At 36.9% G+C, this 72,089-nt stretch overlaps 1 protein-coding gene across 2 annotated transcripts; it reads right to left on the reverse strand.

The window, feature by feature from the left end:
* Positions 1-6,893: 6,893 nt before the first annotated feature.
* Positions 6,894-31,365, reverse strand: MYL1 (myosin light chain 1). 2 transcript variants are annotated; one of them, XM_055287850.1, is made up of 7 exons: positions 31,103-31,365; positions 19,077-19,104; positions 15,018-15,161; positions 10,972-11,145; positions 10,448-10,525; positions 7,773-7,815; positions 6,894-7,211 (listed from the first exon to the last, which is right to left on the reverse strand). In XM_055287850.1, exons 1-6 carry the CDS (start codon positions 31,226-31,228, stop codon positions 7,787-7,789), a joined length of 579 nt encoding a protein of 192 aa, XP_055143825.1. In that variant the 5' UTR covers positions 31,229-31,365; the 3' UTR covers positions 6,894-7,211; positions 7,773-7,786. The 2 variants fall into 2 exon arrangements, with proteins under 2 accessions (XP_055143825.1, XP_055143826.1); XM_055287851.1 differs by lacking the exons at positions 19,077-19,104; positions 31,103-31,365 and adding exons at positions 19,357-19,381; positions 20,131-20,204.
* Between the last annotated feature and the right edge of the window lie 40,724 nt (positions 31,366-72,089).

The following is a 72,089-nucleotide window of genomic DNA, read 5'->3' on the forward strand; positions in this document are numbered from 1 at the left end:
AAATGTTCTATAAATGTCTGGTAGTTCCATTTATACTAAACTGCAGTTTAAATCCAATGTTTATTTGTTGATTTTCTGTCTATATAATTTGTCCATTGCTGAGAGAAGGAAGTTGAAGTTTCTAAGTATTATTGTATTGCAGTCTGTCTCTCCCTTTAAGTCTAATAATATTTGCTTTTTATATCTGGGTGTTCCAGTGTTGGGTCCATATGTATTTATAATTGTTATTTTTTTGCTGAACATTTATTATTATGTAATGATCTTTCTTGTCTTTTTTTCTCCAAAATTTTTGATGTAAACTGTATTATCTAATATAAGTGTAGCTACACCTGCTTGCTTTCAGTTTCTGTGTGCAAAGAATACCTTTTTTCATCCCTTCATTTTCAACTCATATAGTCTTTACAGGTAAAGTGAGTTTCTTGTAGGCAGCATATAGTTGGGTTATGTTTTTAATCCAGTCAGCCAGTCTGTTTTTTAAGTGGGAAATTTAATCTGTTTACATTCAAGGTTATTATGGGTAAGTGAGGACTTATTCTTGTCATTTTGTTGTTTTCTGGTTGTTCTGTATATCCATTGTTTCTTTCTTCCTCTCTTATTTTTTTATCATTGTCATTTGGTGGTTTTCAGTAGTGACAAAGTGTCATTTGATTCTTTTCTTTTTATCCTTTGTGTGTCTGCTCTACCAGTGAGTTTCATACTTTTGCATGTTTTCATGATAGTAATTATCATTTTTTGCTTCCAGATGTAGGACATTCTTGAGCACTTCTTGTAAGGCCAGTCTGGTGATGAATTCCTTCATTCGTTGCTTAAGAAAGACTATTTCTTCCTCATTTCTGATGGATAGCTTTACTAAATACAATATTTTTGTTTAGAAATCTTCTTCCTTCAGCACTTTGAATATATTATCCCACTCTCTCCTGGCCTGTAAAGTTTCTGTGGAGAAATTTGCTGTTAGTGTAATGGGGATTCCCTTATATGTGACTTGATGCTTTTCTCTTGATGTTTTTGGAATTTTCTCTTTGTCTTTTGACAATTTAACTATATTGTCCTTCTTCCAAACTTTCTAGAGTAAATTATGTAAAGAAAAGCTTTCATCTGTAGGTGGGTTTTACTGTACCAGTTGAGAAGGGTATTATGATTGTTTCTGGATAGGTGCAGTGGTATAGTCTCTGTGCAGCTGCTTCAGTTGCATTCAATATCAGGAATAACTGTGAGTGCCTCAGTGGCCTAGGCTGTAGAGGTTTGTGGCAGTGGCAGTGATGACATAAATTGTTAATGTCATAGGTGTCAAAGGTTTTTGGAGACCTCCTATTCTAATTTTCTCCACAGTGGGGAGACATAACTGAGGAGACCCATCTTGGTGTCAGGTCTGACACAGCCTACAGGCAGTTGTAGTGGCACCAGATTCCAGATACTGGTTTTCAGAGTGGCTGTGGGGATGGGGTCCTAGGTGCAAGGTCTTACACGTCTATTATGGTACCTGGGTCTTGGGGTGCATGTTTGTACTCTGTGACAGGGTTGAATGGAGGTCGTCCACAGAGCTAGGATCTGTGACTCAGGAACTTCCTAGCAGCTTGGGCCCAGAGGGCCAGGTTGTAGCTGTAGCTATGACTCTACCCCTGGAGGGCAAGGCATAGCACTGGCCCAACTCTGGGGAAGAAAGGGTAGTCTGGAAATTTGTACCTATGGAGAAAGTTATGACTAAAATTTAGGCACCTGAGCCAATAGGTTGGTTCAGAGATGACCCTGGGATGGTTGGGCTTGGCAGTATCTCAGACCCCGTGAAGCCAGATGCAGCATCAGCAGCAAGTACCCCAGAATGGCAGAGCTAAGTTGTCCTTTGGGCCCCCAGGAGACAAGGACCCAGCACAGCAATGACTCCACTTCACAGGGAAAGGGGTATCTCAACATCTCAGACTCTAGGTGGCCAGCTCCAAAGAAACAAGGTATTAGAGCTGTTTGGCTTATAGGGCAGTGTGCCTCAGCCAAGCCACTGCTCTGTTTCCCTGTGATGTGAGGTACTATGTCATCTCAGCCCTGGGATGCACAGATGCTCAGCATGGCCAGGGCACTGATTCCCCAGGGGTGATATGCTGCTTCAGCCCAGACCTGGGGGTCATGACTGTTCTTGGTGTTTTGAACACTATTTCCCTGGGATATGGAATGCCACTTCAGCTTAGGTACTAGGGTGCATGTCCACTGTGGGTGGCCAAGGCACTGTTTTGTGGGATGCAAGGCACTGCTTCACCCTTGGCCCTGGGAAGGCATAACCATTCTGAGTGGTCAAAATACTGTTTTCCCAGGAGACAGGGTACTGCTTCAACTCTGGCCAGAGGAGTTGGGGATAGGGGTAGGTGGAGCAGCTCCACTTCTGCATGGCCCCAGTGGGGAAGAATGTAAGAGCTGTGCACAGCACAGCTCAGGTATCTTGGGCCACTGGGCTGTGGTGCCTTGGTAGTGGCTTTGCTGGGATAATATGGAGCCATAGTTACTCACCCCTCGAATGAGACACACTCCAGCCATAGTCCCAGTTCCAAAATGGTGTAGCACAGTAGCTACTTGAGCCACAGGGGATAGAGCACAGTGTCAGCTTCTTCTCTGAGGGAGCACACAACTGTGTGGACTCCAGTTGGCTCCCTCAGTGGAGCTTAGTGCCTGTGAGGGCTGCAGGGGGACCCCAGTCGTGAGGTCTGTAGGTGTCCAAGGTGTTGATGGGGTTTTTGGGGTCCTGTGACTTTACCGTCTTTCTGTAGGAAGTTGCTCCTGCTTCCAAGCTGATCCCAGTTGGGGATGGGGTGGTGGAGGCCTGGTGTCTCCTTCTGTTTTCTATGTGACCGTCCTGAATTTTTGTGCTCACCAGGATATCTGTTGCTCCTCTGATGCACTTGGGCGCTCTCCCTTAGTTATTTTCACTAAATGCAGTTTATTTGTTGTTCTGGCTGTCTTTGTGAGGAGGATGAGTACTAGGGTCTTCTAGTAAGCCGTCTTGCTTTACTTAAATAAATTCTTAATAAATTTTTAAATAAATAAATAATTTAACTTAATATTTTATAAATAATTTAATAAACAATAAATTCTCAAATAAATTTACTTAAATTCTTAATTTATTTTAACTCACAAAACAACTCTTTTAAATTCCATTTTGTAAAAGATGACCTTGAAATTGACCACAATTAATTTCCTGTGGTCATACAGCTCAGAAGTGATATCAGTAGAATTCAAACCTAAGCCTGACCCTGAATCATCCACTCTTTGGGGCATACGTTGATTCCTCTGAAGAAGTCTAACAGATGAAGGTGGAAAAGTAAACAGAAGAAAATATGTTTTACATTTGGACATTTTTGCTGAATTATAGCTCAAATTGAACTTCACCAGTTGTCATCAAATGATTACCATGAAGTATATTTTTATGCATATTATGTGTTGAACTTTTAACATAGTTTTTAAAAAGTATAAAAATATTTTTCCCCATATACACTTTTACTTATTACTTTAAATTTATACTTTTTTATTGTGCCACGAAGCATTATTGATTACTTACTACTCTGCTAATAGCATTGCACTTATTCTCATCTTATACAGACTATTATGAGATAAGTTGATTTTTCTCTTTCACACTTTGAAAGAAGACAATAGGAAAGGACAATCTTTTTTGTCTTTTCAAGAATAGAAAGAAAAATCTAACCTTTGTGCTACTAAAATTCTTCTTTGCGAACTACATGATTACTGACTAAAGAGTTTGCTATCATTTTTTAAAAGTTCAAAGAAACTAAGAGTATTTCTGGGCAATGTCAATATCTGTCCCTGAAAAGTCTGAACTTTATTCCTTCCCAGAAGGTCCACCCCTACATTTATTAGGCCTTTGGCAAAAGTACAAATAGGGATACACACCATAAATTTAAATATTTGTTATCAATCAAACAGACTGTTAAATAATACATACTCTTATGTCTTTCCTTGACAAATATAGCTTTATAATGACTTAGATGACCAGATTAGAACTTCTGGACTCCTTGGTCATCTTCCCCAGAATACAGTGGCCTGACCTCTTTCAATTCCCATTTTTAGCTCCATCCTGTACTGCAGGGGTCTTGTAGGCAACTCATTCTTACTTTAAACAAAACAAAACAAAAACAGCTGGCTTTGGCACATCTTGCTCTTAGGATTGAAAACACTAGTGGCAATCTTCCCTGGGGGACGGACCTAGGAAGAATCCCATCCATGTCCTGGAAGAGAGCTTAGAGCCAGCCATTCAAGCAAGGTAGTCTGGAATCCTGGGAATTGTGGTCTAGGAATGGGGCCACCAGCTCTGGAGCCCTATGCTCTATTTCTGCATAGATTCCTTGGCTTTGTGGGTATGTGGCTGGAGGAAGGCTGGAGTGGCTCCCTCTAAAATATAAGATCCAGGGCATCAGCCACATTTGCCCTTGTGTGAGAATGGTATTGCTTTTTGGTTTTGCATGGCCATGGTAGAGGCAGAGTAGCTCTGGATAATCACATTGCTGGCAGATGAAGGCCAAAGCAAGGTATAGCTAGTATTCCTTCTTACCAATTATTAATGATCAACTAAAAAAAAATCTATCTTTGTGTGAAATTGCTGAAAAGATTCCCAGAAGGTCCTTGGAACCTCATCACCCTTCCCTTTTGCACTGACTTCTCTTAGCCTGGGGCTCACTCATGGAACTGTAAAGTTAAGATCATTTCTAAATTTATTTCGTTTTGTTCTTCATTAGCTTCAGTTATCTTGATAATTCAAGTGAGCATAATTCTTTGGACTCCAAATAATTGTTTAATCTCCTCTTTTCTTTTGGAATATAGAGGTGGTTTATGGAATATATCTATAGATTCATGACTTCCTCTAGACTTAGAACTTAAATGAAGATATTTTTTCTCTGTTCTATTAAATTTCAAGTTATATTTGCCACCACAGAAAAAGAAATGTAGATAGAATTTAAGAAAGACACATTATGAATTCTTTCCTATATAATGTTTCTTGAATTTTTGCTGTGAAATCTAAAAATTAAATTTTATTTCTCCAATTTAATAATTGTTTATTTTGTTTATAGAGAATAAATTAAGTTCCTGTGCACTCTTTAAGTTTCAAACATATTTTTCTGCAAAAATTAGTGTATATTATTACGTTTTGTCAGAAAGGTAACTTGAAGATAACTAAAAAGTAAACTTGAAAATATTTGCTTATGCTGTGTAGGCTTCTCAAAAGTTATTTTTAAAGACTGAGGAATTAGGCACCTGTCATCTTTGCCAGCTGGTGTAGATGTTAAAAATTACTGTCACTCTTCCGCCTGCTACTTTATTTTGCACCTGCTGTTACTTGAGTTACAGGCATTTCACACATGGTAATTTAATAAGGTTAGTTCCCATGACAATGTACTAGATATTATCCCATTGAGGGTTAAAGCGGTTTTATAAGGTCTTGAGGGAGAATCACTAAATATAAAACTTGAGATTAAAAATTTAATACCTTGTAGACATCACATTTTTCTAATTAAAAATTTTTAAAGGAGTATGGAAGAAATGATATTTAGTCACATAACCCAAAACAAAAATGAGCCTTTTATGATTGAATTATTTGTACCAGTCAACTTCTCTACATAGTGTCATTTGTAATCAAAACAAACATTTTTAATTGCCTGGTATAACACCTGCAGATAAATATATATTAAGAGCTGTGAACAGTGGTTCAATATAGTAGTCAAGAGCCACATGTTACTATTTAAATTCGAATTTAAATTAATTAAAGGAAACAATTAAAATTCAATTCCTCCATCACATGGGCCACGTTTCAAATGTTCAATTGCTGCATGCGGCTAGTAGTTACCATATAAGACAGAGCAGATATAGATTTTCATTTTCACAGAAAGTTCTACTGGATGAGGCTGTGATATTTCCAATTCCTGGTCTTAGGTAAACTTGGCCTTAAAGATCATGAGACTATAGTGCATTTTCCTTAAAAGAGTGATTTCAGTGTCGCAACATCATCTTGACTACAGAAGCAGAGTTTGAAGTTAAAGTTCTGCCACTGAAATCTGAGTGACCCTTTGCCAGACAGAAGGAACACATTGATTTGAAGCTCCCAATATCTGGAGAAAGTTGTTTCAGCTTCCAAAGATCTATAGGCAGGCAGGTACTTTTCTAATACTATATAATACTATATATTAAAATTATCTTTTTAGGGGGGTATGGAGAACTATTTACCACTCATCTCTTCTAAATAGTCAATTTTTTTACCCTCAGAATGTGTTCTAAAGAAAAAGTGACAGGTGATAGCATTCTGAAATAAAGTTTACACTATGAACGTTTCTGTTAATTTGTCTTACCACTTTTGACGTCTATTAAAAGATTGAACTGATATTTTGGGACATGGACATGCAAAGGGGAGGGAATCATAGTTGGAGAGAGAATATTAATAAACAGGATCTTGAGTTCTTAAGCAACAATCCCATCCCAGAGGGTTTTTTTTAAGTTATAGCTGAAAGGTCACTTTAAATCTTATCCTTGAAGACATTAAGCGAGAAGGATCAAGGGCTTGATAGACTTTTCTAATATGCCAGATTGTCACTAGAAGTGAAATAGATCAAGCCCTGAACAAAATGATTTACACAAATCCAAAGAAACCTGTTTTCACTTTAAATTACCTGCATAGTTTTTATAAAAATGTCTCTTATCCAGTTAGAATTTCCTCAGATTTCTATTTCACTTTTTCAATAACATATGATTATCTTTATTATTCAATTTGTTATTGCTATGTAGACTGCAGTGATTTCTTCTTTTAAAAGTTTATAATTTGTCAATATTCTCTACATTTAACAAAATAATTGAAGTTTTAAAAATTATTTTCATTAAGAAAATAAAAATGCAATGTGACTTGAACATTCCAGACTGACCAAAATTGTTTATTGATTTATTGTTTTAAGAATGTTTGTTGATTCATGGTAGATGATAAAGAATGGTGCTTGGATTTGAGATTGTCAATATTTTATTTTTCTCATCTAGAGCAGCAGATACTTTGTTTGTGTGGTATGAATTCAATTCAGAGAAAAACTGAAGATGTATAAAAATTCAGGGAGTTGCTCAGTCTTGAACAGTCCACATTGCTTTGTTTTCCTGAATGATGGTAAACAGATCTGGAGAGTTTGTCATGGGTGTGGTTAAAATAAGTTTCCAGCCAGTCTTCCAAAACAATGCTTGTTCTATAAAGAAAAAGGGAAAATGAATTAGATATTGATTGCATCTTTTCAGAAAGAAAACTCAGGAGGAAATAATGTGAAGTGTAAGAGAATAAAAAGCACAAAGTGAACCAGCACTTACAAGATGAGCCATTTCCTAGTTGTAAGAACCTGGTTGCAAGTGCTTGAATTTGGACTGTTATAACACGATTTTCTAGAGCAGAAACTGTTAACAACTACTTTGGTTATACAAAAAACGTTTGCCTGTGCTTTTATTAGTGTTCTGTTCCAATTAAATTAATTAACTAGTCTCTGGTTTGTTGAGTCTCTACTGCATAATTGTAGTACAGTCACAAAGATAGAATTTATGAATGGAAACAAAAACCTCATAAGTTTTTGCTTATACACTCGTACAAAAATGCTCTATTTCTAAATAACCCATCTCAAGGCATTAATATTTTCTAATTAATATAAATATCTCTTAAGAACCAATATTAATCTACAGCATATAAACTGACGCTGTCAAGTTTTAAAAAACACAATATCAAGAAAGCCTTAAATATTAAAGAGGGAACTGGTATATACCTTGAGAGCTCCATTCAGATAGACATGATGTGCTTGACAAAAGCTGTAGGGGCAAAACAGACAAAATAGACAATTTAGAGTTAGGAAACAGTCAAATTTAATAAAAGAGAGGTTTAATGAGTTAGCTCAATCCTATTTTTAGCTGTAACAGTAGTTTCTTTTCTTTTGTATTTAAGGTGTGTATAGCTCCTAATTCTTAGTAGTGGATTTATGACCTTTGCCCTGATTTTGCAAATTAATTTTTTGAATAAGTGGTACATTCACATACATTTTTATTTTTAACATGGGGTCTCATTGTGTTGTCAAGGCTTGACTCAAACTCCTGGGCTCAAGCAATCCTCCTGCTTTAGCCTCCCAAGCAGCTGGAACTACGGGCACATGTCACTGTGCCCAGCTATGCTTAAAATATTTTCTTTAAAGTATGAAAGGGTATATAACAACAAAATGTTTCCCATCACTGTCTGCTAGGCAACTGGTTCCCCTTTTTATAGCTAAATTGACAGAGCTGTTTATGCATACAAGACCACATAAATATGTTTCTAAAAATCTTTTTACACAAAAAATGTCATACTCTATACATTGTTTTGTATTCCTTTTTTCAATTAATAATTTATCTTACAGATATTATAACTGTACACAAGAGTGTCCCTATTTTTTAGGGCTGCAGAGAATTTCACACTGATACATTGATGGACATTCAATTGTTTTCACATTGATATGTTGATAAAATTATACTTTGGACATTAAATTATTAAAAAAATTGGCTATTATGAACAGCACAGTAATGAATAACCATCTATATATGGTCATCTCACTTGAGTGAAAGTGTATCTAGAGACTAAGTCTCTCCAGGAGTAGATTTGCTGCAATTAGTAGTACCACACCATCACCTAGTGGTTTTAACAATACGCATTCTCATCAGTAATACATGAAATTGCCTGTTTCCATACCCTCTCCTCAGCCCAAAGTGTGCCCAAACATTTAATCTTTGGCAATCAGCTTATTGAAAAATGATTATCACAGTGTAGTTTTATATTATTATTATTATTTGAGACAGAGTCTTGCTCTGTCGCCCAGGCTGGAGTGCAGTAATGCGATCTTCAACCACTACAACCTCCGCCTCCTGGGTTCAAGCGATTCTCGTGCCTCAGACTCCTGAGTAGCTGGGACTGTAGGCGTGCACCATCACGCCAAGCTAATTTTTGTATTTTTAGTAGAGACAGGGTTTCACCATGCTGGCTAGGCTGGTCTGGAACTCCTGACTTCAAGTGATCCGCCTACCTGGGCCTCCCAAAGTGCTGGAATTACAGGCGTGAGCCACCGCACCCAGCTGTCAGTGTAGTTTTAATTTGCATTTTTAAAAATTATTAATGTAGTTTGTCATTTTATTCATTTTATTTCCTATGAATTGTCTGTTCATGTGCTTGCTAATTTTCTATTGGATATGATCTTTTATTAATTTGTAGTAGTTCTTTTTTATTAGGAAAATTAGCTCTTTCTGGTATTAATTGAAACTTTTTTTTTCTGGTCTGCTGTCTTTTGACTTTGCTTTGGTGGCTTTTGCCATATAGATTTTTTAAAGTACATGGTTAAATTTGTCAAGATTTTCAATGCCTTCTGGTTTTTGTGTCACTATTAGAAAGAAAAAACGTAACCACTCCAAAGTTATAAAATTAATTCTTCCATGATTTTTGTTCTCTTTATGTTTTTAGCTTTTACATTTCACATGTAAATTATTTGAAATTTGTTTTGGCATAAAATTCAGATTTGACTTCATTTTCTAGATGACTGTCCACTTGTTCAAACAATATTTATTGAATGATTCTCTATGGAGTGTATTTATGGTAATAGCCAAATGTGAAGAATTGTCGACGGGGAAAAAAGTGAAGTTTAATCAAGATTGTCAGTGAAGATATGTTTGGTTAGGCCCTTTCTTTTTGTCCTCTTCTCCATCCTGTCCTTCTCCTTTCTTCCCCTATCATTCTCTTTTCTTTGTTTTTCTCTTTTTGTCTTTATTTGTATGTAACTTAATTCATTCTCTTTGGGGATAGAAACATTTTTAAATTTTCTTACAAATTAAAAAAAATTTTTAATTTGTAAATTATATTATGCATCTTTGTTTTGTGTAGTGCATTGCTTTCACACCCTCTGGGTGAAGCTGCTATAAATTGGTAGCAGGAATTAAACAATTGGCAACTGTGGGATGACTTTCATTTAAGCAAGAACACTAGACAAGGAGAAGAAGTAAATTTTAGCACCAGCCTGGCCATTAGTGATTTGACCTTCACCAAGTAACTTAACCTCTTTGGGCCAAAGTTTCATTTTCATAATTGCTTCATATTAGTAAATGACTTTGAGATTTCTTCAAGTTTAATATTCTATTAAATTTGTTTCTGACATCAGCCCTGTCTGACTCATAGGGATGTTCTGAAGATCTAACAAAAAATATATGTGAAAATACATTTTAAGCTTTAAAACAATGCACAGTATTGCTAAAACACACTGGAATAAATGTTATTTATATGTTCAGATCCTCACATATCTTTTTAGAGTTATGCAATTGATTGTCATATGTATGTCAATAAGGAAGGAAGAGGAAAAGAAGCTCAAAGGGAGTCCATCATCAATCTGATCAGTTAAGAGTTGTTGTAACCACCAGTGAGCATTGATTCTACCTTCGTAGTTGATACAGCCATTGGAGTCTTCTTGACCTGCCATCAGGGCTTCCACTTCTTCCTCTTTCATCTTTTCACCTGATGAAACAAAACTCTCCTTTAGAAAGAAGGCCACGTGATATTTTCAAAATCCACTATAGGTCATCAGTCAAGGGCTTCTGGAGACTAAACTCTTGGCATGTAGGAATTGTGACTTTCCCATTCTTTTGGTACTTAATGTATTGTCAACTAATTGGTTTTTGAATGAGTTAATTAAATACACATTACCCGTTGTCATACAAACTGTGTCCTATAAGAACTACCATGCTTTCCTTTACTTATTCATTACCAATATTTTAAGTTAACATTTTCACCAAACTCACTGCCACTGAGGCCAATTGAAATGGTCATTAACTTTTGACTATTTTTTTTCCCCATTTTCCCTTTGTAGTCTTTCCTCCTATTTTGGTGATGACGTGATTCTCCTGTCATGTTCTTTTTTATATATTCTGTCTCACTAAGTCCACTGAAATAAATTCCCTTACCCAGGGTGGCTAGAACATGGCGGAGTTCGGCACCCATGACTGTGCCATTGCCTTCCTTGTCAAAGACACGCAGACCCTCAACAAAGTCTTCGTAGGTGCCCTGGTCCTTGTTGTTGGAAATGGCTTGCATCATAGGCAGAAATTGTTCAAACTCAATTTTCTTGGCATTCAGCTCTGTAAGAAATTGCAATTTTGAGGGTTATTAGCTACCATAATACTAACTCTGAGTCACAATTTAAACTTGAAAAGTTATTCTAGGTTATCTGAAAAACCTTCACACAGCTTACATTTCAGCTGGTAAATTGCTAAAATATCAAGAATATGGTAATAGTTAACGGCATGAGGTCTGGAGTTCCAGTGCCTGAGCTTTTATGCACAGTCTACCATTTGCAACTCTGACGGTGCACAGGTTAACCTTTTTGTGCCTCAAGTTATCATCTGTAAAATAGAGATAACTAATAGTGTTATTGTGAGAACTAAATGAGCTAATGAGTGCAAAGTTTAATAGAATATCTAGGATAAACTGAGTGCTTAATAAGTATTAGCTTTCTTTATTATTGTCCATTTAATATTTCCCATAAATACTTGCAAGCAATAGAAAAATGCACTGAGATACAACAAACTCATTAGTGGATTAATACAGTAAAACTTAACTTTAGTACATATTCCACCTTTGTCCCCAGCTTTTGGAGGGCCTTCCCTTTCTTTAAATTTTAAGTAATTTAAGGAGAAGTTTACAAGAAGAGAGTGTGTGTTAAATACTTTGTGATCTCCTGACTTCTTTGTACCTTAGAGGCCAGGAGATGATAGGACTTTATTATCTTCTGACAAGGTAAATCTTATTCATGGAAAATCTGGACAGTCTATTTTATATTATCCAGATGTATGCAAATGGGTAAAGTTATGTATTCACCAAATCAAATTTTTTTACTACTCTTCTGTATTTCTATTACACGTAATTTATATTTTTACATTGAAATTATATTGAGTAATATTTAAAAAATTAAATTTGAATGCTGAATGAGTATTTTACCAAATAATTGTATTAAAGATAGATGTTTGCTAAATTGGAAGGTGACATTTAAAGGTTTCAGCCAGGCTCAGTGGCTCACACCTGTAACATCACCACTTTGGGAAGCCGAGGCAGGTAGACTCCTTGAGCTCAGGAGTTTGAGACCAGCCTGGGCAACATGGCAAGAACCCATCCCTATAAAAAACAAAAACAAAAAAGGCGAGGCATGGTGATACATGCCTGTAGTCCCCAGCTACTTGGGATGCTGAGGTGGGAGGATTGCTCGAGCCTGGGAGGTGGAGATTGCTGTGAGCCAAGATCACGCCACTGCACTCTAGCCTGGATGACAGTGTGAGACCCTATCTCAAAGAAATAAATTTAAAAAATTAAAATTATGTTTGGCTGGGTGTGGTGGCTCACGCCTGTAATCCCAGCACTTTGGGAGGCTGAGGCAGGATTGCCTGAGCCTGGGAGGTTGAGGCTGCAATGGGCCATGATCATGCCACTGCATTCCCACCTGGGTGACAGAGTGAGACCCTGCCTCAGAAAAAAGAAAAAATAGAAGAAAAAATAAAAATAGGGTTTGCCCTATTGCTTGCTCAGTTTATCTCATGCTCTTGGCTTTTCTACATGATGTAATTGGAAATTTCCTTCCAAAGAAAATGAAGTAAGCAGGCTGATTTTCAGTTTTCCTGAAATCAAATTTTCTTCTGGCAAAGGAAGGTCTCCAAAGAATTTTCAACTGTCAAGGGAAAGAAAAAGATTATTTGTTATCTCACACCCCTCTCTCTGTTTCCTAATGGCAAAGATAAACAGCCTGAATATCTACTTGAAAAACTTCAGTTTTGTATCTCTTTCAAAAATTATTTTTGATTGACACATACTAATTGTATGTATTTATGGGGTAAAGTGTGAAATTTGGATACACGTGTATAATGTGTAATGATCAAATCAGGATAATTAGCATACCGATCATCTCAAACACATCATTTCTTTGTATTGGGAACATTCAAGATCAACTCTTTAGCTATTAGAAAATGAATTGTTGCTAGTATAGTCATCTTATAGTGCTTTAGAACACTAGAACTATTCCTCCAATCTAGTTATAGTTTTGTATTCATTAACTGACCTCTGGCTATCTCTTATTCCCTCCTCTCTTCATTAAAGATAGATGTTTGGTAAGTTGGGAAGTGGCATTTAAAAATAACATTTCTGTTGGGCGCAGTGGCTCACGCTTATAAACCCAGCACTTTGGGAGGCTGAGGTGGGCAGATGCTTGAGCTCAGGAGTTCGAGACCAGCCTGGGCAACATGGCGAGACCCTGTCTTTACAAAACAAACTAAAACAAAACAAAAAGTAGCTGGGTGTGGTGGTGCACATCTGTAGTCTTAGCTACTTGGGAGGGACTAGAGCACTAGAATTTATTCCTCTAATCTAGCTGTACTTTGGTATTTATTAACCAACCTCTGGCTATCTCTTATTCCTTCCACCCTTCCCTGTCTCTAGAAAGCACTACTTTCTACTTCTCTAGATTAAAATTTTTTAGATTCTACATATGAGTGAGAACATGTAGACTTATCTTTCCGTCCCTGGATCATTTTACTTAACATGATGTCTTCCAAGCTCATCCATCTTGCAACAAATAATAAAATTTCATTTTCATGGTTAAATAGTATTCCACTGTGTGTCTATATATATATGTATGTGTGTGTATATATACCATATTTTCTTTATCATTCATCTGTTGATGGACATTTAAGTTGATTCCATATCTTGGGCATCGTGAATAGTGTTGCAGTAAGCATGGGAATACATATTTTTTTGACATATTGATTTCCTTTTGTTTAGAAATATACCCAGTAGTGGGATTGCTAGATCATATAATAGTTCTATTTTTAGTTTTTTGATAAACCATATTATTTTCAACAATGGTTGCACTTACGTTCTCAGCAACAGTATATAAAAGTTCCCCTTTCTCTGCATCTTTGTTGTCTTTTTAATAATGAACATTCTATGTGGATAAGATGGTGTTTCATTGTGGTTTTTAATTTGCATTTCCCTGGTAATTAGTGATATTGAGCATTTTAAAATATATCTGTTGGCCATTTGTATATCTTCTTTTGAAGGATATCTATTAAGTTCATTTGCCTATTTTTTGATTGGATTATTCGTGGGTTTTTTTTTTTGGCTGCTGAGTTTCTTATATATTTTGGATATTAATCCCTTGTCAAACAATTTGCAAATGTGTCTTGTCTTTTTTGTTTGTTTTGAGTATCATTTTCCATTAGACTATTATACTTTTCAATAAAACCATTGGGATTAAAAATAATTTCCTTATTCTAGAATAATGACTGGATTTCTGGATTGAATAAATGACTTCTGCAATTTTGCCACTTACATTTATCACTGATTTTTTTCCTAGGATTATCCTTGTGCTCTGTCCTTTGACACCCTGCTTCTAGAAGCAGGGTGTCAAAGGACAGAGCATATGGCAGTCAGCATGTATTTTTCAGTTGCTTGACAAAGTTGCAATTTCATTTCCACAGCTTTTATCAGAGGAGAACTTCTCTAGAACTGTGCCACTGGAATTTACTCAGAATTGTTTATAAAGTGTTTTAAGTCATATTTAACATCTTTGCCAAAATGTGTTTTTGCCTTTGAAGATTTGAAGTCTGAAAAAATGTGCAGATTTGGATATTATTTCATTAGCCTTTAATTATGAACATTCGAAATGATGTTAGCGTTAGGTATTATTTCTAATATTTAATGCTTAACATTAGATATTAGCATGACATTTTACCATGCTTGCAAATTCTCAAAGGAAGTTTAACTTATTTTATAAAGAAAAAAGCTGAGACTTTATATGGCCAAGAGGCACACTTACCACAATCAGGAATAAACTGAGCCCTACTATGTGAAACATTTTTAAATCAATGTTTCTCTCTCTCTCTTTCACACACATACACACACACACACACACACTGCTACACACTTCCCTATACTTCCACACTTCTTGGAAAAATTGATGCGTTACCTTCATTGCTGGGGTTTCCCAGAACTTTCCTGACCTCTGCATTGGTGGGATTTGTGCCCAGAGCTCGAAGGACATCACCGACCTGGCTTAAGGTGATCTTGGAATCACCTGTTCTGTCAAACAGGAGAAATGCCTCCTTGAATTCTGCAAAAAGCAAGAAGCATTAGAGTGCTCTTTTCTTCCTCTAACCTATTAATTAAACCTAACTCCATCAAAAATTCAGTTCAAACTCTTCTGTTTTACAACTTCTGCCAACAGTGCAAGTTGTTATCTTGGATTCTCTTTTTGTATCTCCAACTATCATTGGCAAAAACTTAGCATTTCTTTTTGGGATTATTTTAAAACAGCATTTCCAACTTTAAGTTGCCTGTTATTGTTAATCAGATATGGAAATTGGAGCTCCTAGTCATATTCATATTTCCTTTACCTGCCTGGAAAGCAGGATTGGGTTAAAAAATTCTAAGGCCTTGAGAAATTTTAATAATCTCTCATATAATTAACAAGATTAACAAAATTTCAAAAAGAACAAATTTTCAATCAGTCTTATGGTATATGAGGTTAACTCAAACTTTTCAAATTATGTAGAAAAACCTCCTCTTGAGGTACAAATTTCCTAGGTTATCCCTTTAACCAGTTTTCTCCAGGAATAACTTTATTTTTCAGGAAAAATTTAGAAAGGTGAGACAAATCTATACATTCTGTAGTTTATTAACTAGTGTGTGACTCTATTAGGCTCCTGGTATAATTAATTCAGAAGGAGAAATATTTGTTTTGGTGTGTTGCTGTGATAATCTCTTTATACTTTACCCTTTTATCAAATAATACATATGGACATATGTTGCTATATCAGCTTTAGAATTTCGGTATGCCTTGTAATTACAGTTTTATGGAGAAAATTGTAGATTCACAGGCAGTTGTAAGAAATGATACAGAAAGATCTCTTGTATGCTCTGCCTGGTGTCTTCCAGTAGTAACATTTTGCAAAATTATATGATCATAACCAAGATATTCACATTGGTAGACGCCATCAATTTTAGTCACATTTTCCCAGTTTGATTCATTTTGTGTGTATGTGTGTGTATTAAGTATACACAGCCATTCCCATTCTTTTATGAATACATGTTTTAAAGTGTTCTCTATTCTAATTATCATTGTATTGATTACTTTCTCTAAATTTCATCATTCTCTTTTGATAGAACTGGTTTGACTTTCAAAATTATAGTGACAAAGAATTTAGAAACGTATATCAAAGACAGAAAGGGTGCTACTGTGGATCTGGGGGCCAGTAAAACCATTTTATTTAGAACTTATAAACTAGATTACATTTTCTGGGAAACCCAAAAGTACTGCTGGTGACTTCCAGTTAATATCAACAATACTCAAAAAATCATTTGTGAATAAATTGGTAGAAGTGAAAGCATTTTTTTTAGGCTATCAGTGGTTTCAGATCAAAAGGTGCTGTCTAGATAGATTACTCAGCAAAGTATTCCATCTTGCTATTCTTCCATCCCCTAATCTAACATCGCATTGACATTATATTCACAACTCATTACAGATCATGTTACCATTATTTGTTAAAACTTCCCCCTCGAATTGTATGCAATTTGACTACAGATCAATTCCCTAAGCTAAAAAACTTGCTGCAGGCACTGAGAAGTCATTAGTCAAATATTATTTTTCATCTTTCTAAGGGACATGTGAAACTGAACTATTCTTGTTACTGGCTTCAGGCTTTCATGGACAGACTGCTCAGCAGGCTCACTATTACCCTGGTCAGATGCCGAAGTAGAAATAGGATTTTATGGGCTGTAATAGAATCACTCTGACATTAACACTTTTGGTGATTTAAAGGCAGAGACCAGAAAGACACTATTTTATTACCCCAGAGTTTTAACCCAAAGTTTACTTATTCTCTTGAAGAATTAATACCAGGGCTGGTTATACTATTTTCCAGGGGCTGGTTGCCTGTTTCTTTTTAATAAAATTTGATTCGGATACAGCCATTCCCATTCTTTTATGAATTGTCTATGGCGTTCTTCACACCTCAGTGACAGAGTGGAGTTGTTTTTACAGAGACTCTACTGGCAGCAAAGCCTAACGTACTTACTATTTGGCCTTTTAAGAAAAAGTTTGCTAACCTCTGGTCTATAACAGTATTGTTCTAGAACTTTTTGATAATAATGGAATTGTCATTCTGGGCTGTCCAAAAAGGTGGCTATTAACTGTTGCTCTTGAACACTAAAATGTGACTAGTGCAAGTGAGGAAAATGGATTTTAAATTTTATTTTTAATTAATTAAAGTTTAAATAGCCACATGTGGCTAGTGTCTACTGGAGAGCACAAGACTTGGACCTTTAGAATGATGTAATTTTCCAGTTTTTGCACCCTTTCCTTCAATCCTGTGATAGATTCCAATAGAGCAGCCATGAACAAAATTCTTTAACCACTAAACAAGGAAACAAACTAAAGAATACTTTCATTTAAGAAACTATAGTTTTTCCACATAATTTAAAATGCTTACATTTGTTTTCTTGCCACAAAGAAAACAGTACACTACACCCATGTTTACTGAACTTCTGTATCTAAAATCTATTTCACAGATGCAATAAAAGGTTTAACGCTCAACGTTAAATCCTTGAGTCCTTGCAAGGGTTTTTAAGTCCTCCATTGCTTGATCCTACAATAGTTTGGTCACAACAACTGTAAATTAGCTATTTGAGAGGACTGAGATGCTGTAGGTGACAATGTAGCAGCATCACTAGTTAAAATGCATTAAAAATCAAACAAATTATGGTAGAATCACCAATTGTTTTCAATGAGAAAAAAGTCCTTCATAGTATAATTTCAAATAATCTTGAGTTATGAGTCACCAAATCATCTAATCTGTCTACATGAGGCCATCAACCATGATGCAGATGCATGCCAGTCTGTACTACAGTAAATATCCCTTTTTCTCAATTTGTGTTCAGATATGAACTATTTCAGACGCAGAAACAGACTTGAAGAATGTGGAATCCTTTAGGTAGAGAACTGAGTATTTGAATAGGTTCTTATTAATCACCTATAATTATAATTATTTATATTTTTCATATCATAATATATGTAATACAGACATAATACTTATGACCAATATTCTAATTTATACAATATTTTGAAGCTAATTTTTTCTCCTCCTTCCATCTATATTATTTATGTCTCAGTTCATTTAGATACGTGACTCTTTCACTCCATAAAACATTCCTCCCTGCACTTTCTAATGAAAACATTAAGCTCCTGTGGAGTGTGGGATCTGTTGGATCCAAAGACCCAAAGGTGAAAAGGTTGACTTTTTAGAGAAACTATTCAGATTCTCTTGAATCTTAAGAGTTTGGAGTCTCCTAGCTAGTAATCGTTTTTATAAAATAAATTTTTAATCAACTTAAACTAATGTCAGATTTTGCTCCTATCACTAATTCTTTGAGTCATTGAGAAAGTCTTGTCACCTCTCTGGAGTCTGTCTTGCATATCTCAGGAAGGGGTTAAACCAGGAGACATTTAATGTTCCTTCTACAGTTCTATGACAAATTAATTCTTCTTTGTTTCTGAATTCATTTTTGTTCTACAACTCATTATGTTATCCACTGAAATGATATAGGTTTAGTAATTGGGCAGTTTTATAATAAATTTTGTTTTTCAAATTGACAATTCAGACTTGTCAAATCTCAAAGGATTATATTAGCAATTTAACCATCTAAAATCTACATCTTTTTGGTATATATATATATATATATATATGGTATTATCTATTGTATCAAATTGGTTTTATTTAGATATCAGTAAATGTAAGGGCCTATTTTGTGGTGCTTATCTTTTGTTTGTTAAACCTTTGATTACTGAGTATCAGCAATCGTTTCAGGTTGAGCTAATTTATATTTAGAGTGATCGAGAGCAATTTATATTTAGAATGGCAACACCAGTGGGGATAATTAGGAAGAGCTAATCTCATCCCAAGGGAGTTGGTTTTCACACATGCCATCTTTATGAGTGTGCACATTTAACAACCATAGCTTTTAAACTTACCATCCTGCTGTTCCTTAGAGAACTCGATCTGTTAGAAAGAAATTGACCACAAAGAATGTTTTAACCAAACAAAAATGTTCTGATTTTCAGTTGTATCCAGCTCATTCCCTGAGTAATCTTCAAAGTAAGCTCCAAAAGTCAGCCTACTTTTCAGAGTTCAGGCATAGCTTGGACACTAACAGGTTGAGCCATAATGTAACATGCCTTGAAGATAAGTAATATTGCAGAAACTAGGCAGTGCTGTGCCTACATCTGTAGCAGAGAAACTCAATTCACTTACCAGCAATCTGGTCAGCACTGAAGGACTGCAGTGGTGAGGAAGAGAAAGAAAGAAAAAAAACTAGTACTCTTTCAAATGCATTGACAGAAGAATAAGTGCGGGTTGCTCTGAGATTTTTAGGAAGCTATGTAGGTGTCTTGGCCTAAGAAGGTTGCCTTAGGATACTTTTGAATCTAGGAACATAAAAAGCTATTGCAAAAGATAATTAGGGAATATCTTTCTGTATCTTAATGACTTAACAAATGCTACACTTAATACTTCCTAGAAAAATCATCTATAGTATATTTAAGATATGCTTAATAAGATACACGGTGTTAAAGTACAGATATACACATTAAAAAGACTACCTTAAGTCTGTCTTCTATTTAACCAGTGCTTAAAAAAATAGTATACAAAACCCAATGCATCAAAAGCAGTTTACTTAGTTTTAGCTATCAGCATCACTGGATTGTATTTTAATGTATAATATTTTGCTGTAGCTACAGGTTTTTTTCTTCTAAATTTAGATATAATGAATCTTATGTGATACAGCAAGAGTTGGTGAAGCATAAAGCACAGCTCTTGGAAGATGTATTTTTCCAGCTGATAAACAGCTCTAATTATTTACTCCTATCTTTAATGGATCTCAACAAAACCCAAAAGTAGATACTAAAGACTCATATTGAATATGTTCTCTCCTCAGTTCCATTCTTTGCCTATCTTTCTTCTCAATAAGATCATATCCTCTATCTATTTTCTCCTATAAATGACAAATTGTTGTCTCATAGGACCCACCATGATGGAGCGGCTGGGCTGCAACACAGCAGGGAAGCGGAAGAGTGAGTTGAGGGCTGCTCCGGTCCCTGAGTGGGGTCCTCCCTGGCTGAGGCTTCCTTTTATTTCTGGGCAAGCTTTGACTTCACAGCTAGCATCAGGTTTCAGAGATAAGTTGCCACACCCCTTGGAGAGTTCTTTAGCTTTCTTAGGGCAAAGGGAAAGATGGATCTGTACCCTGAGAGCTATTTTTAGGTGACCAGAACCTTGGAGTAGACAGCCATAGTGAGATGGAAGCCTGTCGGTACTTTGATGGTCTTTACTTCCAAGATGTTCTCTTGGAGCATATTCCTTTAAGAAGCTTCCTATTTGTTCAATGGCAGAAGAGCTTAGAATTTCTTTAAGGTCTTGGGCCAGACCCTTCTCTTGATGACCGTGGACTTTGCAAACTTCTAGTCAGCAAGTTTTGGTATTAATGCAAGTTTTTGGATGGGACTGGTTTGGGGTTTCAAATGGCAACGTTCAAATGGACGTTCCTATAGAAGGAACATCCTCTGAAGTGCTGTCGTTTATGGTAAAGTTCAGAGGACTTGAAAAGGCCATGCGCATTCTGCATGTTTCTTAGGATGCACTCAAGTGACAATCTGGTCAGATCTTTCAATCTCCAATTAAAGATCACTCTTTTACAAGCATAATCTAAGCCAGGAATAGTTTTGATCTCCGCTTTTCATCATTCTCCTTTAGTCTCCTGACGTTAGGTCTGGTTATTTTCTTCCCTCCTTGTTATCTTTATAATGGCTGAGTAGTCATATTCTTTATTTTCAGAAGTTTTTCTAGGCAGGAAAGCTGATAGATCATTTTTACATTATTTTTCTCTCATCCTATACATTTTTTTTTTAACTACACATAAGTTCTTACTAGATCATGCTGCTTCTGTTTCTACTTCTGCCTTGGCAAACACTCTATGGCTCAGTCCCTAGACCAAGAAGCCAAAAGAATGCATGGCAGAGCTTGTGGAATACGAAATTGTACTTTACTTTATTTTATTATTTTTGAGACAGAGTCTTGCTCTGTCACCCTGGCTGGAGTGCAGTGGCACAATCACAGCTCATTGCGGCCTCAAACTCCTGGGCTCAAGTGATCTTCCCACCCCAGACTCCTGAGTAGCTAGGACTACAGGCGTGTGCCACTGCACCCGACTAATATTTATTTTGACTTTTTGTAGAGACAGGGTCTCATTATGTTGCCCAGGCTAGTTTGGACTCCTGGCCTCAAGCCATCATCCTGCCCAGTGTTGAGATTACAGGCATGAGTCACCTTGCCCAGCCAAAACTGTATTTTAGAATTTTAAAGGTATCTAGGGGATTGGCCAGCAATGGGTTTTCATGGTAGCTTACCTGAAAATAGCGGGAAACTCCCTTCTGGAAATGGTACTGGGAAAAGTGGTACAGGAAAAGATCCTCTTAGGATGTCCACTAAAGTTCAGACAAATATTTATCAGTTTTCTACATGTTTAAAGCAGCTCACAGGCATAATGTATATTGGAGATTAATTGTAACTTGAGTACTGCTTCAGCAACTGTTTTTAAGGGGATGGTCACAAAAAGCATGAAGTCTTCCCTTCTAGAAAGACATATACTTTGTAGCTTCTCCTCAAACCATTTCAGAAGAAATCAGCATTTAATATGCATATCACTTTTGGCTCTAAGTTTATAAGTAAGAAAAAAATCTCATAGAATCTTGAGTCCCATAATGAAGATTGAAAATATAATTTTAAAATTATTAGTACCCAGGTAAACATTTTGATGAATAGCTTGATATTTTGAAAGGTTATTGGGAAATGAAATTTAATAGAAAAATAAAAAATGCTTTGAGTCATTAGGGGGAAATGGAAGGGAAAGACAAAGGTGGAAATGTGTAACTTTGAATATTACAAGATTTGGAATCTTATAATTTTTGACATAAATGAAAGCATCAGAGCCTACCATGTTATCTTTGTGTTCTTTTTTAGTTTTGTAATTATACTTACTAAAAATACAAAATTAGCCTGGAGTGGTGGTGCATGCCTATAATCCCAGCTACTAGGGAGGCTGAGGAAGGAGAATCGCTTGAACTCCAGAGGCGGAGATTGCGGTGAGCTGAGATCGTGCCATTGCACCTGGGCAGCAAGAGTGAAACTCTGTCTCAAAAAAAAAAAAAAAAATTAAAAAAAAAAGTTGTATTTATGCCAGGTGTGGTGGCTCATGTGTGTAATCCCAGCACTTTGGGAGGCCTAGGTGGGCAGATTACTTGAGACCAGCAGTTTGAGACCAGCCTGGCCAACATGGTGAAACCCTGCCTCTACTGAAAATACAAGAATTATCTGAGCCTGGTGGCATACGCCCATAGTCGCAGCTACTCAGGAGGCTGAGGCAAGAGAATCACTTGAATTCGGGAGGTGGAGGTTGCAGTGAGCTGAGATCACACCATTGTACCCCAGCCTGGGCTACAGAGCGAGATTCCATCTTAAAAAAAAAAAAAGTTGTATTTATGTTATGAGTAAGCTGTTTCTAACAACTTGGATACTATAAAGTTTATTATTATAATAGAAGCAGTTAAGTGGTATGCAGTCGTTAACTGTTTCACCCTAGTCTTTCTCCATACCTTTATCACATAGAGAATGCATTTAGATTTTTTTGATACTTACTGAGAATCAGTATAAATATTTGAGTACTTTATTTGACAACAGTAGGGAAGGCTACAGTATAGTCTAGAGAAAAAACTGTAGTTTAAAAACTAGAATACCTAGATTCTGTGCTCATAGAATAAATGGGAAATCCAATTTTTTTTTTCTGGCACACTTTTTTTTTTTTTTTTTTGAGACAGAGTTTCACTCTTGTTGCCCAGGCTGGAGTGCAATGGTGTGATCTCGGCTCACTGCAACCTCCGCTTCCCAGGTTCAAGCGATTCTTCTGTCTGGCTTACTTTTATGAATGACAAAATTTATCTTCTCTCTCTCTTCCTTGGGGTTATAGTGATGGGGTAATCAGTCCTTTGAACAAAGGCAAATTAATTTTGTAATATGAATACACAATGTCAGCTGGTTTTGGCTTCAGTTCTCTATGTCATCAATTAGTTTTAAAGATCAGATCTACCTTTCTTCTCTCTGGAATGCTCTCCTCTCATTGCTTCTTTTTACAAATTAAATATGCGACAAGCCCTGATAACATTTGTTTCCCTTGAAAGAAATGTTTCCTCTCTGTTTCCCCCAGTATTCAACATCACCCAGCTCTTCATCCCACTGAAAGTTTTTTAACCTTCCTGAATGTAAACTGGGAAGCATAGGTCATTCCCGAAGTCATTTGTTCCTGAGGTGGACCTGGATGTAAGCCTACCCCAACCTGTCTCCGATAGAGCACTTCCCTTGCCTTATTCTTAGGGTTCATCCCTCCATAACTCTCTATAGAATACCTTGCCTATATTTGAAGCTCAATAGATTTTCACTAAGTTGAAATTATTAGAACATGTATATCCTAAGCTCCCCCTTCAAATATAAACTTCTCCTCTAGAATGTTGTGCACCCTGAGGGAAAAGACTTCACCTGCTCAAAGTTAGCATGTTCATTTTGAATTATTGATATATGTACTTTTATATTTCTAGCACTTTCCTTTAGATTTTATATAAATGTTTTTGACCTGGACTTCTAATTTTCCAATCCTCAATTTGTTTTTTTTTAAGGCTCTTTTATATTCTAGCCTACATTTTATCTTAGACTCTTAGTAAACTAGTTACATTCCACATTTTTATGATTCGTGCTATCATTTGATGCCAGATTTAGGTAATAGTAGTCTGCAACATACTGCTACTAAAAAATTTTTATTACAATGTTTACAAATTCTTTTTTACTTTGAGAAGCATCTTTCTAATAGTAATAATGAGATTAAGTTAACTAATTAAACATCAGAAAAATGTATATATTAAGTTGGTGCAAAAGTAATTGCGGTTTTGCCATTACTTTTGTACCAACCTAACAAAGAATTGAATTACAGAAAAAATATTAAAATGCTGCTAATCAAACAGCTCTGGAATTGATGTAGGTTAAGCCTTAGTAAAAGAAGAAGAGCTATAATTAAAGATAATTGGGGAGACATGTAACATCGAATACTGGGGGAAAATGCCCTGGGAAGGAACATAGACTACATTCTTCAAAGAACTCGATGGTCCTTGCAACATACAATGGGGACTAATGACTAGAAAGGCTAAATAAAGAAGCTAATATAATCAGGGCCAGTTTTCAATCAAAGAAAACACTGCTGTGTGCTCTCTGATTTAACGCCTGGCAGAGAGACCAAAGATCTGGATGTATATAAATCCTTAAACTTTACCTAATTTTCACTCCAATCTCACAGAGTTTCTAGGAACCACCATAAAAGGCCAGGAAAAGCACTATTTTGGAACTCTTAGGAGTTTTGTGCTTCAGAATAACTCAAGTCGAACGAAATAAATATTTTTGCATTTTTGACTTCAACATAGGATATACTTAGGCTAATATATATATATATATAGTCTAGTTACTATAATATGGTATAAACAGGGGAAATTAAGAGTATTGAGAATATGGTACCAGCCCAGTTTCTGTAATATAAGAGAGATTAGGTGGTTAGATTATATAATTTGATCTGGCTCGCGATAAAATCCTTAATTTCGTGCTATGAAGTCCTAGATCAGTCAACTGAATTCAGTCACATAAGAGCAAAAACTCAACTATTAAAACAATTCAGACCTACAGGAACTAAGCGAGGTCTAAGTGAATTTTAATAAAAATCTAGAAACACAACCTGTTATACTTTTTCAGTTTTCTCATTAGCTTTCTCATGATTAATAGTTGATAAAGAAACTTAAAGTTTTTTGAGAGCTGGCCATACTTTTGTCTCTTTTGTGCATTTGTTTGCATGTAATTTCTTAAAAACCTACGTTGTGTTTTTGTTCATTCTTTCATTTTAAGAAATCTTTGTGTGTATGTTTTAAGACATAAATATCTGCTTCTTCCTATTTGTCTGGAATAAAAGTTCCTTTTGTGACAGCAGGGATAAGAATATTGGCATTGCCATTCTGGAGACTTAAAGAACTTGTGGAAAGAGAGCTAGATTGGGAATTTTGTTTTAGCTTTCTTATCATAAATCATGGGTCTTTTGATTAAATAACTTCTCTCATCTAGGCTATAGTTCCTCAGTACAAAATATTCTACTGCACGATTTCTAGGATTCCTTATGTTTCTGCAATGTTGTGAGTTTTCCATCCTTTTGTCAGTAGAATCTACTTCAACTCACTGATTTTAATGGGAAAGGAAGGATGCCTAAAAATTCAATAGGTAATATTAGTCTGAAGTAATTTAGATAAACAGGAATTAAACAAAATATAACTTCATAACACCATGTTCAAGCCCATTGGATTTTTTTATAAACAGGAGACATATGCCACTGGACATTTAATAGGTACTTTATCACAGTGAAAGGAAGAGTATAAAGTTGGTAAGATGTAGTTATATCTTTAGGGATACTTTTCTTGTCTGGCTTCACTTCATTGTTACTAATTTGTGACCCGAATAGCCAGAATTTATCGTCCATATAATATACCTTTTAACTAGAATAATTGAAGCCATTTCTACTTTTATATTGTAATTTTTGCCCTTCAAATTCTGATTTGAGGTAAGAAACAAACTGTAGAAGTTGATATAGAAACAACCACAGAAGATCTTATTTTTATATGAAAAGTATTTCAGTCTGAAGAGCAGCAGAAGAAAGTGTAGTATCAGCGCAGACTAAATATAATCCTTTCCACCATGAGTCAGATGGTGCTTAATACTAGGTAATTATGGAATGAGTTCTAAAAACAACTTGCCAGGGGTTCATTTGCAGCACTAAAATGCCGAGAGCTAAATTTGGCACGGTCACTTTATGGTCTCCTTGTCTTGCAAATATTTAGTTTTACTTAAAAGTGTTATTTACTATTAATTGGTGAACATATCTCTTCTTTTCAAAGCTGCATTTTCCTTTCAAAGGCATTATCCATCAAAATATAATTCTAGAGAAAATTACAAAATGCCCTTTAATATTTTCCCATTTCTCTCCACCTGTTCTCTTCTGTTACAGCACAGACATTTGAAAGAGGATATGTGATACTGATACCTAGTGATAGTGTCAAATAATTTCTGATTTGCTCCTGAGGTTATATTTACACTGCAAATGGATTAATATTGCAATTGGCTAACATTACAGTTGTATTAAAAATTAATTTGAACTATTAAAAGGCCAGAGTAAAAGAAAACAAACTTTTAAGATCATGTAAAGAAAAGTTAGAAACAACCTATACATATTTTTACTATGTTTTTCTAATTAGAAATTGATTACATGTGTTCTTTTACTCAGAGTAGTTAGGGTTAAGGTTTTATCATATTGTACATGTGGCATTGTATTTCTGCATACCATCCCAAAGAATATAGGTTGGGATTTCCAGTTTAAATAATGCTGTTTTTTGTAAACAAAATAGAGATCTCATACCCTCCTTAGAAAATTAGCCTGATAGCAAAAGTTGAAGGTCATATTTGATGTATGTGTGTTTCATTAAACAAAACCAAAATTACTAGAAAAACTCAGTTTCATTATATCTAATAGCATTTAAAAAATATCCGTTTTCCATTTACAACATCTTATAGGAAGATGGAACAAAATGAATAGGAACATTTCTAGGTTCCTGATATTTCACCCTCCTTCTGTAGAACAAAACACCCAAGTTGTCAGGTGCTAAGATAGGGAAAAGCTGTGGAGAACAGAATAGTAGTGAACAGTCAAGGTCAAAAGTCTTGGTGAACTTGCTCTGATGTGTCTGTCATCCCCTCTTCTGGTTACACAGGACTGTGCAGGGCAATATAAAAACCACTCTACCTCATACCCTTAAGAGTAAAAAGGTCTCCTTTACACATTCTTAGAAACAGCAACTTACTTTTTATAAATAAGAGTGGTAGTTTCGGATATGGTTAACACAGTTGACTCTGGATTTTGCTTGCTAAGTTAAACCCTAGGTCCATCACTTAACTACTTATTTGATCATATGTATAGCACTTACCCTCTTTTAAGCTCAGTTTCTTTACTTGTGAATAGTGGACACAACAACTTCAGTGTACTATTGTGAGTATTAAATAAGACAACATGGCAAAGAGTAAATTCACAATGAATCTTGGTTATTGTTACAAAAAGCTTTATAGATTTCAGAGCCTTTTGTGGAGCATGACTTCATTTGATTTTTCTCAGAAATTCTTCTAAAGGAAACTGGATTTATATTAGCTTTGTTAGAAATCCGAAAAAAGAACTTACAGATGAACAAAAGTAATCCTATACCTGGGCCAAAACAAATTGGGTGCCACAATGCATATACAACTATCTGCCTCCACTGAATACCCATCAGTAAGTAGATGCATTTGGGAACATTAGATTTCTACCTTATACATTAAATTGAAAGTTTAAATCTTCCCAAGCATGTGGTCAATTGTTGATGCAAGATTTGTTATTTGATAGTTTCTGTCAATGCATTCTGTACCTTTACCACATTTTATAATATCGCTCACAATATCTAGTCAGTGCTGACCTGATTAAGCGGTGAATACAACGAGAATTAAAACTCAAACAGCACAGTGAGAGACATGATTCACAATCCCATCACTTCACAGCAATACTGATATACAATGCATGCATCATGCAGAAAATTCACTTACACATTGAAGATCTACAATCTAGGCACATGGTTATGTTATTACTTTCATTATTTTGCTTGGTTGCAGTTTTGAGCAATGCGTATTCTTCTTTTGGAACCTACAACCATACTTATGCTGGGTTTTAATTCCTGTAACTGTGATTCTGTTAGGCTGTGTTCTTTTGTTCTGGGTTACTGGAAGTATTAGCTCTCTGAAGGCAAAGAGTGCTTAGAACCACCAAGGACAATAACTTTAGTGTTCAAATATCAGCAGTACTTTGTCGTTGAAAAGGGTACTCATAGAAAATCCATTAGGATTGGACATCAAGTAAGCATTCCTTCAGAGAGTATCATAAAATTTGTGTCAGAACAATTGAAGAAATGTTGTGAACTAATAACTAACAAACCAGGAAATCAGATTGGAAAGCACATTTAAGAAGTTGATAAAACTAATTAATTATATTCAAGATTTATGGGGGAATCAAATATATGGCTATTAAATGTAGCATATTACAATATGAAACATAGATATTAGCTGGGAATACTATGGAGAAATTTGACTATAGTACTACACAAATGCAGTTATGATTAAATTACAGCATTACTCAAAGTCTAAAGGACAGCCAAGTTTCTAACCTTATATGATTTATGAAAGAAAGTTTATAATCCAATTAAGTTTTGTTCTTTATTGAATTTTCAGGAAGTTAATGAATACATATAACAGCTCTATTAATTTCTTTAAAGTTCATTTTATCTGCTTGAAAAAATTGTATAGCTTTTATGAGGTAATATATCTAGAAACATTATTAAGTGATTAAAAACATCATAATATAAAATGTTTTAATGTATGTTTTAATTAGGTCTGTTACCTCCTGGGATAAAATTAAAGTTTATAAAATTCTCAAGTTGTATCACTTTCTTTGGCCATGCTAGAATACATCTAAATATGCACTGATTTATTTCATATTAATGAATGCAAAGCATTGAAGACATTTACATTTCTTTAAAAAAGTGTGTTAGTTTCCATTTGTTTCTCTTTTTTTTCTCTGTTGCAAATGGGCCTTCTGAATGGAAGATAAAGGTTATTTTTTTTCCTGTTTCTTCCAGATTCATTTAACTTCTTTTTGATTTGTGTCCCTTATTAGAATCCATCACATCTCTTGTTCTGCAATGAAATAATAAAGATGGAGCATACCGCATTCTCATAGAGACACTCCAGAGGTAATTTCCTTCTTTTGCTTAGTTGTACAAGCTCATATTGTATCCTTACAATATTACACAATATTAAGCTTGTACAACTCAATTTAACATATTGACAGATGAATGTCAATATGTCAATTTAACATATTGACATAATAATAAACAAATTTTCAAGATTCTGAAAAGTGTTGCTTCTCTACTGACTATGAACAAGTAATTGGCTTAATTTCTGGATTAGAAAAGAGATGTTTTGTCTTTTCTTGGAGATCTCGCACCTGCCAAACTAAATTTTTATTTATGTATGCATTCTTACACAGTTCCTCAGGGAAGAAAATTAATGCCTGTTTTCATTAGTTAGATACTTCATTTGCTTCTTAGGTAAAAAGGTACATTTTCTTTTCTTTCCAGAAGTTTGTAATACCAGATACAAACAGGTAACATTGTCTTATATATCACAATAAGTAAAGGAATAGCTTTGACACTGATTCATATGTCTGATGTTACTATAGAGTGCAGAGTTAAAGATGAGGGACAATCAGAATTACTATCATGGCGATGATCTCACTTATTGTGTAGTATAGACAGTATGCATCTATAAAGGATACATTAACTAGGATTGCTGGAGATGAAAAATTTGGTTTCCTCTTAAAGAACTGTATGCATGCAGTCCTCAAGGTAGAAAGAAGACCTGACATATATTTTTTTTGTCCTCCTAAATGGATATCCATTAAGAATAGTTCTTAATCAATATTATATTCTATGACCAATTTTTTTCAAATACTCCAAATACCTACAAACTAAAGATTAAATATTCGTGATAATTTACTTATACTTTAAACAAAATTTCATGTTTAACTGGAATTTTATATAAATTATGAATATATTTAAATTCATTACATAATGTCTAAGGGTGATCTAACTAAATGTTTTTGGGACTTAAAAAATTCTATAGTTAAATAGTCAATGAAATGTTTGTTTATGGGTCAGCATCATAGTTACAAGTAAACGATGGTCAATTGGCAAAATTGAGATTTATTACATATACAACTTTTGGCTTAAGTGAAAAGATCACCTCATGGGCACTTTTGCTCATTGGTTTTCCATATAAGGCAGGTTTCCTTAGATAAAAATTTTCAAATTGTAATATGAGCCAATCAGAGTTCAGTGAATGAAGAGAAGGTGCACATTTAATGAGTCACATCACTGCAAGTTAACAGACGTACCTATTTTTCCAAAAGCAGATAATCTTTTGGCAATTGAGAACAAATTGCCACAATAATTGAGAACAAAATGTTAACACAATAATTAATCACATTTTTCTTAGTTCAAGATCAGTATGCAAATACTGTAAGACATAAGCTAAAAGCCATGTAAATAGCAAGTTTTATAATTATTTTTGTTAGTTTCATTTTGAAGAAACTCACAAATTCTGAATTAGATACCGTGGATAAATAAGATGACAGTTATAGTCACTGAAACACTTGAGTGCATAATTTTCTGCACTGAAATCTCATTTAGTGTTGTATCAAATTTTATTAGGCAAAGCTGAAGGGAGAATTAACTTGAATTGCAAAAAATCTTCTTTTACAGAAGAAGTAAAGCAACTGTCAAATCCATAAAGGACAACTGGGCCATCAGCTGTTTTTAAACTTCTGGAAATAAGTAGGGGCTAAAACTTTCCTTTTGATGTAGTTGTAAGTAAGGGATCTGGTTTCCAGAGAGATTTTATTTAAAACCCAAACACTGGTTTAAATATTCTTAAATGCAACACCGTTAAACATATATACTTTTCTCCTAAATAGTAAAAGTGCAATTTAGGGGAAAATGGAAACTTGAGAATAAAAAATAGAGCAAGCACAGGCTTCACACATGATACCATACTCTATTAATTTTTGAAATTATATGCTGGCATTCATTTTTAAAAGCAGGATTCTCTTCTTCAAAATCTACCAGCTCACTAAATAAAGCTATTCCTCTCAATGAAAAATACACGCCTTTGCAAGTTCCTAGAGATCCTTACTATTGAAAGATGTTTCAGTGACCAAACAATTCATCCATTTAGTTACCTTAATGGCAGAGAGGTCAATTTTTTCTTCTTTGGGTTTGGCTGGGGCAGGGGCAGGTGCAGGTGCCGGTGCCGGGGCTGGGGCAGCTGCAGCCGCAGGTTTCTTCACGTCTTTCTTTGGTGCCATTTTTTTTTTTTTTTTTAAAGGGTGGGTTAAAAAGAGAAGGAGTTCCTCCAAAAGAACCTGTCAAAATGATTCTTGGAAGAGGAGTGGTGGTTGGGTTGATCCACAGCCCAGTGTCTTGAAGGTGGACCCAGAGTGTTAAACGGTATAAGGGCATGCATATATATTTCACTTAGTGCCTAATAGAATCTTGACACATGCGGCTGGATTGGACAGTTCTCTAGTCAAGGGGGATGGCATTCCGGCTCAGACTATAAATGGAATCTAAAGGGTCAGGGTTTCATCAATTTTTTTTAACTCTCTTTCCTTTTTTTTTTTTTCCCCCACCTCCATATATAAAGGAGAAAGAAATATGACAAAGGCAGCTTCAGATCCTTTGGTGACAGTGAGGTAGATTGACTGTAGTTTTTCTTGGTAGAATTACAGTTCTGCTGAAGTGGTAAATCTTTTTTTCCCACCTTGCCTAAGAGACTTTACTGAAGGATTCCATTTCAACCTGGAATTTTGGCAGGGAGTATCACCAACTTTCACACAGCTCCTTTGCTCATGCTCCTCCCTCATTGCCATAATATGCAAGGAAATGTTGGTCAGCAAAGAGGTGGTGGTGGTTAAAAATAAAAAAGCAGACGTATAAGGAAAGCCCATCATGTCTTAAAATGGCTTCCCTTCTAGGGAGCACAGACTCTGACACTCTTTCTTCCTTTAATTGTAGTGAATTCTATGCTAAAAAACTTCAAGATGACTTCCTATAATTTAATTTTCTTTGTATAATTTAATGAAGCATATAGAATGGATGGAAATGACAGCAAGATTTACCTTCTTGCAAAACAACTTTTCTAATAGTAAAGTAGCTTTCAAGAAAAGTAGATACTTATTTATTTTCTGAATGGTGTAAAGTATAATTATTTATCACATAAATCTTTTGTCCATATCAGAGAGACAAAATACATTTTTAGAGACATAAAGAGAGAAAAGAACTTTAATTATCAACACTGTGCAAGTTGTGGTAACTTGAAAGTTTTTCCTTTTCTGTCCTTGGTTTCCTCAGTTTGCAGGGCTAGACTCATATTAAGAAATATAAGACAACCAATGGGCATTTCATAACTTTGTATGTGGTAAATTCTGCCCAGAGAGGGGGTTACAATTAGTAATCAGTTATTTCTCAGTCCCACTCTCATTTCTGTTGTTTTAACTTGTGAGATATTTAATTAATGAGTAGTTATTAACTAGTTTAAAAAAAAGTTTGGGTTTAAAATAGCACATTTATACATTTTATATATATAAAGGATATATATACATACACGCATACATTTACTGTATGTGTATATATACACACACGTACATTTACTGCATGTGTGTATATACACACACGTATACATTTACTGCATGTGTGTATATATACATCCATACATGTATACAAATGTATGTGTGAATACACATATATTCTAATTGTTAAATTGTTGTGTTTAAAGATATAGATTCATTAGCTACTTTCTTGAGTCTGATATAAAAGCATTCATCAACTTGGAGAAGATCACTATTTCTGTCCATATATTACAACTAAGCAAGATTGAGACTGTCAGATCAGAAATAATTCACCTGAGTTACAATTGACCCACAGTTAATCAGTCTCCTATTTCACATGGTGGCATGAACTACTGAATTATATTATCCATGTATGTTAAAGGAAAAACATTTTGATAGCTTCCTCCCTTGTTTCCCCATACCAAGGACTCAATCATTACCTAAATTTAGCTGCTGATACTCATTTTTTACATACAAGACACTCAGAAGAATCTGAACATATTTTACCTAGAATATTGTCTCATATTTAAATAATCAGAATAGATTTTTAAAATAGCGCTATGTTTAAAACAGAAATATCTTCATAAATAGCAGAAATTTGTTCACCAGTTTTCCTTTGGATCATTCAAAGATAGATTGGGATTTTCTGCAATTACTGAGAGATAGATATATCTTGCTTTAACTCCTAATTTGTATCAATACTTTGTTTCATGTGCACAAATCCCTTAAAATCTATGACAAGGTTAAACAGATAAAGGAGATTTATGTGTTCTGGGCAAAAATATTTTGGTCTTTCTTGCACTCGGAAAATAAAACAATATAAAATATATTAATCCAAATGTTTTATCCACTCACTCAAAATATGTTTTACATTAGTAATGTCACCAATGACCTTGATTTTAAAAACTCAAATACCCCAAATTTGAAATAGGAACACTTTATTTCATAATATGAAGGGAAATTGTCTGATTCTACTATATATCTAAATCCCTTTGTGTTATTAACTATACATATTATTGATTTATGAATGCACAGAGGAAAATATGTTGGTATAGAATTTTTTTCTTGAAAAGTAGAAATCACAAAGGCAAAGTACCATTCTTATCATATCAAGGGTACCTGCTCTAAGCATAGCATGACATTACTTTGATATTAACCTTGACCATGAGGTTGAGGTAGTCTTTGACCACCAAAAACCCATAGCCCAGTCTAATCATGAGGAAAAGCACCCATCAAATCCAAATTGTGGGAATATTCTACAAAATTACTGACAATAACTTCCTAAAGTTGTCAATGTTACCAAAATAAGGACTGTTTGAGAAGCTTTTAAAAAGCCTAAGGAAACATCGTGAATAAGCGTAATATAGTATCCTAGATGGAATCCTGAAAAGAAAGGGTCATTAGTGGCCGGGCACGGTGGCTCATGCCTGTAATCCCAGGACTTTGGGAGGCCGAGGCGGGCGGATCACAAGGTCAGAAGATCAAGAACATCTTGGCCAACATGGCGAAACCCCGTCTCTACTAAAAATACAAAAATTAGCTGGGCACGGTGGCGAGCCTGTAGTCCCAGCTACTCGAGAGGCTGAGGCAGGAGAGTTGCTTGAACCTGGGAGGTGGAGGTTGCCGTGAGCCGAGATCGCAGCACTGCACTACTGCACTCTAGCCTCGGCGACAAGAGTGAAACTCCGTCTCAAAAAAAAAAAAAAAAAAAAGAAAAACAAAAAAGAAAGGGGCATAGGTAAAAACTAAGTACATCTGAATAAAATATAGACTTTTGCTAATAATGATGTATCAGTATTGGCTCATTAGTTATGACAAATGTACCATATGCTTTAAGATGTTAACAATAGAGAAAACTTGGTGTGGGATACTTAGGAACTCTCTGAACTCTCCTCTCAACTATTTTGCAAATCTAAAAGTATTCTAAAATAAAAAGTTTATTTTAGAAAAAACAAACAAGAACTAAAACAAACAAACGACAACAACAACAACAAAAATGTAGAAAATCTGAAACTTCAAAGGAAAGAGGTGTAAGATCTCATTCCTAATCAACATTCTTGTGTTTTGGGTCAGGTATATTATAGAAGGAAAGTATAAAAATATTCACAATTTATAGCACTGAGGTCTTTTTGAAATGGTTGATCCTATTGGGCACAATGTATATCTATGTCACATACGCATTATTAGTTACATAGAAATTACACGTGGAGAACAAATTTAGAGGTGTTCTGAAGCCTTGATCATGAGTAACTTAATATGATAATCAGAACAAAATGAAATTTCTCTTGACATGCCCCCTCCTTTTTATAGTGCTGTGTGACAGGACTTACTTGTAAGGAGAAAAAAGGGCAACAGCTGAGGATTCATGTTCTTGGTGACAGCTGACATGCTCTGTGTCCAGATCTTCCAAGTATTCCTCATACTTAACTGTACCATTTGCTGTATAAGTTTTTTTAGATACCAAAGTGCAGGGAATGGCAAAAGGAAAAAAAAATCATTACTAAAGGTGGTCTATTATAGTCTATCTCTAGTCCATTGTGCTTCTTTTGCCACGTAGCCAAGCTTTGCCACATTATTAATCTGTTTCTTGTATGATGGTATATGTTTTTAGGTTCTTTTGGCTAAGATAAAATAATTATTTTCTATTTGGAAATGTCGGGTCTGGGAAATAAGAGCGACCAGTATTTCTCCTTCATTTCACTGACCAGGCAACCACAGGCATTTACTCATTTCACACATATTTCTCACCTATTATATGCCAGGCATTAGGATTACTGGTTAAACAAGATGAATTCGGTTCTTGTTCTCTTGGAGAACTGAGATATTTGAAAGAGGATATAAACTGGGAATATGAAAACATGGGAGTTGGAAAAACTGACTTGTAGGCATTGGCAAAGGCCTCCCTAAGGAAGGGATAATTGGGTTGGGAACCATAGGAAGAGAGGAATTTACAGGTGAAGGGGTGGGGGGAAGAGAATTCCAAGCAAAAGAAGCAGCAGTGTACAAGGCACCTTATAGTATTAAGGAGATATTAAACCAAGTTAGAAAACAAAATGTAAAAGAGCACAAAATTACAAAGTAGGTTACAAGTGGCTGCATCAGTTGTCCTTCCTGCCACCCCACAAAAAGACTGATCTCTCTCTAGATATATAAAATTTAAAAATTCATCTTCTGTGTCTGCAAACTGTAGTAGAAATTCCATCTATCCAGAGGACTGTAATAGCAAGTAGGTGACAGCAAACTTTGAAAAATATTGAGAGAGCAAAGTGCATAATGAAATTTATCTGCTTTTATAATACTCTTATGAAGAAGGAAGAGTTAGGAAATGTTGTTGCCACTCTGTAATGGAAACACTGAAGAGGGACATTGATCAGAAATTAAATGTGTATTTCTTGATTCCTATCAATCATTTTGCCCAAGTTGAAATTTTTGTGTGCTCCTTGCAGGAATAATTCCTTAAAAACATAGACACTTATTTTATATTTTCTTAAATATTGGAACAATTAAAAGTGTTTAATAAAGCCTTGTTGAATTAGACTTGAATTTGTTGTCATAAGGCCTTTATACATTCCTGAGGAAAAGGGAGTGCTGGGTAATTAAGTACTTAGCACAATAATTGTAAAATTTTGAAGTCTGTAGTATGAAATGGCTTTTTCATTTTTATGAATTTTTTTGATATAATGAGGTACTACTGTATTAGGTTTAAAAGCTTATATTAATTCCCTTTGTCATAGAGCAAAATAAGAATTTAAGTGTATGAATTAACATGTGTGTGTCTGTGTATGCATACTTGTGTTAATAGTTATTTCTGAGTGGTAGAATTATGAGTTAATTTTATTTGCTAATCTATATTTTTATTTTTCTTCTCTGACTATACTTTGCTTATACAATAAATAAATAATAAAATAAAAAAGTTAAAAAGCCAACAATAAAGATTAAATATTAGCACAACCATATGTAAAAGCCAACTTGTCAAACCCTCAATTAAGACTCAGGATTTTTTCCCCTTACATTTACATAAATCAGTTCATGTGTGTATGATAACTACTTGAACACTTTCCAATAATAAGCACTTGAAGTAAGTGGCTTTCACATTATTTAACGACACCACAGTTCCTCCTCTAGATTTTGGCCCTAAGTTGACACATCCGCTATCTCCAATAATTTGCTTACCAAAGTTCTTCGGTCAACTAAGTTTTATTTCCTCCCCTGAGCTGTCTATAAGTCACAATCCACATTTGGTGGATGAGATCTATATAGAAACTACATCTTCTTATTGGCTTTTTCCCCCTTAACAAATTGAGTAAAAAGCAGAGTTCATGGTTCTGAATCTCCCAAGCCCTAATAAGTAGCATTTATTAGACCACACATTTTTCCAATTTCAACTTGCCTCATTAAGAATCAGGCTGCATTTGTGATTGATTCAGAGAATAATTATGGAGTTCATAAAGCCTAACCTCAAAGCTAAAGCAAATAGTAGGTGGTTGAATTATTTTTCTATTAGAATATTGATTAAGTGAGATCTGGTTTACATCTAACTAGCTACTAGCTGTGTGACTACTGACAATTATTTTAGCTTCAGAGACGCTTAAAAACAAAATTAGAGGAATGGATAGGGTAAGATCCCAGTGTCTCATTTTTACTGCAAAGTTCTATGGTTTTTGCTTTTTGAAAAGTATATTATTAGTGGCCATCTGTTGAGGGTTAACATATTCCATCTCCTTTAATCCCCACAACAATTCTGAGGTAGGTATTATTTCACTTTATGGATAAAAAGACTCAGAGGTAAAGTTATATGCTAGTTACCCACAGGAAAAGTGTTAAAAACAAGCCAGCCATGGTGTGCACACCCGTAGTCCCAGCTACTTGAAGGGAGGCTGAGGCAAAGGGATCGCTTGAGCTTAGGAGTTGGAGGCTGCAGTGAGTCATGATTGTGCCACTGCACTCTAGCCTGGGCAACACAGTGAGACCCTGTCTCAAAAAAACAACAAAAACACCCATAAAACAAAAAAAAGTGTCAAAAACAGAAGTAGAACCCAGTTTTAATGAAATCTAAACCCTACTGCTTCCTAATGACTAAGGGAAGGATAATGACATGTGAAAAACAACAAGGATCATACCTCAGCTATTCAGTTGTAGTAGAATTAAATTTTGCCTTGTTAAAAAAAAAAAAAAGATCCAGCCAGGCACAGTGGCTTATGCCTGTAATCCCAGTACTTTAGGAGGCCAAGGCAGGTGGATCATGAGGTCAGGAGTTTGAGACCAGCCTGGCCAACATGGTGAAACCCCGTTTCTACTAAAATATGAAAAATTAGTTTGGCGTGGTGGCAGGTGCCTGTAACCCCAGCTACTTTGGAGGCTGAGGCAGGAGAATCATTTGAACCCAGGAAGCAGAGGTTGCAGTGAGCCGAGATTGCACCATTGCACTCCATCCTGGGCAACAGGGTGAGACTATGTCTCAAAAATAAATTTAAAAAAAAGATCCAACTGAAGGTTATGTTTCAGAAGAGGAGGGCCTCAAAGAAGCAAAAGAATTACTGGAATGTTAGCAATGCCAATGGCAGGGAGATCTTGGGTGTACTGTAAATAACAAATTGGAAGAATGCACAATAACTGATCATAAGCCTAGCACTTATCTGAGAAAAGTTTATGTATGTCATTATTCATTAATAGAATCATGACATTTGGAACTTACAAGATGAACTCCTAACAATGGTCAACAAGGCTGGATTTGATCTAGTCTCCACCTGTCTCCCTGAACTCCTCTCAGAGTTCTCTCCACCTTGTTGGTTATATTCTGGCCATTCTGACCTTCTCTCCTAAGGGCCTGACATTGCTGTACCATTTTCTCAGAACACTTTTTGTATATACTCTTTCACGGCAACTACCTAAGATCATTTCAATTTTAATCCAAATGTTACTTTCTATGAAAGACCTAATGGAATCATGCTATATCAAGTAACCCCTACTCCAGTTATTACTTAGCCTAGCATCTTGTTTTTATTATTCTCATGGACTTCATAATTTTTAAATTTTTATTTGTTTTCTAATATATTTAAGAAGTGAGCTTTATCAGATCAGACACTCATCTTTCTTGTTCTCCAATGAATCTCCAGCTCCCAACTCACAGTAAGCTCAAAACATTTTTTTAATGGAATAGATGAATAAATGAATGAAAGAATGTTATGGGTTTTGGTGTTGCCAGATATACTTAAATGATTCAAGACAGTTTGGAGCCCCAAAATCTGAGCAAGAGAAAGAATTTGAATATTTGAATAGTTAGAAGAGAAAATGAGGATGAACAAAATTGACTATTAGAACCCATTCTGAAAAGTTAATGGCTTTAGCAGTATTTAGCTGAAGGAAGAAAAAGGTGGCTTAAAAGCAATTTTAATTAATAAAATGTTGCTATTAAGAGAATAGTCATCAGCTGTTCTTTATATGAGTAGAACAGGGATGAGTGAACTAATTTTCCGTTAAAAATAAATAACTTTCTAACTGGGGATTATGAGGTACTCCAAAAATGTTCTAAAATGTAAACTGTTACCTTTTAAGAATAGATGGGTGTTTAAGTGCAAACTTGATAAAGGACTGGGACTGGATAAGAAAGACGATTTTTTAAAATGTTTACACTCCTTTCATCACTAAGTTTTTAACTAGTATTGTTTCTTTAACACTTAATAAATCCAACCCTTGTGTAAGTGAAGATTGGTATTTTTCTTCTTTTGCTCTGAGTTACCTCGTTAGAGGTCGTGATATATCCAGGGCCAAGCTGGAACCAGTGCTCAGGAATCTTGTTTTATGAAGCAGATAGTAAGTCATGTAGAAATTGAGTCAGCGTGATTCTTTACATGGTTAACATGCTGCTTCCCCTGGAGGTGGAGGTGTAGGATTTCTCAAGGAAGGACATTTATAGTGATTAAAATTGCTCAGAGATTGCTTCACTGGGTAATTCTGATGCTGTAGTATGTGATTCTGGCAAGAGGTGGGGAGTATGAAAGGGACAGAAAATCCCAGACCATGGCAAGGAAGGGCACACGATGCAGAGACTACCTCAAGAAAAGGGGCTGTGGCAGTAACAAAACAGTAACCAAATGGTCAGACTGTTGATCAGAAATCCTTCTTGGTTGCCTCCTGAGAAGGAGTTGAGAGCATAAATGTCCAAGGGCAATGACTGCCCATTAACTCACCATCATCCTACAATATTTAGCATAGTTCCAGGACTGGCAGAAGAGATTTTGGCAGCTGATATTTTTCTGGGAAATAAAGTGGAAAGCACCATCCAGGACAAAAAGGCCGAGAATAAATACTAAACATGTGCATATCTTAAAAGCCAACAATTTTGCTCATAGTCATATGTCCCACACAAAAGTGTATGTATATGCATAAAGATGTACATAGGCTGGGCATGGTGGCTCACGCCTGTAATCCCAGCACTTTGGGAGGCCGAGGTGGGTGGATCACCTGAGGTCAGGAGTTCGAGGTCAGCCTGACCAACATGGCAAAACCCTGTCTCTATTAAAAATACAAAAATTTAGCCAGGTGTGGTGGTGGTCACCTGTAATCCCAGCTACTTGGGAGGCTAAGGCAGGAGAATTGCTTGAACCTGGGAGGCAGAAGTTGCAGTGAGCTGAGATCACACCGTTGCACTCCAGTCTGGGCAACAAGAGCAAGACTCTGTCTCAAAAAAAAAAAAAAATGTACATAAACATCTTTAGCAATAACATTCATAATTGCACAAAACTGGAAACAACCCAAATGCCCATTAGCAGTAAAATGGATAGAATATCATATATCTTTGTAATGGAACACTACACAGCAATAAGAATGAACAAACTACAGGTACATGTAATGAGATGGATCAGTCTCATACAGTGTTATGGTTCCATTTATATAAAGTTCAAGACCAAGAGAAACTACCTGATGGTATTCGAAGACAGGATAGTAGTGGAGAAGAGTGTCGGATAGTGGAGAGGAGGGTCAGATAGTGAAGGAGCTGGTGATTACATGAATTTGTTGAAGGAGCTGGTGGTTACGTGAATTTGTTCACTTTGTGATAATTCATCAAGTTGTACACTTAAGATTTCTGCATTTTTCCAAATGTATGTTATGCTTTAATACAAAGTTTGATAGGGAGAAGAAATAATACTGCCTTCCAAAGTAAAATGAATGACATTGGGTGGGATAAAAAAAAAACAGGGATCCTGTGTCGAGCCTGTCTTAGGGTCTTCAGACAGCATGAGTCTGGCTGTCTCCATTTTGAAGATGGGAAACAACTGCAGGGATAAGAATAGCCCATGGCTGACAGTGCATTTGCTTCTACTTGTCCTGGTCAAGGTTTTCTAATTCGGGCCCAAGAGAGTATTCATGTCTCCAGGAGGCCACCCTATGGCACGTTAGGCATTCTTGAGGGACTGGCGGCTTCAGTCCTCGTGTTTGGAGCAGTTCCGCTAGAGGAGGAAACAGCACAAAGGGCACTCTTATGCTGCTGTAAACCAGTGCCAGGATTTTAAAAATATGAGACACCTGTTTCCCTGTAATTATTAATTTCAACTGGAGGTCTCTAGCTTTTTAATTTGCTGGATACATTCTTTTATATGAAATGTGATGGGCATTTCTGACATGGAAGAAATTAGGACGAGTAAAGCCGGGAAGAAAGCAAAATGGGGTAGCAGGGGCCCTTTTCTCAGCTTCTAATGAAATATTTGTAGTCAAGACGAAGCACACATATTGATTCTCATCAAGTGTGAAAACGTTGGCGGCCCTGGAGATGAGCCCCACGGGACCATTTGTGCCGCACTCTTTCAAATGAACAGATTAAATCTCTCGTAAGATGCTGCTTTTGACATACTTGTACTGCATATATTAAAATCCTCCCTGGTGCCCTTTTGGCAGTTAGGATTCAGGTAGTTTCAGTGCATCACAGCCTGTGTACCAACTGGAAAGGAGATTTTTTTTTTCTTCCCTGGAATGTGTAAAGGAAGAATTATATTGCTGTTTGTTGAAAGAGACTATATATCTCACAAGTCCCATTTCAATAATCTTCTCGAAGCAAGAATGAATTTGGGATTGGAAAGGGCATTACAACATGGCTAAATAAATAGCAAGGGGTCTCTCAACACCTGGTTAGCCTGCAACGTTACAATTTGACTTCTAGGCCTTACATTTCAGTCTCTTTCTTCAGCAAACAGAGTCTGAAAGGTCTTACACAAAGACAGAATTTTAAGTCTGAACACTCAAGAAATGTGGTCTTCACACTCTAAAGCTGTCACATAATTCCTTGAGAAGCACCAGAAACTTTCTGACTAAATCTTTTTATGTCTCCAATAATAGTTAAATCCAATATACCTTAGGGTTTCCCTCAGATTTAGTCTTCATATTCTTTAGCTTTTGCTAAAGAATTTTAGCAAAATTTCTTATTTTGCATTTCTCTAGCTTCATGAATGGGCTCTGTCATCATAGGTGTATAAGACCATGTACAGGGGCCGGGCGCGGTGGCTCACGCTTGTAATCCCAGCACTTTGGGAGGCCGAGGCGGGCGGATCACGAGGTCAGGAGATCGAGACCACGGTGAAACCCCGTCTCTACTAAAAAATACAAAAAATTAGCCGGGCGCGGTGGCGGGCGCCTGTAGTCCCAGCTACTCGGAGAGGCTGAGGCAGGAGAATGGCGTGAACCCGGGAGGCGGAGCTTGCAGTGAGCCGAGATTGCGCCACTGCACTCCAGCCTGGGCGACAGAGCGAGACTCCGTCTCAAAAAAAAAAATAAAAAAAATAAACCATGTACAGGACTGTGCATTAATATTGCAAGTCTGGAAATTCCGGATATCTTGGCAAAGGGAGAAACACCTTGTGGTTGGAGCACGGAGGATGAGGAACCAACAGGTTCTGAGTCCTCATGTCTTATGCTTAGTCTGATTCCATTTCTTCCCTCAAATTGTAAATATTTCTTTAGGTGTAAAGGAGAGGGCCTATCTAAAGCAGACCTGTGTGTGAGTAGAGTTATTTTCATAGTGTATCCTCTCCCAGTGATTTATGTTTCCTAGAGTATTGATGAAAAATGGATGAGCTCCCACAACATCTCATGCCACTATCCCCCTCACATATTGGACTACGGTCATTCTGGCCGTCTTCAGTTCATTCTTTGGTATGATATGCTGTTCTTTCTTCCTGAATTGTTCTTCCAATCTTTCTTTCAATGAATGTTTTTATTCCCTTTCAAGTCTAACCTTAGAAGTAAGTCCTCTCTTCAGAAGGGTCTTACTTATCACACTATCTAAAGTAGGTTCCACTCCTCTCATCCCATATTGCAATACTTCATTTGGTGGACTCATAGCTTATAATAATTGAATCATTTATTGATTATTGTCCATCTCACTTAGAGTATAAATTCCATGAGACAGTGCTCATGGTTATATTGTTTACTGAATTGATGATAACCTAAGTGTCTGTCAACAGACAAGTGGATGTTTGGATAGTGCTATTGTGCTATTGCCATTGTGACTAGGGCTCAGATAAACATGCAAGTGCACATATTCATGTACTGATTTCTTTTTCCTTTGGATAAATACTCAGAAGTAGGAGTGCTGGATTGTCTGGTAGTTCTATTTTTGGTTTTTAAAGAAATCGTCATACTATTTTTCATAATGGTTGTACTAATTTACCTTCCCATCAACAGTGTGTAAGAGTTTCCTTTTCTCTGCATTCTCACCAGCATCTGATATTTTTCATCTTAATGACAGCCATTCTAACTGGAGTAAGATGATATCTCGTGGTTTCCATTTGCATTTCTCTGATGCATAATGATGTTGGATATTTTTTCATATACCATTTGTATATGGACATTTGTATGCCTTATTTTCAGAAATATCTGTTCAAGTCTTTGCAACTTTTTAATATGATTACTTGTGGGGTGTTTTTGGTTGTTGAGTTGTTTGAGTTCCTTGTATATTCTGGATATTAATGTCTTGTTGGATGAATAGCTTACAAATATTTTCTCCCATTTTACAAGTTGTCTCTTCACTTTCTTGATTGTTTCTTTTGATATGCAGAAGCTTTTTAGTTTAATATGCCACCCTTTGTCTATTTTCATTTTTGTTGCCTGTGATTTTGAGGTCTTAGCTGTAAAATTTTTGCCCAGACCAAAGTACTGAAGAGTTTTCCCTCTGTTTTCTTCTAGTAGTTTTATAGTTTTAAGTGTTATGTTTAAGTCTATAATCTACCTCGAATTAACGTTTGATGAGTGAAGATAGGGGCTTAGATAGAAGATATCTATATTCTTCTGCATGTAGATATCCAAATTTCCCATCATCATTAATTGAAGATACTGTCATTTCCCCAATGTATGTTCTTGGCACATTTGTAAAAAATCAGTTGGCTGTAAATACATGGATTTATTTCTGGATTCTCTATTTTTTTTTTTTTTTCTCTGAGACAGAGTCTTGCTCTGTTGCCCAGGCTGGAGTGCAGAGGCAAATCTCAGCTCACTACAACCTTCACCTCCTAGGTTTAAGCTATTCTCCTGCCTCACCTTCCTGAGTAGCTGGGATTACAGGTGTGCACCACCATGCCTGGCTAATTTTTTGTATTTTTAGTAGAAATGGGTTTTTGCTATATTGGCCAGACTGAGCTGAAACTCCTGGCCTTAAGTGATCTGCCTGCCTCAGGCTCCCAAAGTGCTGGGATTACAGGCATGAGCCACTGCACCTGGCCTGGATTCTCCATTCTATTCCATTAGTCTATGTAACTGTTTTTATACTAATACTATGCTATTTTAGTTATAGCCTTGTAATATATATTGAAATAAGGTAATGTGATGCCTCTAGCTTTGTTCTTTTCACTCATGTTGCTTTGGCTTTTTGGGCTCTTATTTGGTTCCATGAAAATTTTAGGATTGTTTTTCCTAATTCTGTGAAAAATAACATTGGTATTTTGATAGGGATTCCATTTAACCTGTTGATTGCTTTGGGCAGCATGGCCATTTTAACAATATTAATTCTTCTGATCTATGAGCATGAAATGTATTTCCATTTTTTTGTGTCCTCTTCAATTTTTTTCACCAGTACTTTATAGTTTTCCTTGTACAGGTCTTTTATCTCAGTTAAATTTATTCCTAGGTATTTCATTATCTTCTTGTAGCTATTATAAGTGGTATTGCATTCTTAATTTCTTTCTCAGCTACTTCATTATTGTGTATACAAATGCTACTGATTTTTGTAATTGATTTTGCATCCTGAAACTTTATTGAATTTATGAGGTCTAAAATGTTTTTGGTGAAGTCTTTAAGTTTTCCTAGACATAAAATTACATTATTGGCAAAGAGAGAGAATTTGACTTCCTCTTTTCCAATTTGGGTGCCTTTTATTTCTTTCTCTTGCTTGATTGTTCTGGCTAGGATTTCTAGTACTAGGTTGAATAGGAGTGGTAAAAGTGGGCATTCTTGTTTTATTCTAGTTCTTACAGGGAAGGCTTTCAGCTTTTCTTCAATCAGTATGATCTTAGCTGTGGGTTTGTCATATGTGCCTTCCATTATGTTGAGGTACATCCTTTCTATGCCTACTTTGTTGAGGTTTTTACGAGGAAGCGATGTTGAAATTTATCAAATACTTTCTCTGCATTCATTGAAATAATTGTATGGTTTTTATTCTTCATTCTGTTGATGTGAGGTGTCACATTCAGTCATTTGCATATGTTGAGCCATCCATGAATCACTGGGATAAAGACCTGGGATCATGGTGTATTATTTTTTTGATGTGCTGTTGGATTTGCCTTGCTAGTATTTTGTTGAGGATTTTTGAATTTTGCATCTATGTTCATCAGGGCTATTAGTCTACAGTTTTTTTAGTGGTTGTTTTGCATTCTTATCTGATTTTAGTCTGAGAGTAATTCTGGCCTTGTAGAATGAATTAGAAATAATTCTTTCCCTTCCAATGTTTGAAATAGTTTGAGGAGAATTGGTGTTAGCTTTTCTTTGAATTTGGTAGAATTCAGCAGTGAAGCCATCTAGTCCAGTACCTTTCTTTGTTAGAGAAATTTTTATTACCGCTTTGATCTCATTACTCATTATTGGTCTGTTTGGGTTTTCTAATTTTTTTAATTCGGTCTTGGTAGATTGTATGTGTCTAGGAATTTATCCATTTCTTTTAGGTTTTCCAGTTTGTTTATGTATTATTGTTCAAATAGTCTCTGATCTATTGTATTTCTGTGGTACCAGGTGTAATATCTTTTTCATTTCTGTTTTGTTTATTTGTCTTTTCACTTTTTTTCTCGGTTAGTAAAGCAAGTAGTTAATTTTTTATTTGTTTGAAAAAAACAACTTTTTGTTCCATTAATCCTTTGTTTTTTCTGTATCTTATTTATTTCTTTTCTGATCTTTATTTTTTTTCTTCTAATTTTGGTTTGGTCTGGTCTTGTTTTTCTAGTTACCTGAGGTGCATCATTAGATTGTTTATTTTAAATCTTTCTATTTTTTGATGTAGGTATTTATGGCTATAAGCTTTCCTCATAGCACTGCTTTTGCTGTATCTCATAGGTTTTGGTATTTTGTATTTTGATTTCATTCATTTTATTTTTTATTTCCTCCATTTCTTTGACCCAGTAATGGTCATTCAGGAGCATATTGTTATTGTTTGATTTCCATGTATTTGTACAGTTTCCAAAGTTTCTCTTATCATTTTTAAAAATTTTAGATTCATGGGGTAAATGTGCAGGTTTATTACATGGCATAATGATGAGGTTTGGATTTCTATTGATCTTGTTACCCAAATAGTAAATATAGTACCCAATAGAGAGTTTTTCAACCTTCCATCCCCCCAACTTTCTCATTGTATTATTTCTATCTTTATATCTGTGTGTATCCAATGTTTAGTTCCCACTTATAAGTGAGAAGGTGGTATTGGTTTTTTTGTTTCTGCATTAATTTGCTAAGGATAATGGCCTCCAGCTGCCTTCATGTTGCAGCAAAGGAAATTTCATTCTTTTTTATAACTATGTAGTATATTCCATGGTGTGTATGTACCACGTTTTCTTTATCCAATCCACCACTGATGGGCCTCTACGCTGATTTCATGTCTTTGCTATTGTGACTATTACTGTGATAAATATGAGTGCAGGTGGTTTTTTTAGCAGAATGATTTATTTTTCTTTGAGTATATAGCCAGTAATGAGACTGATGAGTCAAATGTAATTGTATTTTTAGTTCTTTGAAAATCTCCAAACTCCTTTCCACGGGGGCCATTGGTGATAGAAGTGCTACTGATTTTTATACATTGATTTTGTATCCTGAAACTTTACTGAAGTTGTTTATTAGGTCTAGGAGTCTTTTGGCAGGGTTTTTTTTTTTAGATATAGGATTATATCATCAGTGAAGAGAGGTAATCTGACTTCTTCTCTTTCTATTTGGGTGCCATTTATTTCTTTATCTTGCCTGATTGCTCTGGCTAGGACTTTCAGTACTATGTTGAATAGGAGAGGTGAGAGTAGACATCCTTGTCTTGTTTCAGTTCTTACGGGGAATGCCTCCAACTTTGTCCATTCAGTACGATATTGGCTGTGGGTCTGTCGTAGACAGCTCTTATTATTTTGAGGCATGTTCCTATAATGCCTGGTTTTTTGAGAATTTTTATCGTGAAGGGATGTTACATCTTATCAAAAGTTGTTTCTGCATTTATTGAGATGGTTTTAAATTCTGTTTATGTGGTGAATCACATTAAAATTTTTTTTATAATTTCAACTTTTATTTTAGTTTCAGGGGGTACATGTGCAGGTTGTTACATGGGTATGTTGCATGATGATGAGGTTTGGGTTACAAATGATCCCATCACCCAGATAGTGAGCACAATACCCAACAGTTAGTTTTTCAACCCTTGCCCTCTTCCTCACTCCCCGCAGTAGTCCCCAGTGTCTATTGTTCCCATATTTATGTCCAGAGTACCTGGTATTTGGCCCTCACTTATAAATGCGAATGTGCAGTATTGGTTTTCTTTTCCTGCATTAATTTGCTTAGGATAATGGCTTCATGTTGCTGCAAAGGACATGGTTTTGTTCTTTTTTATGACTGCCTAGTATTCTATGGTGTATATGTGTCACATTTTCATTATACAATTGACCATTTATGGGAAACTAGGTTAATTCCATGTCTTTGCTGTGGTGAGTAGGAATCATATTTATTGATTTGTATATGTTGAACCATTCTTGCATCTCCAAAATAAAGCCCACTTGATCACAGTGAATTAACTTTTTAATGTACAGCTGAATTCAGTTTACTAGTATTTTGTTTAGAATTTTTGAATCTATGTTCTTCAGGAGTATAGGCCTATGGTTTTCTTTTGCGTTGTGTCTTTGCCAGATTCTTTATCAGAATGATACTGGTTTCATAGAATGAGTACGAGAAGAATCCCTCCTCAAGTTTTGGGAATAGCTTCAGTAGGATTGGTACCATTTCCTCTTTGTATGTCCTGTAGAATTTAGCTGTGAATCCATCTGATCAGGGGCTTTTCTTGATTGGTAGGTTTTTGAAATTACTGGTTCAACTTTGGAACTTATTGGTCTGTTCATGGTTTCCATTTCTTACTAATTAAATCTTGGGAGATTATGTGTTTCCCAGGATTGATCTATTTCCTCTAGATTTTCTAATTCGTATATATATAGGGGTTCATAATAGTCTCTGAATATCTCTTGTATTTCTCTGGGATTGGTTGTAACATCACCTTTGTCATTCCTGATTGTGCTTATTTGGATCTTTTCTCTCTTTTTTTCTTTATTAATCTAGCTAGTGGTCCATCAATTTGTTTATCTTTTCACCATATTTTCATTTCATTGACCCTTTGTGTGTGTGTGTGTGTGTGTGTTTTCTTTGTTCTCAATTTTATTAAGTTATTCAAGATTGTAATTATTTCTTTTCTTCTGCCAGATTTGGGTTTTGATTGTCTTTGATTTTCTAGTTCCTCTGGGTGTGATATTAGATTTTTAACTTGAGATTTTCCTATATTCTTGATGTAAGTGTTTAGTGCTATAAACATTCCTCTTAACACTGCTTTTGCTGCACCCAGAGGTTTTGGTATGTTGTGTCTTTATTTTCATTTGTTTAAATGAATTTTTGAATTTCTGCCTTAATTTCATCATTTACCAAAAAGTTATTCAGAAGCAAGTTTTTTAGTTTCCGTATATTTGTGCAGTTTTGAGAGTTCTACTTGGTACTGATTTCTGGTTTATTCCACTGTAGTCCAAGAAGATGCTTGATATGATTTCAATTTTGTTGGGTTTACTTTACGACTTAGGATGTGGTCAATCTTAGTTTCTGTTCCACGTGCAGATTAGAAGAATGTATATTCTGTGGTTGTTGGATGGCATATTTTGTAGATGTCCATTAACTCTCATTCATCAAGGGTTAAATTTAAGTTCAGAATTTCATTGTTTTCTGCATCAATGATCTGTCTAATGCTATCAGTGAAGTATTAAAGTCTCCCACTATTATCATGTGGCTATCTAAGCCTTTTCTTAGGTCTAGAAGTAATTGTTTTATAGCTCTGGTGCTCCAGTTGGGTACATATATATTTAGATAGTTAAATCTTCTTGTTGAGTTGAATGCTTTATCATTACACAATGCCCTTCTTTGTCCTTTTTTACTGCTGTTGGTTTAAAGTCTGTTTTATCTGACATAAGAATAATGACTCCTATCATTGGTTCTGTTTATGTGATGGATTGCGTTTATTGATTTGCGTGTGTTGTACCAGCCTTGCATCCCAGGGATGAAGCCGACTTGATCATGGTGTATAATCTTTTTGATTTGCTGCTGGATTCAGTTTGCCAGTATTTTATTGAGGATTTTTGCATCAATGTTCATCACGGATATTGGCCTGAAATTTTCTTTGTTTTGTTATCGGCCAGGTTTTGGTATCAGGATGATGCTGGCCTCATAAAATGAGTCAGAGAGAGTCCCTCTTTTTCTATTGTTTGGAATAGTTTCAGAAGGAATGGTACCAGCTCCTCTTTGTACCTCTGGTAGAATTTGGCTGTGAATCCATCTGGTTCTGGGCTTTTTTTTTGGTTGGTAGGCTATTAATTACTGCCTCAATTACAGAACTTATTGGTCTATTCAGGGACTCAACTTCTTCCTGGTTTAGTCTTGGGAGGGTGTATGTGTCCAGGAATGTATCCATTTCCTCTAGATTTTTTAGTTTATTTGCATAGAGGCGTTTTTAGTATTCTTTGATGGCAGTTTGTATTTCTGTGGGATCAGTGGTGATTATCTCAGTACATGCAGAAAAGGCCTTTGATAAATTCAACACCCCTTCATGCTAAAAACTCTCAATAAACTAGGTATTGATGGAACGTATCTCAAAATAATAAGAGCTACTTATGACAAACTCACAGTCAATATCATACTAAATGGGCAAAAGCTGGAAGCATTGCCTTTGAAAACCAGCACAAGACAAGGATGCCCTCTCTCACCACCCTTAGTCAATATATTGGAAGTTCTGGCCAGGGAAATCATACAAGAAAAAGAAATAAAGCATATTCAAATAGGAAGAGAGGAAGTCAAATTGACTCTGTTTGCAGATGGAATGATTGTGTATTTAGAAAACCCCATTGTTTCAGCCCCAAATCTGCTTAAGCTGATAAATAACTTCAGCAAAGTCTCAGGAGACAAAATCAATGTGCAAAAATCAAGTATTTCTATACACTACAATAATAGACAAACAGCCAAATCATGGGTGAACTCAATTGCTACAAAGAGGATAAAATACCTAGGAATAAAAATTACAAGGGATGTGAAGGACTTCTTCAAGGAGGCCTACAAACCACTACTCAATGAAATCAGAGAGGACCCAAACCAATGGAAAACCAATCCATGCTCATGGATAGGAAGAATCAATATCGTGAAAATGGCCATACTGCCCAAAGTAATTTATTGATTCAGTGCTATCCGCATCAAACTACCACTGACTTTCTTCATAGAATTAGAAAAAACTACTTTAAATTTCATATGGAACCAAAAAAGAGCCTGTATAGCCAGGACAATCCTAAGCAAAAAGAACAAAGCTGGAGGCATCACACTACCTGTCTTCAAACTATACTACAAGGCTACAGTAACCAAAACAGTATAGTACTGGTACCAAAACAGACATATAGACCGAAGGAACAGAACAAAGGCCTCAGAAATAAAGCCACACATCTACAACAATCTCGTCTTTGACAAACCTGACAAAAACAGGCAATGGAGAAAGCATTCCCTATTTAATAAATAGTGTTGGGAAAACTGGCTAGCCATATGTAGAAAACTGAAACTGGACCCCTTCCTTACACCTTATACAAAAATTAACTCAAGATGGATTAAAGACTTAAATGTAACACCCAAAACCATAAAAACCCTAGAAGAAAACCTAGGCAATACCGTTTAGGACATAGGCATGGGCAAAGACTTCATGACTAAAACACCAAAAGCAATGGCAACAAAAGCCAAAATTGACAAATGGGATCTAATTAATCTAAAGAGCTTCTGCACAGCAAAAGAAACTATCATCAGATTGAACAGGCAACTATAGAATGGGAGAAACTTTTTGCTATCTATCCATCTGATAAAGGGCTAACATCCAGAATCTACAAAGAACTTAAATTTACAAGAAAAAAACAACCCCATCAAAAAGTGGGCAAAGGATATGAACAGACACTTCTCAGAATAAGACATTTATGCAGCCAACAAACATGTGCAAAAAGCTCATCATCACTGGTCATTAGAGCAATGCAAATCAAAACCACAATGAGATACAATCTCATGCCAGTCAGAATGGCAATCATTAAAAAGTCAGGAAACAACAAATACTGGAGAGAATGTGGAGAAATAGGAACGCTTTTACACTGTTGGTAAGAGTGTAAATTAGTTCAGCCATTATGGAAGACAGTGTACAATTCCTCAAGGATCTAGAACCAGAAATACCATTTGACCCAGCAATTCCATTACTGGGCATACACCCAAAGGATTATAAATCATTCTGCTGTAAAGACACATGCATACATATGTTTACTGCAACACTGTTCACAATAGCAAAGACTTGGAACCAACGCAAATGCCCATCAATGATAGACTGGATAAGGAAAATGTGGCACATATACACCATGGAGTACCATGCAGTTATTAAAAAGGAAAAGTTCATGTCCTTTGCAGGGACATGGATGAAGCTAAAAACCGTCATTCTCAGCAAACTAACACAGGAACAGAAAACCAAACACTGTGTCTTCTCACTCATAAATGGTAGTGGAACAATGAGAACACATGGACACAGGGAGGGGAATATCACACACCAGGGTCTTTCAGCGGGTTGAGGGCTAGGGGAGGGATAGCATTAGAAGAAATACCTAATGTAGATGACGGGTTGATGGGCACAGTAAACCACCATGGCACGTGTATACCTATGTAACAAATCTGCACGTTCTGCACATGTATCCCAGAACTTAAAGTATAATAATAAAAAAAGATTTCTATTATTTTTGTTTTTCATTTACGTGATAGAACTTTCTTCATCCCTTTATTCTGAGCCTATCAGTGTCACTACATGTGAGATGGGTCTCTTGAAGATAGCAGAAGGTTTGGTGATTTTTAAATCCAATTTGCCCCTCTGTCTTTTAAGTGGAGTGTTTAGGCCATTTACATTTAAGCTTAATATTGATATGTGCGGTTTTGCTCCTATCATAGTGTTGTTAGCTAGTTTCTTTGTAGTCTTGATTTTATAGTTGCTTTATAGCATCTGTGGGCTATGTGTTTACATCTGCTTTTCTGGTAGTGAATATCATTCTTTCACTTCCATGTTTAAAACTCCCTTAAGCATCTATTATAGGACTCATCTGGTGGTAAAAATTTCTGGTAGTAATTGCTTGTGTGGAAAGACTCTAGTTCTCCTTCATTTATGAAGCTTAGATTGGGTTGGCTGGTATTTCTTTTCATTAAGAATGTTAAAAATGAGACCCCATCCTCTTCTGAGTTGTAACGTTTCTGCTGAGAAACCCATCTCTTAGTCTGATGGGTTTTCTTTTACAGATAATAGGTCCTTTTCTTTTACTGCTTTTAAGATTTTTTTCTCTTGTGTTGACCTTGGATAGTCTGATGACTAAGTGCCTTCAGGATCGTTGTCATCTATAGTGTTTCACTGGAGTTCCTTGGTGATATGGTTTGGCTGTGACCCCACTCAAATCTCAACTTGAATTGTATCTCCCAGAATTCCCACATGTTGTGAGAGGGACCCAGGGGAGAGGTAATTGAATAATGGGGGCCAGTCTTTCCCATGCTATTCTCATGAGAGTGAATAAGTCTCATGAGATCTGATGGATTTCACGGGGGTTTCTGCTTTTGCTTTTCATTTTTCTCTTGCTGCCGCCATGTAAGAAGTGCCTTTTGCCTCCTGCCATGGTTCTGAGGCCTCCCCAGAGGCCTCAGATGTGGAACTGTAGGTCCAATTAAACCTTTTTTGTTCCCGGTTTTGGATATGTCTTTATCAGCAGCGTGAAAATAAACTAATACACTTGGATTTCTTGTATCTCTGCATGTTGACCTCTCTAGCAAGATTGGGGAAATTTTTTTTGAATTACATCCTCAAATATATTTTCCAAGTTGCTTACTTTCTCTTATTCTCTCTCAGAAATGCCAACAAGTTGTAGATTTGGTCACTTTACATAATTCTGTATTTCTCAAAGTTTTTGCTGATGTTTAAAAAGTTCTTTTTTCTTTATTTTTGTCTGATTAACTGATTTGAAGGACTGGTCTTTGAGCTCTGAAATTCTTTCTTCTGCTTGGTCTGGTCTATTATTAAGGCTTTCAGTTGTATTTTGAAGTTCCTTAAGTGAATTTTTCCATTTAAGAAGTTCTGTTTGGTTCTTTCTTATATAGCTATGTTGTCTTTCAGATTCTGGATCATTTTCCTGTTTTCTTTGTCTTGGATTCTGAATTCAGCACCTCTCATTTCAGACATTTCATTCTGGTTAAGATTCATTGCTAGGGAGCTAGTACAGTCTTTTGGAGGTGACAAAACCCTCTGGGTTTTTGTATTGCCAGAGTTCATGTGCTGATTCCCTCTCATCAGAGGGAGCTGACACTTCTTTTTTGAAGTTGCTATCATTTGGATTGGGCTTTTTGACTTTTTATTCTTTTTTCCCTCGAGGGTGTGACTGTGTTGTATGCTGTGTATAATCATTTGGTTTTGTTCCTGGGTGCTTTTAGAGGGCCAAATATCTGTATGGGTCTGTTGGCCGCAGTTAGGTTTGTGCAGTGACTTTCTCAGACACTGCTTGTGGTGAGATATATATATATGTGTGTGTATATATATATGTGTGTATATATATATGTGTATATATATATATATATATATATATACATATATTTTAAGTGGTGTAATTTAGACTGCAGTACAGTAGATGGCATTTGAGAAAGAGTAAGAGCCAGCAGGTTGGCTCTTACTCTGCATGTGCTTGTCATTGGCCTGGGCAATGGTGACAGAGAAGTGGGGAAAAACACCCTCTCTCAGTGTATACTTCCCTTTTGCAGAGGTGAAGCTGCTGGAGAAGCTGGAGAAGTGGCCTCTTTCATCCATTACCTCTAGGACCCAGTAGGAGGAGCCTTGCCACATTCACAGCAGTGCATGGAGAGAGGAGCGAGGGTTGAGTGATGGATGACCCCCTTCCCAGATTCATTCACAGGCATTAATGGTACTCCATGCAGTGAGTGGCATCACACTTGTGCTTTCTTTGACCCAAGGCATGCCTTGTTGGGCAGTTCTCCTCTCTTAGTTAAGGGTTGTCTTCACTGAGGTTTAGATATCTGGGGAAGTGGGGACTGCCCCCCTCTTACTCTTCAGAGCTGGTGAGGCAGTCTCCCCTAACTGGTCAATGAAGCAGGCTGGGGCACACAGCAGTGACACAGGCAGACAGGTTCCAGGTTGCAAAAGCTGTTTGTGGCTGCAAGTCTCACCACGAAGGAGAAACTTCAACCCTCCCCCTGTGGTGGTCCTGTAGTGGGAGAGAGTCTAATTCCAGCACCTACTGGTGGAGTGTATGTGACATATGCCACTCAATTCTGGCTCCCACTCCAAAGCAGACACTCCAGACTCTGGGCTGAGACTACAATGCCTGCAATGGCTACTGCTGCCAGGTAGCCAAACAATGACTATCTTTGTATAAGCCTGGATTATAAATGGAGTCCTCCTCTCATTCTCAGATCTAGGAAAATGCCTGCAGCTTTTCCTGGTCTCTCTCTCTCTCTCTCTCTCTCTCTCTGTCTCTCACACTCTACCCAAGTTGGCTGCAGGGTTTGAGAGAAAAATTGTGCTCTCTCATGGCCTTGATTACACAGATCTCCAGTGGAAGGTGAGTCACAGAGGGAGACTGACTGCCCCTCTCCTGTACTGGGGCTTCACTCACTTTTATAAGCTGATTGCCATCACTGGGGCTGCTTGCCCACCTTCTCCCCTGGGCTTGGAGCGTACTCTAGTATTCTGATGAATTCCCATTTTCCTTCTTCAATTAAATATCAAAAAACTGAGTTTTATGCACTATTTTGCTACTTCCAGGTGACTGAGGCATGCTAAGAGCCTCTAATCCACCATCTTGGAAACAACAACAACAGAAACCCCTCTTGTTAATGATGTCTACATTTATTTCATTGTGGTCTGAGAATATACTTGATACAATTTTGATTTTTGAAAAATTTGTTGAGGGTTGTTTTCTGTCCTAGAGAATGATGTATCCTGGAGAGTGATCCCATGGGCTGATGAGCAGAATGTGTGTTCTGTGGCTGTTAGATGAAATGCTCTGCAAATGTCTATTAGGTCCATTTGGTCTAATGCAGAATTCAATGTTTCTTTGTTAATTTGTTAATTTTCTGTCTAGATAATCTTTCTAATGCTGAGAGTGCAGTATTGAAATCCTCAATGTCTTGGAAACTATCTCACCCTCTAATTCTAATATTTGATTTATATATCTGGATGCGCTGGTGTCGGGTGCACATATGTTTAGGAGTGTTGTATGCCCTTGCTGAATTGATCCCTTTATCATTATATAATGAACTGCTCTGTCTCTTTTTACAGTTTTTGACTTAAATATGTTTTTTTTTTTTCTGATATAAGTACAGCTACTCCTGCTCGCTTTTGGTTTTCCTTTTCATGGACTATCTCTTTCCATCCCTTTACTTTCAGTTTATATGTGTCTTTAAAGGTAGCTAGCATATAGTTGGGCCACATTTTAAAAATCCATTCAGCCAGTGTATATCTTTTATGTGAAAAGTTTAATCCATTTACATTGGGGATTATTGATACGTTTTATGGCCCAGCATATGGTCTATCTTGGAGAAAGTTGTATGTGCTGTTGAATAGAATGTGTTTTTCTGTGGTTGTTGGATGGAATGTTCTGCATATATCTATTAAGTCCACTTGTCCCAAGGTATAGTTTAAGTCTATTTTTTCTTTGTTGACTTTCTGTCTCGATGACCTGTCTAGTGCTGTCAGTGGAGTATTAAAGTCCCCACTATTATTGTGTTGCTGTCTATCTCATTTCTTAGGTCTCTTAGTAATTGTTTTATAAATTTGAGAGCTCCAGTGTTAGGTGCATATATGTTTAGGATTGTGATATTTTCCCATTGGACAAGGCATTTTCCCATTATATAATTTCCTTTTTTGTCTTTTTTAACTGCTGTTGCTTTAAAGTTATTTTTGTCGATATGAGAATATTTACTTCTCTTTACTTTTGGTGTCCATTTGCATGAAATGCCTTTTTCCACCTCTTTACTTTAAGTTTATATATGTGTCCTTATGTGTTAAGTCTCTTGAAGGCAGGAGATAGTTTGTTGGTGAATTCTTATCCATTCTGCAGTTTTGTATCTTTCAAGTGGAGCATTTAGGCCATTTATATTCAATGTTAGTATTGAGATGTGAGGTATCATTACATTCATTGTGTTATTTGTTGCCTGTGTACTTTGATTTTTTGTTTTTTGTTTGTGCTTTTTTAATATTTTTATTTTTTGAGATGAAGTCTTGCTCTATCACCCAGGCTGGAGTACAGTGGCACAATCTCAGCTCACTGCAACCTCTGCCTCCTGGATTCAAACCATTCTCCTGCCTCAGCCTCCCAAGTAGCTGGGATTATAGGCATGCACCACCACACCCGGCTAATTTTTTTGTATTTTTAGTAGAGATGGGGTTTCACCATGTTGGCCAGGCTGGTCTTGAACCCCTGACCTCAAGTGATCCACCAGTCTCAGCCTCTCAAAGTGTTAGGATTACAAGTGTGAACCATAACACCTGGTCTTGCTTTTTAAATTGTATTTTTGTTTTATAGGTCCTGTGAGATTTATGCTTTAAAGAGGTTCGGTTTTCATGTGTTTTCAGGATTTGTTTCAAGATTTAGAGCCCCTTTCAGCAGTTCTTGTAGTTGTAGCTTGGTAGTGGCAAGTTCTCTCAGCATCTGTTTGTCTGACAAAGACTGTATCTTTCCTTCAAATATAATGCTTAGTTTCACTGGATACTAAATTCTTGGCTGATAATTGTTTTGTTTGAGGAGGCTGAAGATAGGTCCCCAATTTTTTCTAGCTTGTAGGGTTTCTGCTGAGAAATCTGCTGTTAATCCGATAGGTTTTCCTTTATAGGTTACCTGGTGCTTTTGTCTCACAGCTCTTAAGATTCTTTCCTTCATCTTAACTTTAGATAACCTGATGACAATATGCCTAGGTGATGATCTTTTTGCAATGAATTTCCCAGGTGTTCTTTGTGCTTTTTGTATTTGGATGTCTAGGTATCTAGCAAGGCCAGGGAAGTTTTCCTCGATTATTCTTCCAAATATGTTTTTGAAACTTGTAGATTTCCCTTCTTCCTCAGGAACGCGGATTATTCTTAGGCTTGGTCATTTAACATAATCCCAGATTTCTTGGAGGCTTTGTTCATATTTTCTTATTCTTTTTTTCTTTTTCTTTGTTGGATTGGGTTAATTTGAAGACCTTGTCTTTGAGCTCTGAATTTCCTTCTTCTACTTGTTCAATTCTATTGCTGAGACTTTCCAGAGCATTTTGCATTTCTATAAGTGGGTCCAATGTTTCCAGAAGTTTTGATTGTTTTTTCTTTAAGCTATCTATTTCCTTCAATATTTCTCCCTTCACTTCTTGTATTTTTTTTTTTTTATTTCCTTGCATTGGGTTTTGCCTTTCTTGATGCCTCCCTGATTAGCTTAATAACTAACCTCCTAAATTCTTTTTCAGGTAAATCAGAGATTTCTTCTTGGTTAGGATCCATTTCTGGTGAACTAGTGTGATTTTTGGGGGGTGATAAAGAGCCTTGTTTTGTCATATTACCAGAGTTGGTTTTCTGGTTCCGTCTCATTTGTGTAGCTTCTGTCAGAGGGAAAATCTAGGGCTGAAGGCTGTTGTTCATATTGTTTTGTCTCACAGGGTGTTCCCTTGATGTAGTACTCTCCCCCTTTTCTTATGGATGTGGCTTTCTGTGAGCTGAAGTGCAGTGATTGTTATCTCTTCTGGATCTAGCCACCCAGCAAGTCTACCCAGCTCCAGGCTGGTACTGAGGGTTGTCTGCACAGAGTCCTGTGATGGGAACCATCTGTGGTTCTCTCAGCTGTGGTTACCAGCACTTGTTTTCGTGGAGTTGGCGGGGGGGTGAAATGGACTCTGTGAGGGTTCTTAGCTTTGGTGGTTTAATGCTCTATTTTTGTGCTGGTTAGCCTTCTGCTGGGAGGTTGCAATTTCCAGAGAGCATCGGCTGTGGTAGTATGGGGAGAAACTGGTGGTGGGTGGGGCTCTAGAACTCTCAAGAGTATATGCCTTTGTCTTCAGATACCAGGGTGGATAGGGAAGGACCATCAGGTGGGAGCAGGGCTAGGTGTGTCTGAGCTCGGACTCTCCTTGGGCGGGTCTTGGTGTAGCTGCTGTGGGGCATGGAGGTGAGGTTCCAAGCTCAACGGAGTTATGTACCTAGGAGGATTATGGTTGCTTCTGCTGAGTCATGCAGGTTTTCAGGGAAGTGGGGGAAAGCCGATGGTCACAGGCCTCACCTAGCTCCCACACAATCCAAAGGGCCAGCCTCACTCCATTGTGACCCCCTAACAGCACCCAGTCTGTTTCCAGGCAGTGGGCAACAGGGCTGAGAACTTTCTGCAGGCTACCTGCCTTCCAGCTGTGAAAGAAAAGGGCTTTAGTTCTTCCCCCACCTGTGGAGTCTGCTCCCTGGACTTGTACCCTTCCCAAAGTTCTGGTCAGGAGGCTTCTTGACTGGTTCAAAATGTTACAAAGTTCAGCAGGACATTTCTTTCTCCCTATGCCATTTTCCTCATGCCTCTGGCTGCCCTCCTGAAAGATCCCTGTGATACCAGGCAGGAATGGCCTACATGGGGACCCAGCAAACTCCCAGGTCATTTCCTGCTGCTTCCTCTAAAGCTGTGTTTTGCTCAGCTCTCTAAATTGACTCAGCTCCAGGTAAGACTGGAATCTTCTCCTGAAAGCTAGATCAGGTTCCCCAGTGGGGATGTGCGTTTGAGGGCAGAGTCTCCCTTTCACACTTCCGCAGTTTGGGTACTCACAGTATTTGGGGTATCTCCCGGGTAGTGCAGGAGCAGTCTGCTTTCTTCAGAGGGTCTGTGGGTCGTCTCAGGTTTCCTAATTTATTTCTGCTGTCATTCTGGGCTAAAATTCATGATTCAAGCCTCCGCATGCTGCTCTGTTCATCCTGATTCAATCTTGAGAGGCTGTTTCTAGAAATTTATCCATTTCCTCTAGGTTTTCCAATTTGTGTGCATAGAAGTGTTCATAATAGTATCTGAGGATCTTTTGTATTTCTCTGGGGTTAGTTGTAATGCCACCTTTCTGATTGTGCTTATATGGATCCTCTCTCTCTCTCTCTTTTTTTTGTTAATCTAGCTAGTGGCCTATTGATCTTGTTTATCCTTCAGAGAACCAACTGTTGGCCTTGATCCTTTGTATGGATTTATGGGTCTCAATTTCATTCAATTTGTCTCTGATCTTAGTTTTTTTTTTTACTCTGCTAGCTCTGGGTTTAGTTTGTTCTTGTTTTTCTAGTTCGTTTATGTATAATGTTAGATCATTAACTGTAGAGCTTTTTAACTTTTTGTGATAATTGTTTAGTGTTTTACACTTCCCTCTGAACACTGCTTTTGCTGAATCTCAGAGATTTTGAAATGTTATATCTCTGTTTTCATTTATTTCAAAGAAGTTTTTTATTTATGCCTTGATTTTATTGTTTACCCAAAAGTCATTCAGGAGTAAGTTATTTAAATTCCATATAATTGTGTGGGTTTGGAGATCCTGGAATTGATTTCTATTTTTATTCCACTATGGTTTGAGAGTATGCTGTGTATGATTCGGATTTTTTTGTATTTATTTAGACTTACTTTGTGGCCGACCATGTGGTCAATCTTGGATTATGTTCTGTTTTCAAATGAGAATAATGGGTATTCTGTGGTTAATGGGTGTAGTATTATGTCTCCAAGCCTCTCCCCAAGTTAGCTCCAGGGGTTGGGAGAAACCATGTGCTCTTTCTCAGCCTGGGTTACTGGGAATCCCAGTGGAAAGGTGAATCACAGAGGGAGGCTGACTGCCCCTCTAAAGTACTGGGGCTTCCCTCACTTTTATCATCTGGATGCCATAATGGGGACAATTTGCTACCATTCTCTCTGGGAACTGGGTGTCCTTCATGATTCCAGTGGTTCTCATTTTCCTTCTTGAATTAAATCTCACAGAGTTGAACTTTATGTACTGTCTTGCTATTTCCAAGTGGCTGAGGCATGCTGAAAGCCTCTAATAGACCATCTTGGAAAAAAGAAATAAAACCCTAAGCATTTCTTGTAGGGTCCAGTCAAGTGGTGATGGATTCCCTCAGCTTTTACTCATTTGGGAAATACTATATTTCTACTTCATTTGTGAAGGATAATTTTGATGGTGTGAAAGAAAAATATCTTGGGTCCCCCAAATCACTGAGCTAAGGGGAAAATTCAAGCTGGGAACTGCTCAGGGCAAATCTGCCTCCCATTCTATTCAAAGTCATCGTTCTGCTCACTGAGATAGATGCATATTCTGATTGCCTCCTTTGGAAAGGCTTATCAGAAACTCAAAAGAATATAATCATTTGTCTCTCACCTACCTTGACCTGGAAGCCCCCTTCCTGTGTTAGAAATGAATGCTTGTTCCTCGGTGCTGTAAAGAAATAGCAGTCAAACATTAATTTTCTCAGCAAGGCAATTTTTACTTCTATAGAAGGGTGCAACTCATGGATGGAGTAATGACGAGAGCACTCCTGGACAAGGGAGGGGAAGGGGTTCTCATTCCTGATGCAGGTAGCCCCTACTGCTGTGTCATTCCCCTATTGGCTAGGGTTGGACCACACAGTCTAAGTTAATTTTGATTGGCTATTTTAAAGAGAGCAGGTGTATAAGCCAGAGTAGTTTGGCAGGAAGGGTGGTTACAGAACAGGTGACCCAGGATGATTCAGGTAAGAGCAGGTGACCAGGGGTGACTCAGGACAGAGCAGGTGACCAGGGGTGGCTCAAGATGGAGCAGGTAGCCAGAGGTGACTCAGGTCAAAGCAGGTGACCAGGTGAACAGATGTGAACTACTGATTAGAATTGGCGGGAAAGTTGTTTACTGAAACTAGAGGCAAGGGGGCGAACAGAACCAGGAAGTTAAACTTTAAAATGGAGAATCAAAGAATAAGAGAGCTGAACATACTGACATACTGATTCTTTGAAGAGAAACTTGGAGTTCACTATATCCAACAATCCCCCATCTTGAATATTTACAGTTCTTCTCTTCAAACTACCTTAACATGTCTTGGCTTAGTTGTTCTGCTTGATAATCTAAAAGGAAAAGCTTCTCCGAATAAAGTGGAGGAGAATTAAGGAAGGTTTTAGTAAGTGCTGCTTTTATCAGTCTTTACACTAGCCCACAGATGCATGGTATGACACAACACCTAACAAGAATGAGTACACCTATTACAGCTAAAAGATAAGCAAGAACTAAGGCTATGATTTCTTTCCATTTGCTGAACCACCTTTCTAGCCACCCTGAGAAAGGGTTATTGACTCCAGAACTGTAGCTAATTCATTGCATAAAGTGGTAGGTCTTTGTAAGGCCCTTGTTATGCTCCTACTGGGGGCAGTGTTGTTTGGGATAAAGGTACAACACTGAGTTTTAATCATAACACAAACACTGCCTTTTGCAGCTAATATTATATCTAGGACCATTCTGTTTTCCCAGGCCATCTGGCTAGTGGCCCCCAATTGTTCTGCTATCCCTTTGACAGCATCCCTGGTGTAATTAATAAACTGCTGCTGATCATAATAGGTATAATTTATCCAATCTACATTTTTATTAATTGTCACCCATGAAATTATTGACTTAAATCCTGCAGCTATTTGATCTCGGGCTTTAAATTCATTTGGTACTCCTCATGGAACTCCAATAGCATTTTTATAAACATGGAGGTCAAAGGACCCATGTGAGGCACTTCTTTTAAGATTTTCTTTTTTTATCGTGTTGACGGAATGCTAGGGTAAAAGGGATGGCCAATTGGACTAGAGCACGAGTGCTACTCTAATTACTTGGCAGAATACCCAGCAATAGTTCCCTGTAATACCACCACACATCTGCTTGGGGATGAACAAGGGCAGACTGATGGGTAAGCTCTTGAAAAAGCTTGGTTTCAGTGCACCCTGTTAAGTCTTCAGGGAATGCTAACTTTTCCCCCTGCCGTAAGGCACGAGGTGAAGTTAACTTCAGGGGCTGGAGGCCAGATGGCCCTCGGGGACTGACCCGCAGGGCTCTTAACCTCAGGGAACAGCAGTGAAAGAGTCTTGCATGACTCATCGTGCTAGGCTGTGGAGTTCTGGAAGACAGCTACCATACAGCTCGTGCCTGGTCCATGAGAGGACCACCCAAGTGGAAAGGGGACAATCTAGATCTCCAGCCTGCCTGTTGCACAAGTCTAACAGTCACTTTCATTTTGCATGCGAACAGAATATTTAATCCATTCCAGCCAAGCATTTGCATCCTGATACTCTGTTTCAATTGCTATAGTTTGTTTTAAATCTTTAAACTCTACAATAACTACTTTGGCTTTTATCTTTGGGTAGATAACGAGAGAAGGTTTGGTTAGCGGAGGACTTAGAAGAGGGAGAAGGGTGTGCACGAGGTGAGGAGGCAATGAAGACATTTCAAAGGATCCTGTGAGACTCCTTTCCTGAGACTTCTGCTCCTATACCATAGAAATGGCATAATGATGGGGAAGAACTCTGGGGAGCAGTGATGGTCATCTGTACTGGATTCCATTGGTTTAGACAATGGGGAGGGTAACTCCTTTAGTAAAATGAGTATATGGTTTTAAGAAACTGCAAGTACTAGTTGGCGTGGTCCCTCCTTGCTCTTTAGTGTTTTATAGAGCATTGGGCCAACTTTGGCAGAGAAGCTCTGCGTTAGGAGGACAAGATTTCCAGTTTATACTGAAATCTTCATCAAACTCTTCTCAAACTAACTTATCCTAGTTAACAGATTTTTAGTCTGAGGAGAACTAGGAAGGATAAAGATACTTTTCTGAAGTAGAGAGTTGCCTCTGACTTGGCAAGTCTCCACAGGGTATAACAAGGCAAGCATCAAATGTAATAGTTTGACGCAAAGTTGACTTGGTTACATTAATAACTAGGTGGTCAGCAATAGAGCGAGGAAAGAAGGAGTAATAGAATAGATGAAAGAGAGTTAAATTTTTCTTAGCTTTAGTTTGGTAGGGTTTTCCTCTGGGACTATGGCCCATGACTCTGGAGGGGGCGGCACTTTCTTGACTCAGGTGTGATGGGTCCATCCTTCTTCTACTGTTTGGACTGAGGTTTCATTAGTTAGTAGCACTAGGTAAGGTCCTTCGCAGGCCGGTTCGAGTTTTTCCTTCTCGCCAACTTTTGAAAGGATGTGGTCCCCAGGCTGATGTTGGTGTGCTGGAAACTCTAGGGTTGGCACCTGTGCTAAAAGACCTTTAATTCTGAGGGAGGGGAAAGTGGAAGATAAACCAAGTATATAATTTCTGAGAAACTGATTTTTTGTTTCAAATGTAGGGAGATCAATAGTAGAATGTAGACAAGGCAATCCATAAAGCATCCCATAAAGGGAAAGTTGTATGTCTTTTCAGGGAGCAGTTCAGACTTTCAACTGGGTAATAGGCCTTCCTACTTTCCCTGATGAAGATGGGGGCCAGGGAGTATGATATCCCCATGTTATATCCAGTATCTGGGCTAATTTCTTCATGACATGTGCAGTGAAATGAGTCCTATTATCTGAATCAATGTTTTCTGTTAATCTAAACTTGGGTATAGTATTTTCAACTAATGCCTTGACTACATTATTAGCAGCTGTACTTGAAAAGGAAATAGCTTCTACCCAATGAGTAAGGTGATCTACTATTACTAATAAATACTTTAGATGACCAATTGGAGGCATCTGTGTGTAATCAATCTGGATGCTTTGAAATGGCCTTAAGCCTGGACCCCTTCCTCCAAGGGGTAATCTTTTAGGAAGCGACTGTCTGTAACCCGTTTGGCTAGGGTATAAATTTGTATGCACCCATAAACTCTGAGGACTGCGTCACACATGGCTTGGGGCCCTCAATGGGTCCCTTGATGCAGTTGGATAACATTTCTCTCTGGTTTAGCAATATCCATTTTTCTGCTGAATTTTCTTTAGCACCTATTTTTATTGGTTTTTAGACCAAAGAAAGACAAATACCATTTTATATTTGACAGTGCTTCCTGTATGATTTTATACCAGAAAAGCTAAATTTTACCTTTATATTAGTGCACTATTAATGTTCAACTCAATTTTAATAAAATATTGAAGACATTATTTATCCAATTTTAATGTCTGACTATAAGGTTTTTATAGACTCTGTTTAACCCTTTATAATTTTTCTTTTTCTTTTCTTGTCTTTTTTTGAGACGGAGTCTTGCTCTGTCACCCAGGCTAGAGTGAAGTGGTGCGATCTTGGCTCACTGCAAGCTCCACCTCCTGGGTTCACGTCTTTCTCCTGCCTCAGCCTCCCAAGTAGCTGGGACTGCAGGTGCCCGCCACCATGCCCGGCTAATTTTTTTTGAATTTTTAGTAGAGACAGGGTTTCACCATGTTAGCCAGGATGGTCTTGATCTCCTGACCTCGTGATCTGCCCGCTTCGGCCTCCCAAAGTGCTGGGATTACAGGCGTGAGCCACTGCGCCCGGCCTAATTTTTCTTGAAGAGTAGGTTCATGCTTTAAAAAAACCTGTCATGCTTCTATTTTAATGTCCAGTCCACAGAAAAACTGGATGATACCTTTTTAACTTTAGCCAATATGCTTACACACAAAATTTCCTTTACAATTAATGTTTCAAAACTTACTTAAACCTTCAAAACAATATATATAATATATATATTTTTAACCTTTTAATGTAGGTAAAAATCCATATTCTTATGCCTCATAATGCTTTTACTAAAAGTATATTTTACTTTCCTTACATGCCTTGCACATAAACTGTTTCTTCAATAGTTTTACATTCAGGAGGGCTAATTACTTTTAAATTATACAACATTTCTTGCATAAATTCCCTTTTATAACATTTCTCATGACTTTCACAATCTTTCTTGCCTCAACTTTCTGACTTGAGACAATCTTCGACTGCCTCAACTTTCTGACTTGTAAACATCCCTTTCTTTAAACAACCAGTTAATTTATTTTAGGACAAGAATTTACCAGTGGTAACATCAGTGGGCTAATTGTACCCTTCATTGGTCCCCGGGGTGGTGTATGCTGGCACCAGTGTCAGTGGATCCAGGTAGGCCAACTTTTGGGCCTCCAGATGGCTTGCTTGGATGACAATAGTAACTGCAGTGGTCTGGGCAGGTGGGTGTATTCTCCGTCCACTGGTTGGCATGGCATGCATGATGGCAGTAGCTGACATGGCGCACATGATGATACCACTCTGGATCCCAAGTGCTATGTGCTGTTGCTAATGGTGGCTGAAATGGGCTGGGCAGACCAGTCTCCATGCCTATAGATGGCATGTGCAGGTAGGTGCCAGCTGTGGTAATGACAGGGTGGGTAGGTTCAATCTCAAGGCTGTGGGAGAAGTGCTCAGGTGCCAATGTTGGTGGACTGAGCTTGTTAATCTCCAAGCCTCTGGACTGCATGCTTTGGCATGTTGGGGGTTCAAGCTTAGCTGGGTAGGCTTGACTTAGAGCCCCACAGTGGTGTGTGCAGGTACTTGCTATGGTAAGTAGGGGTGAGGAGATTCCCAGGCCTCCAGGAGAATGCTCAAGTAGAGGGTGGCAGCAGCCATACTACATTCCTGCCATCGAGGAGGACAGGGCCACCTTCAGTGATGGCAGCCTAGGCTGGTGGCTAGGGAACACATTTCCTACTCTTGCCTCAGCCCCACTGGCAGCAGCCCTCGCCTTCACTGCATTTTAGTCCCAGCAGCAGCAGCATCCTGCGCTTTGCTCATGAATTAGCTCTAGTACTGCTGGGCCCAGGATAGTTCATAGCCTGTGTGTGCTGTGCTCTTAAAATGGCACCTTGCTGTAGATGCTTAGTAGCTGGGGGAAGTGGGGGACCTAGTACAAACTCATTCCCTGGAGCAGTTCCACTGTGTAATCTCCAGGCAGCTCCATGTATTAGTTTCAGGGCTTGCATAGGTGATGCGGATCTCCCATGCCTGGGACTGCAGGAGTCCACAATTGGAATGTGGTCCACTGAGGGTCTATTACTTACTCTTTCACCACACTGGGGAGTCATTCCCATCTCCCAGCTGATCTTGGCTGAGAAGAGTGCTTCACTTCCCTCTCCTTTCTTGCTTTAGGCATTTTCTGTCACTTTTCTGTTGAATTCCAGTGTCCTCTTTTTAATGATCTATTCAAAGTGCAATTATCTACTCATTATTTTGGTGGTTCTTAGTGCTCGATGCATATTTCTGAATGAGGTAAAGAGTCAGTGATCCATTTGCTTTTTACTGTACGTTAGGGGTTGAATGTTTCTTCCAAAACTCATGTTGAAACTTAATCCCCAATGTGGCAGTATTGAGAGTTGGGATATTTAAGAGATGATTGGATCATGAGGGCTCTGCCTGAATGAATGGATTAATCCATTCATGGAGTAATGGACAAGTGGTTTAATTGATTAATGGGTTATCATTGGAGGGGAACTGGTGGATTAATAAGAAAAGGAAGAGAGAGCTGAACTAACTTATTAGCACACTAAGGTTTGTTGCCACGTGATGCCTTGCTCTTCCTTGATATGCTCCAAAAAGCCCACCAACAAGAAGGCCCTCACTAGATATGCCCCCTTGACCTTAAACTTCTCAGCTTCTGTAACTATATAAGAAGTAGTTTTCTTTTCTTTATAAATGACTCAGTTTCAGGTATTCTATTATAAGGAACATTAAGCAAACTAATGAACTAAGATACTATATTAAGTTTATTTTTAGGTAAGTGACATAGACACTTAGATGCTTTCCCTTCTAGGAGACCATTGTAATTCTTTTTTATTCTTTTTATTCTAGAGACAGAGTGTTTCTTTGTTGCTCAGACTGGAGTGCAGTGCTGCAGTCATAGCTCATAACAGCCTCAAACTTCTATTCCATTTCAACTTGAGATGTACACACGATGTAATACTAGATATTTTCAGTCAAAAGCATTTTCAGATCTTGTCACCAGAGAAGTCTTCTCTTCTTATGTGTTTCAAGTTTTCTGTAGTAAACTATATAGTACATTTAAACCGTTATTTGTTTTCAACTTTATAGGCTTTAAACATTTTATTAAAAGTATAATATTATAATATCTTGGTGTTATCACTTTATAATTATCCCATTGATAGGTGAATTTTGAAGGCAATTTAGTGACCTGCATAAAGGCATGAGGTGATTTAGCTAAAATTTGGGCAAAATGATCAAATACCTGCACAAAATGGGTTATTATATCTTTACGTGTAATATAATTTTTTAGAGATAGGGTCTTGCTCTGTCATTTGGGCTGTGGTGTAATCATAGCTTATTGCAACTGCAAATTCCTGGGCACAAGCAATTCTCTGGCCTCAGCCTCTCAAGTAGCTGAAATCTTAATTGTATGCCACCACACCCAGCTAATTTTAAAATTTTTATTTTATTAGAGATGAGGTCTTGCCATGAAGCCCAGGCTGGTCTCAAACTCCTTTCCTAAAGTGATCCTCCCACCTTAGCTTCCTAAGTAACTGGAATTATAGCATGAGATACCACACCAAACTGTTGTAATTCCTTATATAGAAAAAGTAAAGAGAAACATTCATTATAGCTTTAGAGAAAGGGAGAAAGAGAGTTGTTCTTATTTTGACTTTCCAATCCTGTTTCAGTTATCTATTGCTGCATAGTGAATTACCTCACATCTTAGCAGCCTAAAACAATAATAAACATTTTTTTTTATCTTACACAGTTTCTATGTATCAGGAATTCAGGACCAGCTTACATGGGTTTTTCTTGCTGAGAGACTCTTACGAAATTGTAATCAAGATATCAGCTAGGCCTGCACTCATCTGCAGACTTGACTGGGGCTGGAGGACCCACTTTCCAGGTGGTCCACTCAGTTGACTAGAAAGTAGGGGTTGGATATTGACAGGAGGGCTCAGTTCCTTGCCATATGGGTCTCTTCATATGGCTGCTTAAGCATCTTCACAAAATGGCAGTTAGGTTCCTCCAGAGCAGGTTGTCTAAGATAGCATCCTGAAGCTACAAAGTCGTTTTTTGACCTTGCTTCAGGAGTCAACACACATTTGCTTCTGGATATATTATTTGTTACGCATGTCCATCCTAGTCAATGTGGGAGGAAACTACAGAAGGGTATGAATGCCCAGAGGCATTTTGGTGGATGCCTTCCACAAATCCCTACATGGCTGTGTCCTTTGATTTCTGGAGCTTTTCATTCTGTTTCTATCAGTCAGTCAGTTAATAGCAACATCAAAGCTCAAATAAAGAGACCCCTGACAACATAGAGACAACGTATTAGAGATCTGCATGCAAGAAAACAATATAATTTGTACTTGTCAATATCAGTTTCTGCATGCATGGAGATCTCCTTGGGCTTATCACTGTACCTAGCATAAATACCAAATACATAGAAGTTTCTCTGCAAATGTAATTTTTTTTGAATGAGAGAATGAAGGAATAAAGAAAGGGATTGATCTTTTTGCCTCATGAAACTGAGCTTTGGCTTTGTGCTGGGACTTAAATAAACAATTTTCAGCCTTCAGAAAGGAACATTAATTTTAATAGCAAATAATTAAACATGCTATTAACTTTTACCTTTCATAGTCTGGGTAGATGCTTATTGGATTTGAAATTCACCAAACATAAATCAGACAATTCTTTCCTTTTCACTCATGGATAGCTTTATCCCTTTATTCTTCTCTGGTTAAAAAAAATGTATTTGCATTTGGTGTGATTTGTTCCTATCATTAGCTTTAATGCCTAATATGCAGAATGGGTATTTTTGATTTGATCTTCTACCTGCTCGCCTTAGTCATAATCTATCACTAAACTATTCTATAAGGGGATTCCTATGGATACCATTACTGTTATTAAATTTATATTCCACTCATTTGTAAAGTACTTTTGGAATTTTCAAAATATCCACAGTCCAATAATACCTATCTAAGTTGTCATTCCTTAAAAGGCTCAAAAACTCTAAGATCCAACTTTAGCAATAAAGCATAAATAAACATTTTATATCATAGGAAAGTTATTCAGTATGATTCTTATTTAAGTGATTTATGGCTGTTTTGCTAAAAAGAATTTCTAGAGCACTGCCAGAAAATTAAAATTAGGAACTCTGTCATCTAGTGCTTGTGGAAGTAGATCAATCTGACAATATCTAGTGGAGTTGAAATTGTATATATCCTGTGGCCCATTAATTCCAGTCCTGAGTATATACATTAGGGATACTCAAACACAAAAAACTATGCATTGAAGCATTGTTATGGTGAAAAATTTCAAAAGTATACAAGGTAAAAACACAAATGGATAACAAAAACTATTACAAATTATGAAATTTGATATAATTCATGAATTTAAATACTCTATAGGAACCAAAATGAATAACAGTACAGATATCAATGTAGATGAGTCTCACACACATTGTGAAAGATGAAAAGCAAGTTATAGAAGGATATATAGCATGTAATTCTATTTGTGTAGCTTAAAATATGCAAAACAATATTGTTTAGGGTCTAAATGGACAGAATAAAAGTACAAAAAATGAAAATGATAAATCTAAAGTTCAAGATAGAAATTTTCTTTATAAGCGGGAATGAGAGTAAATAGGATCTGGGATGGGTAGATAGACAGGTTTAAATGTATTTGTAATGTTTTAGTTCTTGTGTTAAATGGTAGGTATACTTATACTTTATAGCATATTTAAAAATTTAAAAATCCAAATAAAGTGCTGGCAATTGGGATAGAGGTATAACAACACTTAGTGTATGTGCAAATAGCATTTTATGCAGTCTTATTTTACTGGAGTTTCTGTAATTTTTTATATGGACTTCCACTGCTTCCAGCGTTGTATTCATTCTATTCATGTGATCACTTTGTGAAAAGTTGCATGTAGTCCTCCCTCACTTTCTTCTGTAAAAAGGAGTTGGTTACATTAAGTAATCTTTGGCATAAAATAATGTTTGGCTATAATGCTTGATTTAGGTATAATAATTGAGGTCTTAAAAATAAAGCCCTTAGAAATAAATATAGGTTCACAAAGGATAGAATTAACCTTTTAAAATTTCTAAACTGCTCCTCCCACATATTCTCGATAATCTTTATTTATTTATTTGTTTACTTATTTTTGGAGATAGAGTCTTGACCTGTTGCCCAGGCTGAAGTGCAGTGGCACAATCTTGACTCACTGCAACCTCTGCCTCCTCGATTCCAGTGATTCTTATGCCTCAGCTTCCCAAGTAGCTGGGATTACAGGTATGTGCCACCACACCCAGCTAGTTTTTGTGTTTTTCGTAGAGATAGGGTTTCGCCATGTTGCCCAGGCTAGTCTTGACCTTCTGGCCTCAAGTGATCTGCCCACCTCTGGCCTCTCAAAGTGTTGGGATGACAGGCTTAAGCCACCATGCCTGGCGGTATATTTAAAATATAAATATTCAACAATAATTTGAAACACTTCTGCTCTATTTGCCTTTTAGCATTGCAAAGTGAAGGGAGGAAGAGCTGGAGGAAGGGACATACCAAGGGTGGCTAGCTTTTCTCCTGTATATGACGTAGTTAGTTGCTGTACTTTTACCACAACACAAGTGCTTAGATATTTGCAGATTAAATTTCTTTTTCTGTGTTTGTTTTTTTTTTTTTTTGACAGAATTTCACTCCTGTTGCCCAGGCTGGAGTGCAGTGGCATGAACTTGGCTCACTGCAACCTCCGCCTCCTGGGTTCAAGTGATTCTCCTGCTGAGAATCCCAAGTAGCTGGGATTACAGTCACATGTTACCGCGCCTGGCTAATATTTGTATTTTTAGTAGAGATAGGTTTCACCATGTTGGCCAGGCTGGTCTCGAACTCCTGATCTTAGGTGATCCACCTGCCTCTGCTTCCCAAAGTGGTGGGATTACAGGCGTGAGCCACCACACCTAGCCCAGATTAAATTTCTATAAGTACTTTAGAATTTTCTTCATAATAAAAAATTAATTAAATTTTTTTCCTGTATGAGAGAGCCTCAAAATATCATTCACAGCTTACTCCTACTTCATGTATAGTGTTAACTACTTTTGACTCACCTCATGCAGATTAAAGAGAACTAATTAAAGATCAGTGCTCTTGAGAGCAAGGCCCAATGCAGAGAGAAACAAGAGCTAGCAGCCAGAATGCAAGGGAGGAGAAGTAATGTCCATTCCTTCCTTTTGTGTGAATAAAAACAGAAACCTAATAACAGCGTCCCTGAGTGTTAAGCATCTGTGAAATTGTACAGTGATGAGCACTTAGCAGTGCTTTGGCAACACTGAATGTTTAATATACATTCATTGAATAAATAAATACATAAATAAAAGAAAAAAATACTGAATAAGAGAAATACTTATTGAAAGAATCATGCTTGTGGGAAATAAAATTACTTAGCAAGTCTATAAAACTTCTGAAATAAAAATGTTGAGAACTCCATAGCTCTATTCTATTTATTTCCCCAGCATTTGTAGAAAAGAACGTATGTCTTTATAATGTTGACTCTCCCTAATCCTAAACAGAAGTAAAGATTGCTCCTCATCTCAATTCTGGTTTGAATATGGCTATCATTTAGTACTCTTCCAGGAAGCTAGGAGAGAGAGTCCCTTTCTTCACAGCTGTCCCAACATCAAGAGGTTCCCAAAATAAAATTAAACACTGGACATTCAAGGACATTACCAGATGACATATGCTTCCTTTTTTACTTTCTCAGCAATACCTTAAGAATTGAAAAAAAAAAATACATTTGATGAATGATAGTTCTGGGCTATTTTTAATTTCCTTACCAGCTCAGAAAGCATGTTCTATTCCCAACTCCCT

Source organism: Symphalangus syndactylus, chromosome 8, assembly GCF_028878055.3.
Source record: "Symphalangus syndactylus isolate Jambi chromosome 8, NHGRI_mSymSyn1-v2.1_pri, whole genome shotgun sequence".
NCBI lineage: Eukaryota > Metazoa > Chordata > Mammalia > Primates > Hylobatidae > Symphalangus > Symphalangus syndactylus.

Coding starts and splice junctions, on each gene's coding strand:
- MYL1 (XM_055287850.1), bottom strand. CDS start 31,228: ATGGCACCAAAGAAAGACGTGAAGAAACCTGCGGCTGCAGCTGCCCCA. Junction 19,105..31,102: donor TTGACCTCTCTGCCATTAAG/GTAACTAAATGG, acceptor TCTTTCTAACAG/ATCGAGTTCTCTAAGGAACA. Junction 11,146..15,017: donor GGGAAACCCCAGCAATGAAG/GTAACGCATCAA, acceptor AATTTCTTACAG/AGCTGAATGCCAAGAAAATT.